Source organism: Microcaecilia unicolor, unplaced genomic scaffold, assembly GCF_901765095.1.
Source record: "Microcaecilia unicolor unplaced genomic scaffold, aMicUni1.1, whole genome shotgun sequence".
NCBI classification, from domain to species: Eukaryota; Metazoa; Chordata; class Amphibia; order Gymnophiona; family Siphonopidae; genus Microcaecilia; species Microcaecilia unicolor.
In genome coordinates this window covers 1-66,666 of record NW_021963653.1, presented here as the reverse complement: position 1 = coordinate 66,666, position 66,666 = coordinate 1, and the positions used below count along the sequence as shown (strand labels likewise).

The window sequence follows — 66,666 nt, the reverse complement described above, 5'->3', positions numbered from 1 at the left end:
TGTGAGACACAGTGTGAGAGAGAGTGTGTGTGTGTGTGTGTGTGAGACACAGATTCTCTGTGAGAGTGAGTGTGTGAGTGACTGTGTGGCACATAGAGAGTGAATGTGATACAGTGTGAGACTGAGTGTGTGAGAGTGTGAGTCAGAAAGACATTGTATATGAGAGAGAGAGTGCGAGCCCTGCCCTCCCAATCCATGCCCATCTGTCCCCTGCCCCCTCCATTCATCCTTTTCCAGCAATTCCCCTCTCTCCCTGAGCCCTGCCCTCCCAATCCATGCCCATCCATGCTCCTCTGTCACCTGCCCCCTCCATTCATCCCTATCCAGCAATTCCCCTCTTTCCCTGAGCCCTGCCCTGCAATCCATATCCATCCATGCCCATCTGTCCCCTCCATTCATCCCTATCCAGCAATTCCCCTCTCTCCCTGAGCCCTGCCCTCCCAATCCATGCCCATCCATGCTCCTCTGTCCCCTGCCGCCTCCATTCATCCTTTTCCAGCAAGTCCCCTCTCTCCCTTCCATGACCCCCCCTCGCATCCATGCTCCTCTCTCTCCCATGTCCCAGCCTGGCCCGCCCTCTTCTCCCCCCCCCCCCCCCCCGCATCCATGCCCCCCCCCCCTTCGCATCCATGCTGTCGTTTCTCCCCTGCCCTCCCTCTCCCATTGTTCAACTTTACTGCCCACCCTCTTCTCTCCCCCCAACATCCCTTTTTTTTTTTTTTTTAATTTACCTCCGTGGCGGTTCCGGCAGCGCAGCGTCAGGGAAGGAGGCGGCTTCTCGTCCCCTCCTTCTTCCCCGATTTCGCTGCCATCCGCATCTTTTTAGTTCGCGTTCCGTCAGCGCTAACGTTAGCTCGATGTCTCCCCTGTATTCAGGTTGAATCACCGATTTATCAGACGCGTTTTGCCGCTGTAATAACTCAGGCAAGGAGGGAGCTCTGCACGACGACAGCCACCTTCTAGCCGTGCATCACGTGACCATTTCCCTTGGCCACCTTTAAATCTAGACTGAAAGCCCACCTCTTTAACATTGCTTTTGACTCGTAACCACTTGTAACCACCTGCCTCCACCTACCCTCCTCCTTCCTGTACACAATAATTGATTTGATTTGCTTACTTTATTTTTTGTCTATTAGATGGTAAGCTCTTTGAGCAGGGACTGTCTTTCTTCTATGTTTGTGCAGCGCTGCGTATGCCTTGTAGCGCTATAGAAATGCTAAATAGTAGTAGTAGTAGTGTGGTGATCACTGAGGGACCCACCCCACAATAGCCAGGCCCTCTACAACCAGTCACAGAATCTCTGACAAGGAAGGATTGATGTGTAGAGCCTGAGCTCTTTCATTAAAACTCGGGGATTATGGGTCAATTTTGGCAAACAATGGAAAAGGCGCCGGTACTCAGTACCCCCCTCAAAAAAAGCCCTGGTTGTAGTAATGGTACTATTAAATCTTAGAGAGCCATCTTAGGGTGAGGCCCACAGTTAGGAATAGGATGGGTGGGCCTTTCAGAACTCCCCACCCCCGCCTGTAACCAGGATTTGAACCCACCACCTCTGGATTACAAGACCGGTGCTTTAACCACTCGGCCACAACTCTACTTACTTTGGATGTCCCTCCCTTACTTCCAGGTCTCTCAGCTGAGTGAAGCACGGCCAAAAAGGACGTTCTTATTATTCCGGGGTTGAATGATGTCCAAAAAAGAGCCTGCAGCATCGGAACCTGTTTGATTTTTTTTTTTTTTAATATTTATTTATTTGTTGCATTTGTATCCCACCTTATCCCACCTCTTTGCAGGCTCAAAGTGGCATCGTGAGCAGTGGAAGAATGTTAGTAAATAAACATTTAGTATTACAAAGTCTTGGTCATCATGATGATAATTAAACGAAGTTATAATATACAAGCAGATATAGTGGAACAGTTCTAAACATAGATGGGCGAGTTGTGCATATTCACATTGGTTGATCTTTGTGGTACGCTTTATTAAAGAGATGGGTCTTCAGTAATGAGCGAAGTTCGTTCTTTCGTAGATGGATGTCAAGCTGCGCGGCAGTGCGTTCCATAATTGCGTGCTCAGGTAGGTGAAGTTTGACGCATGCATTAGTTTGCATTTCATTCCTTTGCAGCTGGGGAAGTGCAGATCAAGGAATGTGCGGGATGATCTTTTGGCATTCCTAGGTGGCAGGTCTATCAGGTCAGATATATAAGCTGGTGCGTCTCCATGGATGATTTTGTGAACTAGTGAGCATATTTTGAACGTGATGCGTTCCTTAAGTGGGAGCCAGTGTAGTTTTTCTCATAGAGGCTTGGCACTTTCAAAATTTGGTTTGCCAAATATGAGTCTAGCTGCAGTGTTCTGGGCTGTCTGTAGTTTCTTGTTTTATTTGTTTATATATTGTTTGATTATAGTGAAGAACGTCCATAAAGGACGCTCCTGACGAGCCCTTGGGCGGTTTTTCGGGTGTAGAACGGCCATAATGGCCGTCCATTACGAGCACTTGGCCGTTTTTGCCCCCCCCCCCCCCCCCCCCGATTTTTTTTTTTCTTTTACATTTTAATAATTTTTCCAATCCCGCGCAGCCCCAACGAGAGGTACAGACCTCTCGTTAGATTTTCCAGCGTTTTTCAGCATTAAGGCAATCGGAAAAAGGTTAGTGCATCTCATTACAGTAGGGTTTCTACACGATTTGCTCATCTGCATTCCGTTTTCGTTAGCTGCTACCGTCATCGGGGGGAAAAAAGTGTTTAGTGCATGCCAGGGTTTACTACTTGCTCGTTAAGGGCTCCTTAAGTTTAGTGCATTTTACTGTGAGTTAGGGAAGGATTGGAGGCAGCCCTAATGAATTATTCCACTGCTGAACTGATAACAATTTGAAGCTGTTTAGGTCCTGGGAGAGTCGTTTGCTAGAACAGCTCCAAGTAGTAAAGTGTTTCTCAGATGATATCAAAATAACTTTTGGATTAGACAAGTGTGCAGAAGCAATCTTCTATAATGGGGAAAAAACACACTGAAAACATTTCTCATGAGACTGTAGCAAAAACAAACAAAAAAAGAGCTTGAGCAGGAAAGGGTATATAAATACCAACGTGGTTAGAAGGTGCAGCAATGCAACTCAAATTTATCCAAAAACACGATCAAAGAATATTAGAGAAGACTGAATTGATATAGCACAGAATAAGATACAAGCTAGAGATCAGCTTGCAATCCCAGTGCTTTCATACAGCTTTGGAATTTTTTTTTTTTTGTTACATTTGTACCCTGCGCTTTCCCACTCATGGCAGGCTCAATGCGGCTTACATGGGGCAATGGAGGTTTAAGTGACTTGCCCAGAGTCACAAGGAGCTGCCTGTGCCTGAAGTGGGAATCCAACTCAGTTCCTCAGGACCAAAGTCCACCACCCTAACCACTAGGCCACTCCACTGTTGCTACTATTTGAGATTCTACATGGAATGTTGCTATTCCACTAGCAACATTCCATGTAGAATCTCCAATAGTATCTATTTTATTTTTGTTACATTTGTACCCTGCGCTTTCCCACTCATGGCAGGCTCAATGCGGCTTACATGGGGCAATGGAGGGTTAAGTGACTTGCCCAGAGTCACAAGGAGCTGCCTGTGCCTGAAGTGGGAATCGAACTCAGTTCCCCAGGACCAAAGTCCACCACCCTAACCACTAGGCCACTCCTGAGGATTGACCTCAAAAACGTTAAACTGGGGTGAATCTCTTCATAAAGGCAGTTAATAAATCCCAATACGTAAATAAATTAAGGTAAAGATCTTGAAAGTTCCTCCATATCCCAAGGGCTTGGCAGACACCCAATTTTGGGTGGGCCTGGGACCCAAGGTGGGTGGGCAGAAGAACGCCTTGTCCCGCAAGTGATTTAGTCTTTCCCTCTCCTGCCTGCAAGCCATATGGTCCCTCAAACATCCTTCCTCCCCTGCATCCCTTTTTAATTAGCAGATTGTTCACGGGCAGCGAGCAGCAACTAATACATACTGCTCACGTTGGCCCCACAGCCTTCTTTCTGATGATGCAACTTCCTGTTTCCACATAGGTTGGTATATATCAGAGGGAAGGCTGTGGGGCCGGTGCGGAGCAGTACGTATCAGTTCGCTGCTCGCTGCAGGCGAAGATCTGCTATTCACAAGATATGCAAGAGGGACAGTTGTTGGGAGTTTTCGGCTGGTGGGGATTGGGGATCCCTGCCAGCCACATCATAGGTGTGCTGCTACTGAATGGGCCTAAACCCAATGTGGGTGGGCCTAGGCCCACCCAGGCCCACCCTTGGCTACGCCACTGCCATATCCATGAGATAATTTGTTAAGGATCGGTGTATACTGAGACTGTATATTCCAAGAGCCAAAGAAGAAACGAGCCTCACCGAAATAGATTTATACATATAACAGCTACTGTCATTGGTGTTCAGACAATACTTTAATAACATCAACAGCCCAAATAAGAAAAAGCGTGAAAGCAAATGACCAGAGTCTGTCTCCATCCTTTGACAAGCAATCTGACTAACGAAAAGAATAAGGAGAGTCTTCCAGTACACTGGAGAGAGAGAGAGAAGCAGCAAAACTTGAAAGGCAAGAGAGAGAAAACTCTTAGATCAGCAATCGAGGAAAAACTGGTTAATACAGCGGCGTTAGAAAAGGTTCAAAGAAGAGCAACCAAAATGATAAAGGGGATGGAATTCATCTCGTATGAGAAAAGGCTAAAGAGGTTAGGTCTCTTCAGCTTGGCAAAGAGACTGATGAGGGGAGATAGGTCTACAAACTCATGAGTGGTGTAGAACGAGTAGAAGAGAATTTACGCTTTCAAAAAGTACAAAGACTAGGGGACACTCGATGAAATTACATGGAAACACTTTTGAAACAAATAGGAGGAAATATTTTTTTTCACTCGGCGAATAGTTAAGCTGAGGAACTCGTTGCCAGAGGATGTGGTAGCAGTGGTTAGCGTATCTGGACTTAAAAAGTTTGGACAAGTTCCTGGAGGAAAAGATGGACTTGGGGGAAGCCACTGCTTGCCCTGGGATTGGTAGCATGGAATCGTGCTACTAATCTGCCATGTACTTGTGACCTGGATTGGCTGCTGTCGGAAACAGGATGCAGACTAAACGGACCATTGGTCTGATCCAGTTTGGCTATTCTTATGTTCTTAACGGGGAAATATAGAGAGTGACTTCGGAAAGCACAAAAGATGAGAAATGAATTGTTAAGGAAACGTGAATTTAAACGGAAAGAGGACAGAGAATTGCAGCAAAGGATAGTGGACCACAGGAGAAGATGGTTCACAACCAGTATTAAAAAAAACAAACAAACCTTGTAGAACAGACAAATGCAGATTTTGTTTTTACTTCAGTGGAAAAACAGTCACACATTTCATCACCAGGAGTGATGTACTGATGTCGGAAAAATTGTATTTAGAGAGGCATAATAAGGAAGCACATCTCATGCACTTGAAGCTATATAAACATTAAACATTGCTGTGCCGGAAAACAACTGGGATGAAAATTTAGACAGAATTGTGGAGGATGAAGAAGTCATCGGCTGGGACATTCCCATTCCCACAGATCCAAAGCGTGATGCAAGAAAACCAGATACTGTGGTAAAGGAGAAACGCACAATAGCATTACGAATAGAAGACTCAGAGCCAAGCAACTCCTATCTGTGCAATATCTGGAGAAAAAGAAGATCTCAAATACCAACAAAAATTAAGGGCCCTTTTACTAAGCCCAACGCGTACCAAAATGGAGTTACCGCCCGAGTACCACGTGGCTCTTGTGGTAATACGCGCGTCTGAAAAATACCTTTTTTTAAAATTTTCGGGCATGCGTAACGGATGCTCGCTAAGTGGCATTTGGCGCGCATAGGTCATTACTGCCCAGTTACCGCGTGAGTCTTTACTGCTAGGTCAGTGGCTTGGCGGTAAGGTCTCAGACCCAAAATGGACAGGCGGCAATTTTGATTTTGCCGCACGTCCATTTTCGGCAAAAATTTTAAAAAAGGCCTTTTTTACAGGGGCACTAAAAAATGGATCGGCGCGCACCCAAAGCCCGCGCCTGCGCTACCGTAAGTCATTTTTCAGCACGCTTCTGTAAAATGACCCCTTAGAGTCCAAGAAAATGTTGCAGAAAGATAACAAATATTCTCCCAAATGTACTGGGTTCCATCACCCTGATTTAAAAAGAATTTTCAAGTGCATCTTGATTATGTTGCTTGTTTATATTACATCTTATGGCGCTCGTTTTCGAAGCAGATGGACGTGTCAAAATGGCCAAAAAAAAAGTCCTTCTGCCAAAACATCCAAATTGCAATTTTCAAAAGGCAGAATTATTATTATTATTTATAGCATTTGTGTCCCACATTTTCCCACCAATTTGCAGGCTCAATGTGGCTTACATTTGCCGTAATGGCGGTTGCCATTTCCGGGTAACAGAATTACAATTGGTAATGCGTTAAGTTGTATACATACATGGTAACATACATGGAACATAACATTCGTGGAACAGATCATGATATAGACTAGCCGTTGAGCCCGTAAAAACGGGCTGGTATTGGGGTTTTCCTTCCTTCCTTCCTTCCCCCTCCCTCCCTCCCCGTGAGGTCGCCACCGCTACCGTCCCCCCCCCCCCCCCCGGAGTCGCCGCCATCCTCCACCCAGCCCGGGCCCTCTCTCTCTCCGCTACTAAACTTGCACATCATTCGCCGGAACGCAGCACGCACCATCAGCTGAGCTGCCGTCGGCCCTTCCTTCTCTGCCTGTGTCCCGCCCTCCTGTGACGTAACGTCAGCGAGGGCGGGACACAGGCAGGGAAGGAAGGCCGACGGCAGCTCAGCTGATGTGCGTGCTGCGTTCCGGCGAATGGATGTGTAAGTTTAGTAGCGGAGAGAGGGCCCGGGCCGGGTGTGTGTGTGTGTGGGGGGGGGTGGGGGGTAACGGTAGCGGCGACCTCGGGTGGGCGGGTGGGGGGGGGGGAGCGGTATCAACCTCGGCGGCGCAGTTTCCCTCTCTGTCCCGCCCTCGTCATCACGTATTGACGCGGGGGCGGGACAGAGAGGGAAGTCTCTACTGCGCATTTGCGAGTGAGTTGGTCACTCGCCGTTTATATGTTTGATATATATCGTGTGCATATACATGTTAAGGAAGAATAAATTATGGTAATTCATGAAGGCCAGTGGCGTAGGAAGGGGGGGGGGCGGTCCGCCCTGGGTGCACGCCGCTGGGGGGTGTCGGCTCCGCGCTGGTGCACTGCCCTCTCTGCCCCGGAACAGGTTACTTCCTGTTCCGGGACAGAGAGAGCAGTGAACCAGCGCGGAGCCGACACACCCCAGCAACGTGCAGTCGGGGCGGATCGGCCCTCCCGCCTGTCCCTTGCCGCAGGTATGCGCTCCGGGGTGGGGGGGAGGTATGCGCTCCGGGGGGGGGGGGGGTGCGCTCCAGCGGGAGGAGGGTGCGTCGTGCTGCACCCGGGGGGGGGGGGGGGGTGTGCAGGGGTGACCCGCCCCGGGTGTCAGCTCCCCTTGCTACGGCTCTGATGAAGGCTCCTGAGTAATAAATTGGGATGTAGCATACTTTGGGTCATCGACTACAGAGAGACCATATTCGACATAAAGATTGAAGTGGTAGTGCTTATTCATTAATGGCAAAGAGGTTAATCAGTCAAGTGATAAGGTTTCAGTTATGTCTCGGTCATGTAAAATCTTATTATTTAGTATTTAAGATGGATGTTTGTGGTATGCCTTCTTGAACAGATCTGTTTTCAGTAGCCTTCGGAAGATAGATAGGTCTTGCGTTGTTTTTATGGCCTTCGGTAGTGCGTTCCATAGCTGCGGGCAGACGTATGAGAAACTGGTCGCGTATGTGGATTTGTATTTTAGCCCTTTGCAGTTAGGGTAATGGAGATTGAGGAATGTGCGTGCTGATCTTTTTGCGTTCCTGGTAGGCAAGTCTATAAGGTCTGACGTATAGGTCGGGGCTTCCCCGTGAACGATTTTGTGGACCAGGGTGCAAACTTTGAATGCAATTCGTCCTTTTAGTGGGAGCCAGTGTAGTTTCTCTCTTAGGGGTTTGGCGCTTTCGTATTTCGCTTTCCCAAATATGAGTCTGGCTGCTGAATTTTGAGCGGTCTGAAGCTTCTTAATGATTTGTTCTTTACATCCTGGATGTTCTCCACTGTGTAGTTCGTCCAATTAGCAAGGGGTCATTTATGGGCGGGACTAGGGCAGGCCAAAAATTAGGACGTCTTTCAACAATAATGGAATGGGAAGAAATGTCCAAGGTAAACAAGGGAGGATTTAAAAAAAAAAAAAATCTCTAGACTTTAGTCATATCCAGGGTACAAGAAGGTGCCCTGATTTTGAACAGCTGACCACTGGAGGGATGACTGCATGGTCCCTCCCTCCCCTCTAAGAACTGAAAGTGATGGTGAATTCCAGGGTCTGATAACTTCAGGTATTTTTTTTTTTGTTTTGTTACATTTTTGTACCCGTGCTTTCCCACTCATGGCAGGCTCAATGCGGTTTACATGGGGCAGTGGAGGGTTAAGTGACTTGCCCAGAGTCACAAGGAGCTGCCTGTGCCTGGTGGGAATCAAACTCAGTTTCCCAGGACCAAAGTCCACCACCCTAACCACTAGGCCACTCCTCCACTGTTGCTACTATTTGAGATTCTACATGGAATGTTGCTATTCCACTAGCAACATTCCATGTAGAAGTCGGCCCTTGCAGATCACCAATGTGGCCGCGCAGGCTTCTGCTTCTGTGAGTCTGTGCAGGACGTCAGACTCACAGAAACAGAAGCCTGCGCAGCCTTCTACATGGAATGTTGCTAGTGGAATAGCAACATTCCATGTAGAATCTCCAATAGTAGCAACATTCCATGTAGAATGTCCAATAGTATCTATTTTATTTTGGTTACATTTGTACCCTGCGCTTTCCCACTCATGGCAGGCTCAATGCGGCTTACATGGGGCAATGGAGGGTTAAGTGACTTGCCCAGAGTCACAAGGAGCTGCCTGTGCCTGCAGTGGGAATCAATCTCAGTTCCTCAGTTCCCCAGGACCAAAGTCCACCACCCTAACCACTAGGCCACTCCTCCACTGTTGCAACTATTTGAGATTCTACATGGAATGTTGGTATTCCACGCAGAAGTCGGCCCTTGCAGATCACCAATGTGGCCGCGCAGGCTTCTGCTTTCTGTGAGTCTTACGTCTTGCACGTGGACGTCAGACTCACAGAAACAGAAGCCTGCGCAGCCTTCTACATGGAATGTTGCTAGTGGAATAGCAACATTCCATGTAGAATCTCCAGTAGTAGCAACATTCCATGTAGAATCTCCAACAGTATCTATTTTATTTTTGTTACATTTGTACCCTGCGCTTTCCCACTCATGGCTTACATGAGGCAATGGAGGGTTAAGTGACTTGCCCAGAGTCACAAGGAGCTGCCTGTGCCTGAAGTGGGAATCGAACTCAGTTCCTCAGGACCAAAGTCCACCACCCTAACTAACCACTAGGCCACTCCTCCACTCCATGGCCATTCCTAATCGAGCAGCACGTAAATGTAAGGAGTAAGCCTAGTGGTCAGTACAGTGGACTTTGAACAGCGGGATCCAGATGTGGCTCTTTCTTTAACTCTTATTTCTGTACAAATACGTGAACCCTCCTGGAACCTAGAAATACCTACTGTACCTGAATTTATAAGTCATTCTCAAGCATGATGGGTATTGTAGTGGTGGAACCTTTAGGTAGAGTAAGTTTTTATCTGTTCCTAGAGGGCTCATAATCTCTCTATATAAAAGGCAACCCCAACGTTCTGAAGCCTCCACGGAAGCTGAGGCGCCCGAGATATCCGGTGTGCACTGGAGTGTCTGCACCGCCCTCGCGTCAGAACGTCATGACCTCGAGGGCGGAGCTATGACACTCGATGAGGGCCGAAACGGAAACGCCACAGCGAACAAGGCGAGTAGCTCCGAGGGACGGAGGGAGGGGGGCCCCTTGCTAGCGCCCGTTTCATTCCGCTCAGAAACGGGCATTTTTTCCTAGTAATATATAAAGGAATTAATTTGGGATTTGTACCTGGGTCTCATTATTTAAGTCAACTGCACTGGCCGCTAGGCTGCCCCTCTGCTCTGCAGGGACGTCTGTGTGGTTAATTTTGAGCAAATGATACCAGACAGACACGTTTTTCTGCCTGGTTTTCTTGGCGTTCATATTTTGGAAAATGGCTGTTCGTGTTTGCAAGAAATGTCCTATTCACATATTTTCAAACGGGGAAATCCCAACATTTTTTCCTGTTCAAAAATGGCAGCGACGTGGTTGGTTTTTTTTTTTTTTTTTTTTAATGTTATGAGCAGGATGTTCTTTTGAAAATGCCCCTCTGTATTTCAAAAGGAGGCTGTGGAAACAGTGCAAGTGCTGAGGTGAGCATTATCAGAGAATCTGAGAGACTGAGAGAACCTCCAAGGTAATTGGCAGAGGAGTGACGTTCATGTCTGTTATGGTATGTGCAAAAGTAGTTCATTTGGAGACATGTCCTGAGAGAATGAGGAAGTTAAATATATGTTCTTTGGAAACAACAAAGAAAAGAGGAGATGTTGTTTATTGTAAAATGCTTAGATTTCATTAACTGTGGTATATTGAATCTAATAAGCCTTATTTATGTATTTGGATTTTGCTCACACCTTTTTCAGTAGTAGCTCAAGGTGAGTTACATTCAGGTACTCTGGATATTTCTCTGTCCCAGGAGGGCTCACAATCTAAGTTTGTACCTGAGGCAATGGAGGGTTAAGTGACTTGCCCAAGATCACAAGGAGCAGCAGTGGGATTTGAACCGGCCATAGTCAAGAAAGCAAAGATGTAAAGAAAAAAATAGCAAGTAACATGGGTCGACAAGACATTTTTTAGATATGTTAGTGATAGGATGAAGTGCGAAAGTGGCACTGTGAGACTCAAACGTGAAAGGGAGGAATACACAGAAGCTGATGAGGCTGAAGCAGAATTGCTTAATAAATATTTCTGTTTTGTATTCAAATAAAGGGCTTGAGGGAAGGACCACAGAAGACATACACAAATAGAAATGGAAATGAGGCAGGCCTTGTATGCTTTTCAGAAGATTGTCCATTAGGATCTAGCTAAGCTACAGGTGGACAAAGTGATGGAGCCAGATGGAGTACATCTGAGCATACTGAAGAAACTTAGGGACGTTCTGGTGGATCCACTGTCTTACCTTTTCAGTGCTGCTTTTAGAGTCGGGAGGTGGTCCCAGAAGACTGGAGAAGGGCAAATGGGATTCCGCTATGCAAAAGTGGAGGGAAAGAGGAGGTTAGGAACTACAGACCAGTCTGACATCTTTGGTGAGTAAAATAATGGAAATTCTTCTACAACAGAGGATAGTGCGGTTTCTGCAATGCAATGGATTTCAAGACCAAGGCAGCATGGTTTTATCAGAAAAACGGTCTTATCAGAGGTAGCTTAAAATACGTTTTTTATTTTAAGCTGGGCTTTTTTTGGTGGAACCGTTCAAGCGTTTGTTTTGGGGGTTTTTTTCTTATCTTGTCTGACAAATCTGATTTCTTTGACTGGATGTTCTTAGATTTCTACAAAGCTTGGGACACAGTTCCACATAGGCAACGTAAATAAACTGAAGCCCTTCTATAAGGGAGACGAAGGGATAGTAGATAGCATGGATGGGCAGACTGGGTAGGCCATATGGTCTTTATCTGCCTTCATTTTTATATGTTTCTATGGTATGGGCCCTAATGCGACTAACTGGGTTAGAAACTGGTTGAGAAGAAGATGACAAAGGGTAGTGGTAAATGGAGGTCATGCTGAAGAAAAAGGCGTTAGCTGTGGTGTGCTGTAGTGATTGGTTCTTGAAGCCAGTCCTTTTTAACATTTTCGTAAGCGATATTACAGAGGGGCTGTCTGGTAAGGTTTACCTCTGCGGATGATACCAAAATCTTCAATAGGGTAGGCACCCTGGATGGTTCATATAGAATTTGGCAGCTAAGACTTGATCCTAAAAAAATGCAGGCCATGCATTTATGCTAAAAAAAACCCCCCAAGAGAGTAGTACAGTATAGGGGGTGAAGTACTTCTGTGCGTGAAAGAAGAGTGGGACATGGGCGTGATCATATCTGATGATCTTAAGGTGTCCAGACAAGTAGAAAAATTGATGGCAAAAGCCAGAAGGATGCTTGGTTGCACAGGGAAAGGAATGGCCAGCAGGAAAAAGTTGGTGCTGGTGCTTTTGTATAAGTCTCTGGTGAGACCTCATGTAAAGTACTGTGTACAGTTCTGGAGACCGCGTTTTCAAAAAGATGTAAACAGGATGGAGTCGGTCCAGAGGGTGGCTGCTAACATGGTCAGTGGTCTTCGCCATAAAGTGTATAGGGACAGACTTAAAGGTCTCAATATGGATACTTTGAAAGGAAGGTGGGCGAGGAAAGATATGATAGAGACATTTAACTACCTCCATTGCATAAATGTACAGGGGGTGAGTTTTTATTTCAGATGAAGGAAACTCTGGAAAGAGGGGGCATAGGACGAAGGTGAAAGGGGATAGTGTCAGAAGTAATCTAAGGAAATATTTCTTTATAGATAGGATGGTGGATGAGTGGAATGATCTCCAAGTGAAGGTGATGGGAGACGAGGATTGTATCTGAATTCAAATAAGCTTGGGACAAGCACAGAAGATCCTGTAAGGGAGATGAAGGAACAGTAGAGCTTAGTAGTTGGTATGGGTGGGCAGATGATAGGCCATATGGCTAGGGTTACCATATTTTGTCCTCTGAAAAAGAGGACACGTGTCACGCCCCCTTCCCTGCCCACACCACGTCCCTTTCGGATCCTCATCCCGCCCCCGTCACATATTCCCCTCCCCTCCCCTTACTTACTATCTACTGCCCTGGTGGTTTAGTAGTGACCTCTTCGGGGCAGGAAAGAGCCCCCTGTTTCCTGCCCGGAGCGCTGTCTGCCCTTGCCCTGCATCCTTCTCGGTCTCGGCTGGGGATTCAAAATGGCCGCCAAGAGTTGAAGCGGCCTCGCGAGACTTCAACTCTCGGCGGCCATTTTGAATCCCCAGCTGAGACCGAGAAGGATGAAGGGCAAGGCAGTGCTCCGGGCAGGAAAGAAGGGGCTCTATCCTGCCCCGAAGGGGTCACTAGATCACCAGGGCAGATAGTAAGTAAGGGAAGGGGAGGGGAGACCCTTGGCGTGCCCGACCGCCCGTTTGTCCAGAAATCCGGACAAACAGGTGGGCGGGGCAAAACCCGCCGGACGCCTCGGACATGCCCTCAAAAAGAGGACATGTCCGGGGAAATCCGGACGAATGGTAACCCTACATATGGCCATTATCTACCATCATTTTTCTATGCTTCTATGAAAAGCTGCCATTTTGACATGTTTGTATATATTACTGCTTTTATCTCCAGAAGAAGTTTTCTTTGTCCCAGTGCAAATATTAAGAAGAGCACTATCAGTAAATTTGAGAGACTAAGATCGTATTGAACATTTCCTGGCCTAAGTGAGATTCATTCCTTTCATGGCATGTGCAAAACAAACCTATTTAGAGAGACAACCCCAAGAGGTATAAGGAACTGAAGATACCCTGCCTAGAAGGAAAGGAAAGAGACAGAGTTTATGGTAGAATCATTCAGATATCTGGTAGCCTTCCATAAAATAAAAAAGAATTATCTTTTCCGTGATGCTAGAAAGAGGGAGGTTCAGATGAAACATGAAGAGATATTTCTTTGTGGGAGTGATAAGCGCCTGAATTCACTTACCAGTAGTCATGGTTTCGACCAAAGCAAAGACAAATTCTTTGGACAGATACAGAGGGAAGTGATAAAGGTAAACGAGGGAAATGTCTGGATGTTGAATACAATCTGCAGTAATGCAGTGAAGGGAACGGCTGAGTAGACTTTGTGGGCTAAAAAAAAATCTTCTCTGTCAACATATATCAATATTGTTAATATATTTATTTTACCTAGATATGACTCCCAGTTTCTTCCATTTTGTGAAATTCTATAAGGCTGGTATATTAGATGTTGTGTGTGTATATATATATATATATAAATATATATATATATATTTTTTTTTATTTATTTATTTATTTTTTTTAACTTTGGTTTATAATTCAGTTTGGGCTGTTGATCACAAAGCTGATGTCAGCAACACTTAAACAAGAAGTCCTTTAGAAACCACAGTGATCTACATATCCTATACTGATTACAAGCCCCTAATCCAGTGGGTCCCAAACCTGGTCCTGGAGGCACCCCAGCCAGTCAGGTTTTCAGGACATCCGCAATGAATATTCATGAGAGAGACCTGCATGCATAAGTTAATAAATGAATTGTAGATATACTGAAAACCTGACTGGCTGGGGTACCTCCAGGACCAAGTTTCAGAACCACTGGCTTAACAACTATAAAATATAGAAGATTTTAAAAAATGTTTAAAAATTGTTCTAATATGTATTTTTGTAGATACTATTGGACATATATCACCATATATGCATTAAAATAAAACGTGCCCCTACATCAAAAAGCTCAGTCTAAGTGGGCACGTGAGGCAGTTGGAAATAAAGAGGCCCCTTTTACTAAGCTGCGTTAAAATGCTGCTAATGCAGGCCTGACGCAGGTTAAAATGGCGTATTGCAGGACGCACTTGGGTGTACTGTGGTAACTGTCAAATTAGTGCATGGTAATCAGAGTGCTAACAAAATTTTGTATTTTTGGGGGGGGGAGGAGCATGCCGGGGGCGAAAGTAAGCATTCCTGCACTAAACAATGGACCGCAACTAAACACTAGACAGCCAAGTGACATCCACAACAAAGAAAATGTTCCACTCAATGTGAAAACTCAAATGCGTGAAACAATTCTTCCTGAGGGGAACATTTCGCAACCTGATACAATCAGCCATGTAGACTACTGCAAAGAACAAACCTTAAAGAAACTTCAGACCGCTCAAAACACGGCTGCTAGGCTTGTCTTCGGAAAAACGTGATTTGAAAGTGCAAAACCCCTTTGCGAAAAACTACACTGGCTCCCAATCAAAGAATGCATTGCTTTCAAAATCTGCACTCTGGTTCACAAAATTATCTACGGTGAAGCTCCGGGATATATGACAGACTTGATCGACCTACCAACTAGAAACACATCCAAAACAACATGAACGTACCTAAATCTGCACTACCCAAGCCGCAAAGGACTCAAATACAAATCAACTTATGCGCCCAGTTTTTCCTACGTTAGCACACAACTGTGGAACGCATGACCAAAAGCCTTGAAAACTACGAACGACCACCTAAACCTCCGGAAAACACTAAAAACCAACCTGTTTAAAAAGACATACTCTACCCATCCAACATACATGCCTGATCTCTGCAACACAACAAAACTAAAGAACGTAATGGACATAGCACAACTCTTCCGTTGTATGATTCCCTAGAGTGGCTGTGCCACAAGAACTTTATCTTACCACAACATCACTTTGTATTTGTTTGCACCAGAGTCTGTAACGCCTCTCCGGTACTATGTAAGCCACATTGAGCCTACAAATAGGTGGGAAAATGTGGGATATAAATGTAACAAATAAACAAATAAATAAATGTAACAAGTTTAGTGCAGGAATGCTTACTCTCCGCCCCTGGCATGCTCCGTTTGCCTACAAAATGGGTGGCGGTAAGTGCTCACGCGCTAATTTTTTTTTAATGACCATGTGCTAATGGCAAGACTAACACATGACCATTAATAATAATAAAAAAAATTGACCATTTTATGGCTGCTGTAAAAATGGCCTTTACACGTGGCAAAAACCCACACAAGGGTGCACTAAAGCCACTTTTTGCCGCAGCTTCATAAAACGATCCCAAAGTGAGTTGCTCAAGGTCGGAGTATCGGTGGCAGAAACCGGAGTTGAAGCCCGGCTTTCTGACTCGACCCCGTTGCTCTGATCAGTAGCCCGCTTCCTGTCTTCTAAAAGCAACAGGGTGCGCTTTACTGAAGGAGACTAGTGTCAGAACCTAATCTATATGAGACGGTTGCATCACTATTGAACATAAGAAAATATTTTCTTTACTTCACAAATTAAATACTTCTCTTTAAAGTTCTTATTGGACATATATCAACATATACGTACATAAGTAATGCCACACTGGGAAAAGAACCAAGGGTCCATCGAGCCCAGCATCCTGTCCCCGACAGCGGCCAATCCAGGCCAAGGGCACCTGGTGAGCTTCCCAAACGTACAAACATTCCATACATGTTATTCCCGGAATTGTGGATTTTTCCCAAGTCCATTTAGTAGCGGTTTATGGACTTGTCCTTTAGGAAACCGTCTAACCCCCTTTTTAAACTCTGCCAAGCTAACCGCCTTCACCACGTTCTCCGGCAACGAATTCCACAGTTTAATTACGCTTTGGGTGAAGAAACATTTTCTCCGATTTTGTTTTAAATTTACTACACTGTAGTTTCATCGCATGCCCCCTAGTCCTAGTATTTTTGGAAAGCGTGAACAGACGCTTCACATCCACCTGTTCCACTCCACTCATTATATCACCATACATGTATTAAAGTGCGGGTTAAACTTCAAATAGGTTGCATAGCAGACAAGACATTAAAATAGTGAAGAAGAGAAGTAATATTAACTTTTATGGTCTGGTATTAAAAATCTTGATATCTTTTTTTTCTAGTTGCATCTATATTGTCTGCTGCTCAGTCACAATTTATTACAGGTTTATCTCGCAGGTTAGGTAGAACCCTGCATATAGTTTGGAGTGGGTGTACATTGTTCCGTTAGATTGCAAACAAGCGGAGGTACTGATTTCTTCTTGGGGATTTGAACTCATCAACTTCCGGCAAATAATCAAGATTTTTATTTGTACCTAGTTGCCGTGTTTCCTAGTGAACTAATTTAGTTTAATTCTCACGAATGATGATCCATTCGTGAATAAAAAGTACTCAAGTGCTTTAACATTTAAATAATGGGTGTTTCTTGATTAAACAAGTATTATCGTGTGTTTATTTTCATTACCTTTCCCCACATCGGTCTCGGTTTATTGACCTGCTCTTTACTGCAGACTGCGGTAAAGCTGCTTTACTCTTTTTTTTTTCCAGGCAATTTGCAAGAGCGGTGGTTGCTTGGGTTTGAATTTCATTACCTTGCCTTAACCTTGTGCTTTAAGGCCAGTTACATTTCATTTGGAGAAGATGATTCCCTGCCCGAGGCAATGAAAAGTGAAGGTAATGGAGAGCATGAGCAGTGATTTAGATTGTAAGCTCTTTTGAGCAGGGACTGTCTTTTTCTTCATGTTCAGTTGTGAAGCGCTGCGTACGACTGGTAGCGCTATAGAAATGATTTATAGTAGTACATAGTAACATAGTAGATGACGGCAGAAAAAAGACCTGCACGGTCCATCCAGTCTGCCCAACAAGACAACTCATATTTGCTACTTTTTGTGTATACCCTACTTTGATTTGTACCTGTGCTCTTCAGGGCACAGACCGTATAAGTCTGCCCAGCACTAGCCCCGCCTCCCAACCACTGGCTCTGGCACAGACCGTACAAGTCTGCCCAACACTATCCCCGCCTCCCAACCACCAGCCCCTCCTCCCAACCACCGGCTCTGGCACAGACCGTATAAGTCTGCCCAGCACTATCCCCGCCTCCCAACCACCAGCCTCGCCTCCTAACCACTGGCTCTGGCACAGACCGTACAAGTCTGTCCAGCACTATCCCCGCCTCCCAACCACCAGCCCCGCCTCCCGATCTCGACTAAGCTCCTGAGGATCCATTCCTTCGGCACAGGATTCCTTTATGCTTATTCCACGCATGTTTGAATTCCGTTACCGTTTTCATTTCCACCACCTCCCACGGGAGGGCATTCCAAGCATCCACTACTCTCTCCGTGAAACCTCGGCTTCCTTGATTCTCAGTCCACTGCTCTGACGTACTAGGCTACCAAAGTGCTGTTTTCTGAATGCACCTTATGGTACAGTTCAGATTTATAATATGCCTTTCGGTTGTATCCCAGGGAAGGAAGGAGGCAACATTTGAGTCAGGAAAGCTGTATTCCAGGCATATGTCTGGGAAGGAGACAAAATTTGGGACAGCATCAATGATATGCAAGCTAATCAGAAGCACAGTAATGTAACAGCTAAGAAAAAGATTAGAGACATCCTGATGGAAACTCCGTAAGCATCACAAATGTTAAGTCTGGATAAATAAGGCAAAACTTAATTAAAACACTCTTGCCAGAAATTTCTCTTCATTAAATAGTTCTGTAGATACTTCTAAGAGGGATGGGGATTGAGCTTTCATTAAACTGATTTGTGACCGTAACTACTACTACTACTACTACTATTTAGCATTTCTATAGTGCTACAAGGCGTACGCAGCGCTGCACAAACATAGAAGAAAGACAGTCCCTGCTCAAAGAGCTTACAATCTAATAGACAAAAAATAAATAAAGTAATCAAATCAATTAATGTGAACGGGAAGGAAGAGAGGAGGGTAGGTGGAGGCGAGTGGTTACGAATCAAAAGCAATGTTAAAGAGGTGGGCTTTCAGTCTAGATTTAAAGGTGGCCAAGGAAGGGGCAAGACGTAGGGGCTCAGGAAGTTTATTCCAGGCGTAGGGTGCAGCGAGACAGAAGGCGCAACGTCTGGAGTTGGCAGTAGTGGAGAAGGGAACAGATAAGAAGGATTTATCCATGGAGCGGAGTGCACGGGAAGGGGTGTAGGGAAGGACGAGTGTGGAGAGATACTGGGGAGCAGCAGAGTGAGTACATTTATAGGTTAGTAGAAGAAGTTTGAACAGGATGCGAAAACGGATAGGGAGCCAGTGAAGGGTCTTGAGGAGAGGGGTAGTATGAGTAAAGCGACCCTGGCGGAAGATGAGACGGGCAGCAGAGTTTTGAACCGACTGGAGAGGGGAGAGGTGACTAAGTGGGAGGCCAGCAAGAAGCAGATTGCAGTAGTCTAAACGAGAGGTGACAAGGGTGTGGATGAGGGTTTTGGTAGAGTGCTCGGAAAGAAAGGGGCGGATTTTACGGATGTTGTAAAGAAAGAAACGACAGGTTTTGGCGGTCTGCTGGATATGAGCAGAGAAGGAGAGAGAAGAGTCAAAGATGACCCCAAGGTTTCGAGCTGAGGAGACAGGGAGAATGAGAGAGCCATCAACAGAAATAGAAAATGGGGGGAGCGGGGAGGTGGGTTTGGGGGGGAAAATGAGAAGCTCGATTTTGGTCATATTTAATTTCAGGTGGCGTTGAGACATCCAGGCAGCAATGTCAGACAAGCACGCTGAAACTTTGGTTTGGATGCAAGGTGAGATATCAGGGGTAGAAAGGTAGATTTGGGAGTCATCAGCATAGAGATGGTAGGAAAAGCCATGGGATGAGATTAATGAACCAAGGGAAGAAGTGTAGATAGAAAAGAGGAGGGGACCAAGAACAGAACCCTGGGGTACGCCGACAGGCAGAGGGATAGAAGTAGAAGAGGATCCACCAGAGTGAACACTAAAGGTGCGGAGGGAGAGGTAGGAAGAGAATAGCCGTACTGTGTCAGGCCAATGGTCCATCTAGCCCAGCATCCTGTTTCCAACAGCTGCCAATCCAGGTCGCAAGTACCTGGCAGAAACCCAAAGTACCTAGCATTTCCTCCTGACCTGCCTTAAAATGGTGCTAATGCATGCCTTCTAGCCCTGGTGTTGTGGTCCTTGCAAATGTGTGTTGCATAAAAGCCAATTAAGAATACTAATTTATTTATGTAGTACACTTTGGATTAATATGGTTGAAGTAGACCAGCCGAGCATTCAAGCCTTGGGCCTTTTAAGTAAGCAGGCAGATCACAGGTTAGATGCAAAAAAAAAAAAGCTTTATTAGATAGAAGCTTGTTCTGTCCAGCAGGCTATAAGACATTAACTTCTCCACAGTTGTCTCCTCTGATCTTGAAAGGAATACTGTAAATAAGGCATCAAAAACTCTTTCTCAGCAATGCTTGGGAGCTTCCAGGATGGTCCCTCTGGAGGTCCCTGGCTTCTCTAACCCCAGACATTTTAATACTTTCTGGTTGGGTCCCCGCCCTGCTGTCTGGAGTTTCCTCTTTGACCTTGTTAAGGTGACCCGGTGGGGGAATGTGTTTGAGGACCAGATTTATATTCCCTCAGGGTGATAAAAATATAAAGGTGAGGTTGGCACTGTTTGCTGAGACGTTGTTGGGTTGCTAATTTAGGGAGTAATTCTCTAAGGAGCTGCCTCAATTATAGACGTATAGAACATGTGTAAACGCTGGTATTTTAATCATTCGTGTGCATATGTGGAGGAGGAGCCTAATGGTTAGTGCAGTGAGCTTTGATCCTGGTGACCTGGGTTTGATTCTCACTGTGCCTCCTTGTGATCCTGCGCAAGTCACTTAGCCCTCCATTGTCCCAGGTACAAAACTTAGATTGTGAGCCTACTAGGGACAGACAAAGTACCTGCATTTAATGTGCGCAGTGCTGTGTACGTCTAGTGGCGCTATAGAAATGATTATTAGTAGCATTCTGTAAGAATGCGCCGATCTTCAATAATGTGTACTTTGTAGGTGGCTGTTCACATGGGTAGAATTTGGCTGGAGTATGGGCCAGGGGCAGTAAGGTCTTTGGCACCACCCTCGCTGCTGCCGGCTGGCTGCCCCCCACCACCCCGCTTCCACCACCATGGTGCTGCTACCTTATTATTATTAGCATTTGTATAGCGCTACCAGACGCACGCAGCACTGAACACCTGATACAAAGAGACAGTCCCTGCTCAAAAGAGTTTACAATCTAAATAATACAGACAGACAAGACAGTTACGGGTGAGGGAAGTAATGGGTGAGAAGGGACAAGGGGAGGGCAATTGAGTAGTGGCTATGAGCTAAAAAGCAGCAGTGAAAAGGTGGGTTTTCAGCATAGATTTGAAAACAGGTAGAGATGGAGCTAGACGTATAGGTCCAGGAAGCTACCTCCCTCCCACACACTACTGCCCCCACCACCACCGCAGCTGCTGCCCTCCTCCTGCACACTAAGCTCCCCTGAGCCTCAGTGGGCCCTTGAAGGGCCCTGGTGGTCTAGTGGCTTCTTCAGGGGCGCAAAGAATCCCACTCTTTCTTGCCCACTACCCCTATTCTGGTTGGCGCCCCCGGTGTGTTTTCAAAAGTGGGTACCGAGACTTTTCGTGGTAGTCATGACAGGTCTCGACAGTCTCACGAGACTGCCACAGGGCTTCTAGGCAGCCATTTTTAAAACACGACAGCACCGGGCAGAATAGCAGCAGCGGGGCAGGAAAGAGTGGGGTTTTTTCCTGCCCCCACAGAGGCCACTAGACCACCATGTCTCTTCAAGGTGGAATCAGGGAGGGCCCACTGAGGCACGGGAGGCTGTAGTGTGTGTGGGGGGGAGGGGGGAGAGCCTCTGGGTCCTGGAGCACTGCCCGGTTGCCTGAATTGTCAGTCCACTCCCTGGTATGGGCAGGGCACACAATTACATAAATTATGAATACTATGCTTTGGATGTGTTATTTAACAATCTAGACTTGTGACTAAAATATAGGCAAAACTAAAAAGACCTCGTAACTGGAGTGAGCTTTGATGGCAGCTCCAGAGGTTGGGGAAGTAAGACCAACGCCGGGCAGATTCCTGTGGTCTGGGTCCCGTAAATGGCTAAAACAGATCAGGATCGAGCTGGAATGGGCTTCGACGGCAACTCTAGTAGTTGGGGAAATAGGACCATTGCTGGGTAGACTTCTACGGTCTGTGCCTCAAAATTGGCAGAGAGAGATAGAGACTAAGGGGCTAATTTTCGAATTCAAAAAGTGTCATAAAGCACCATTTGGATGGATTTCTTCTGAAAATGTCCAAATTTAGTATTTTCAAAACCTATTTTGCAGACGTCTTATCTAAGCATTTCGTTTGCAGTGCATCCAAATAAACAAGGGGGCGTATCGGGGCTTTTTTGAAGGCGGGATTAGGGTGGGCTTAGGGCGTGCCTAACACTTGGACGTTTTACAGCCATAATGGGGGAAAAAAAACCAAAACGTCTAGGGTGAAAACTTCAACGTTTTAGTTTTAGACCTGTTTTTCTAATGAATAAGATACAAAAAAGGTGACCTAAATGACCAGATGACCACTGGATGGAGTCGGAGATTACCCCCACTGACCCCTCCTCCCCCCCCCCCCCCCCAAATGTGAATAGTACTCATCAGCCTCTGACAGCCTCCGATTGACGTTTTGACTCGGGTACATTAAAGCAGCATGCAGGTCTGTGGAGTAGTTTTGGGTGCAGTGCACTGTAGACAGGTGGAACCTGGCTCGTACCTCCCCCTTCATGTTACACTTATGATGGAAACTGTGACCTCTCTGAAATTTACCAGAAACTCACTATACCCACTCAGGGGCGTAGCCACACTTCCGGGGAGGGGGGTCCAAAGCCCGAGGGGAGGGGGCAAATTTTAGCCCCCCCCCCCGCCGCCATTGCTGCCCCCCCCCACGTCTTTTCCGACCCCCCTCCCGCCGCGAACCCACCCCCGCCGCCGCCTACCTTCACTTTTGCTGGCGGGGGACCCCACTCCCCACCAGCCGACGTCCTCTCCGTCCTGCTCCTGCTCTTGTTGCATGCATTGCTGACGTCCTGCACGTTGTACGTGCAGGACGTCACTCAGAGAACAGAGTGCAGGACGTCAGACTCAGAGAACAGAGTTCTGCTCTCTGAGTCTGACGTCGCACGTACAACGTGCAGGACGTCAGCAATGCATGCAACAGCAGGAGCAGGATGGAGAGGACGTCGGCTGGCGGGGAGTGGGGTCCTCCGCCAGTAAAAGTGAAGTGAAGGTAGGCAGCAGCTGGGGCGGGTTCGCCGGGAGGGGGATCCAGGCTGGAATCTACGGGGGCCCGGGCCCCCTCAGGCCCCACGTAGCTACGCCACTGTACCCACTTATAGGTGCATCCTTCACCCATAAGGGCTATTGTAGTGGTGTACGGTTGGGGGTAGTGGGTTTTGGAGGGCTCAGCAGACAAGGGAGCAACGGTGAGATGTTTACGTGGGAGCATTTATATGAAGTCCACAGCAGTGCCTCCTAGGGTACCCCATTGCTCTCCTGGGATGTCTGGGGACCAGTCTACTAAAGCATATTGGCCCCTCCTATGCATCAGTGGCTTGATTTTCTACATTTTTCACTTGTGGTTTTTTTTTCCCCCCCGAAAATGGCCTGAAAACGTAACCGCACAGAGCACAAAACTGCAAATTAGTATTTTCCAGAGAGAAAAAAAATAGACGTTTTGCTTTTTTTTTGAAAATGGTTACATTTGCTATTCGGATTTGGAACGTTTAGCACAAAACGTTCAAAGTCTGAGTTAGACATTGTATCGAAAATGCCCCTTCATGTATACCAGTATTTTTAATCGTGACGAAGCGGAACCTGTGCCAAGTACCAGATTCAACTCTGGCCACTGTGTTAGGCTGAGTGGATGGACCGTAGAGGTCTTTATTTGCCAACATTTATTATGTTACTATATTTTGCTAGTATTCTGTAAAGAAAAGTAGATGCCTACTTTGTTTTTTGTTTTTTTTTATGGGATAGGTATGTTCTTGATGTCTAAAATTAGCACCCCCTTTACAGAATTACTCGGTTTTTTTGACGTTTAATTTACAAAGGGTCTAATATCTTGGCAGTGGCGTAGGAAGGGCGGGGCGGTGGGGGCGGTGCGCCCCGGGTGCACGCTGTTGGAGGGGTGCAGAGAGCAGCCGCGCGCCTGTTGGCTCCGCTGGTTCCCTGCTCCCTCTGCCCTGGAGCAGAGAGCCAGTGGAGCCGACAGGCGAGCGGCTGCACCCTCCAGCAGCCAAGAATGCACCCGGGGGGGGGGGGGGGAGAGCTTGATGCGCTGGGGAGGGGGGTGTCATTGCACCGGGGGGGGGGGGGTGTCGTGCTGCACCCTGGGGGGGGACGGAAGCCGCTGCACCCGGGGGGAGGGGTGTGTGTGTGTGTGCGCAGCGGCGATCCGCCCCGGGTGGCAGCCAACCTAGGATCGCCACTGTATCTTGGTCAGTGATGCTGTCAGTGGTCAATATCCTCTGTGCTATTACATTTTACAGTACAAGTCATATTTCGCTTGTAAGATCGCTATTGAAAAGAGCCATTTGTTTTCGGTATGGAGGATTCTAAAAATCCATTCGGCATCATTATCTTAAAACAATAAAGCCAGACGGGAAACAGAGCTTCAAATACAGAAGGGAAAGAATTTAAAACCGGTTGTACACCAGAGAATTACAAAAACAACCCAAGGTTGTAGTGGGATTTTGATTTGTTCTGGAAAACAAAAGGTTTATCTTTCCAGTGTTGTTCACAATCTCCAGCTGAGCTTTGCAGAACGAATTGGGTCTATCAGTAAAGAGCTCCCTTTTTAATTAGTTTTGCCACATTAAAAAAAAACACACACACAGATGTCCTTTTCCCTCTGGATAAAACTTGAAATGATACACTCTCTGGGGATGGCAGAGGACAAGTATTTAAGTCCTTTCTTCCTCCACACCCATCATTAATTTCACAGAAAAAAAAAGGAATTTTTTTAAAAACGAGAGTTTATTTTCTTTGCAGAAGAAAGCTCTTCAGTTTGCATGTGTTCGAAGCATAAATAACTCTTTCATGCTGTACATGGTGGGGGGAGACGCTTAATGCCGTGTTACAACATCATCGAGCAAATATTTTGGCAAAGCTGAAACCCTCAGCTGCAACTTTGTAATGTTCGGCTGTCTTAAATCCTTTTTCGTTTCCATGAAGTGCACAACTGCGTTAGGCAAAGAGTTAAAAAGCATTGAACAGCCTGGCCTTATTGGGTTTAACTGGGTTGAAAATGGCAGATGCAAATCAAGGTAAGGTATGTACAAAAAGTAGCACATATGAGTTTATCTTGTTGGGCAGGTCTTTTTCTGCTGTCATCTACTATGGGTAGTCTTAGGGCTTCAAGGTGCAAAATACAGTATTACCTCAGGGTAGTTCATAGGGGCGTAGTCAGACTTTGACAGGAGGGGGGTCCAGAGCCCGAAGTGAGGGGGCACATTTTAGCCCCCCCCCCCCCCCCCCCGCCGACTCTCCCCCCCCCCCCCCCCCCCCCCCCCGCCGCCAACTTTCACCCTCCTCCGCCGCCGCCTCAACCCTCTCGACCCTCCCCTTCCTGCCGCGACCCTCTCCCACCGCGTACCTTTGCTGACGGGGGACCCCAACCCCCGCCAGCCGAAGTCCTCTTCTCGGCCGCGCGGCTTTGCTGATCGCAGTCACCGCCAACCCTCTCCTGCCGCGTACCTTTGCTGGCGGGGGACCCCAACCCCCGCCAGCCAAAGTCCTCTTCTCGGCCGCGCAGCGTATCCGAATGATCTGATCAAGTTTGAATCTGTTTCTGTGCGTGCGTCTGATGTCCTGCACATATAACGTGCAGGACAACAGACACACGCACAGAAACTTTATCAGATCATTCAGCAAGCAACGCTGCGCAGCCGAGGAGAGGACTTCGGCTGGCGGGAGTTGGAGTATGAATCGGCAGCGGGGGAGGGTTGGCGGCGGGAAGGGGGGTCGAGAGGGTCGCGGCAGGGGGGTCCAAGACCAAATCTACAGGGGCCCATGCCCCCCCTGGTTCATACAGGTTTTTTATAGCCTACGTTTGCTGTAGGCTGTGAGACCTTGAGCTCATGAGGAGGTTTTTGAAACTTTGTTACGTGCGCTGTTCATTTCAAGGCTGGATTATGGGAACAAGGTATATGCTGGCCTTTGACAATGTTCGTTAAAATGCTTACAGACCTTGCAAAATGCTGGTATATGATTACTACAGGTCTGAAGGGGAGGAAACATTTGTATGACTGGTTCTTCTCTCAAGCCTTTAATACATAGGGTGAATGACTAAACACTCATGCTGCACCTGGACTAGCTTGCTACACACACTGTAACTTAGATCAGTTCCTTATCTCTTTCTTAACTATACAACGAACTTGCCTTGCGTTTAGCTAACCATCAAATTATCCCAACTGACTCTGTACCACACATCTTGTTCCCATCATATATCTGCTCTTGGTCCCTCAGCTATATGGTAAGCCGAATTGTAGAAAATCTTTAACATCATATCTATGTTAGTTGAATGTTATAATCAGGGGTGTGTTGGTAAATTTTTAACAACAGGCTCTTTCTCCAGACGTAGCCAGCTCTGCAGTTGGAAGGGCCAGGGGTGGCAACAATTGCCTCTCTCTCCTCCCTCCCTTCGTGCGGGCACGCTAGGCATACCTTTGCTGGCAGCCAATAAATGGACTGCCACCACTCCCAACGTCTTGCTCTGAGCAGCATGCTGGAACTTCTCTCGCATGCTGGAGAAGTCCCAGCCTGCTGCCCAGAGCTGGAAACAAGGAGCGGGGAGCAGCAGTAGTCTTGGCTGGCAGGGCTCAGCTTCCCCACCAGCAAAGTAAAAGAGAATTCAGCAGGGGGCCCAAGCCCACATTTTGGGAGCCAGTTGTTAAAGTAGCCATGGAGGACCCTACTTTAACAACCGGCTCCCAAAATTCTTAAAAACTTAACAACCGGCTCTTGCGAGCCTGCTCCAGCACACCACTGGTTATAATGCTTCCTAGGTGTATCATTAGTATTACGCTAACATTTTTTTTGGGGGGGGGGGGGTTGCCGGGTTCTTGAAGCCTGGATTAGCCCCTGTCAGAGACAGGATGCTGGGCTTGATGGACCCTTTGTCTTTTCCTAGTATGGCGGTACTTATGTATTTTTTTATATCTCTGGTATTTGCATTTCTGTGCTGTTGGTAGTTTTATTATTAGGTTTCACTTTACTGTTTTTGGGTTTATTGTATTAATGTTTATTCTCGGTTATTTTACTATTGTTGTGTTAACAAAATTGTAAGTTTCATGTTAAGCTGTACCTGCTGTACGCCGCCTTGGGTGAATCTCTTCATAAAGGCGGTTAATAAATCCCAATAAATACCTTAGCTCCGATGGAGTGCAGGGTAAGCTGTTTCTTTTGGCCTTTAAGGCAATGCATGATAAAGCAGCCCTCTATCTATGATTACTTTGTATTTCCAGGTAGGACCTTGCTGTCTACTAGTTCACATTTGCTTGTGGTTCCTACTTCTTGGAGGGCTTGGTTGGATGCCACCCGGGAGGGAGCTTTCTTCTGGCGTGCTCCTGAGCTCTGAAATCAGCTTCTGGCTGATGTCCAAGCAGAAAAATCAATCAAATTTATTTAAAGTGAAATTAAAAACGTATTCTTTTTAGGTTAGCATTTGGGATGTAATCCGGGTCATTCCTGTAGAGGTTGGTTCAGCCTATAGAACTCTCCAGTATTTCTCAACCTCCAGCAGATGCTAGGCCTTGTCTGTTGCAGCAGGTCAGATTCCCCCAAGACAGAGCTTGTAGCCGTGTCCTTGTGATAACAGTCCTTTCCCACAGTTGAACATGGAGATGAAAGGCCCTTCACTGCCTCAAGCTAATGCCTGTGGGCCCTAGCTTTATGAGACTTTGGCATTGGGCCCCGTGGATTCCTCTCTCCCCTCTCCTGGCAAGCTTTCTGCAGCAAAAAAAAAAAAATCTTTTGGGTGTGCTATATTTCCCTGCTTGTCAGGAAGGGGGGGAGGGGTGCTCTGCCAGCTGGCCATGAATATTCTGGCCATAGTAAGGAATTGGGTAAGTTGAGGGGAACTTGGAAGGAGAAGGAGGCAGGAGAGAGAGAGAGGGAGAAAGTGTAGATACATTTGCATCCCTGTTTTTCAAGTTTTGATCTTATGTGCATCTCAACCTTCTCTCTATCTACTCCCAGGCTTCTTCAGTACCCATCACCTTCAGGCACATGGCCACCTTTCATCCTTTTTAAAATTAATTTCCATCTCCCTCCTTAAATTCTTGTCTGCTTTCTTCTCAACCACCCCAAGTTTACTCCATATCCTCCTAATGTAGCCAGTCACAGGTTCCTCTCCGCTTCCTTTTCCCCTCTCTAGGTCCTCTTTACCTATCACTGCCCTTGGATGCCTCTCTCAGTTTCGTGTTCTCTCTTTGTCCTCCTCCTTCTTCCAGGAGGTTCTCCCTTCTTTGTTTCTTGGGCCATAGTACTCTGGACAGAATAGTGATAGGGCATGGACATAGGACTAGACTTACTAAAGTGTAGGGCTACCATATGTCCGGGTTTCAATCTGTCCAAAACTCTGCTGCGCGTCTTATATTCCGCCAGAGTCGCTATACTCACGTTAGCCCTCTCCTCAAGTCGCTTCACTGGCTCCCTATCCGCTTCCGCATACGGTTCAAACTTCTCCTTTTGACCTACAAGTGCATCCACTCCGCAGCTCCTCAGTACCTTTCCGCTCTCATCTCTCCCTACACTCCTCCCCGTGAGCTCCGTTCGCTGGGTAAATGTCTCCTGTCGTCCCCCTTCTCCCCCACTGCTAACTCCCGGCTCCGTTCCTTCTATCTCGCTGCTCCCTATGCCTGGAATAGACTCCCTGAGCCAGTACGTCAGGCTCAGTCTCTGGCTGTCTTCAAGTCTAGGCTTAAAGCCCACCCCTAGCTGTCTGTTCGTCTGTCCAATTTAGATTGTAAGCTCTGTTGAGCAGGGACTGTCTTTTTCATGTTCATTTGTACAGCGCTGCGTAAGTCTAGTAGCGCTATAGAAATGTTTAATAGTAGTAGTAGTAGTACATGTCCTCTTTTTTTGAGGCACCGCAGGGCATCCGGGTGGGTTTTTCTGGCCCACCCGTCTGTCCGGGTTTGCGGGCAAGCTGGCGGGAGGGCCTCAGGGTGCACTCCCCTCACGTACTTTATCGTGCCCTGGTAGTCTAGTGGCCTCTTCGCTGTCTCCTGCCTGGCACTGCCGCTGACCCACTCACTGCCGGCACCGCTTCAAAATGGATGCCAAGACTTCAAGCTGGACTTCCGCAGAAGACTTTGCAAGGTCGCGTCACCACTTGACGTCTCGACAGCCATTTGGAAGCATTACTGCATTCACATGTGCTAAATGAAGAGAAAATATTGCCACTGTTAGCAAATAGGTTCCTATCCGCAAACGAACCTTTTCCGTAGATGGGAAGGCGGTAGAACTAGAGGACATGAAATGAGATTAAATGGGGGCAGACTCAAGAAAAATGTCAGGAAGTATTTTTTTCATGGAGAGAGTGGTGGATACTTGGAATGCCCTCCCGCGGGAGTTGGTGGAGATGAAAACGGTAACGGAATTAAAAAAAAAATGTGTGGTATAAACATAAAGGAATTCTGTTCAGAAGGAATGGATCCTTGGAAGCTTAGCAGAGATTGAGTGGCAGCACCGGTGGTGGGAGGCGGGGCTAGTTCTGGGCAGACTTCTATGATCTGTGCCCTGAAAATGACAGATACAAATCAAGGTCAGGTATACACATAAAGTAGCACATATGAATTTATCTTGTTGGGCAGACTGGATGGACCGTACAGGTCTTTCTCTGTCGTCATCTACTATGTTACTATGTTTTGCATAAATTGGGATCAGCAATAAATAACGTGCATTAATTCATATTAGCCTGTGGTAACACGGTAGCGCCTGTTAGTAAATCTAGCCCACAGTGAACTTGTGCTTCCTGACCTCTCAGCTGCTGTAACCCTGTGGTGTAATCGGAAAGCATCGGGGGAGTGGGGAGCAGCTGTAGAGACACTGGGAGTGTGCTTCCTTTGTCCCCATGATGCTGGCATGCTATCGGTGCTATTCATCCAACTGCTGGGGGGACAGAGAGAGAGAGAGAAAATTGCAGCCTTTTGAAGATAGAAATGCTTGCTCCGTATCTTGCCAAGGGATGTCCTACATTCTGAGGCTGAGGGGATGATGCAATAGAGTGCGCTCAGACTTTGCATGGGGTTAGCGCGGCTTTAGAACGCAGGGCACCAGCTAACTCTGTGCAAAACCTTGAGTGCATGGTAATTTAATAAGGCTAATTACTACTCAGCCCAGATGCAGAGATGTACGCCGAAGAGTGAAAGCCTGAGGACCACACCAACTGAGAAGGCATCTGTTGCCGCAGTACCAATCCTCCCCACCTCATGTGCGCGCTTGTTTTTTTTTTTTTTGCGCATGCCTGAAAACTGAGCATGTGCAGGACAGGAAGAGGCCAGCACAATGGTAACGGGTGGAAAGAGGACCAAGAGGAGAATATGCTTAGAATGTGGATTCATGGATTAATGTGCCAGAGAATGTGGTAAAGGCGGTTAGCTTAGCGGGATTAAAAAAAAAGGTTTGGACAGCTTCCTAAAGTAAAAGTCCATAGACCATTATTAAAATGGACTTGGGGACAATCCACTGCTTATTTCTGGGATAAGCAGCATAAAATGTTTTGTACTTTTTGGGGATCTTGCCAGGTATTTATGACCTGGATTGGCCACTGTTGGAAATAGGATGCTGGGCTTGATGGGCCTTTGGTCTGTCCCAGTATGGCAATACTTATGTACTTGGGATTCTGAATGGAATGTTGTTACACTTTGAAATTCTGCATGGAATCTTGTTATTCTTTAGAATTCTAGAATCTTGCTACTCTTTGAGGTTCTACATGGAATGTTGCCACTATTTGGGTTTCTGCCAGGTATTTGTGACCTGGATTGGCCACTGTTGGAAATAGGATGCTGGGCTTGATGGACCTTTGGTCTGTCCCAGTATGGCAATACTTATGTACTTATGTAACATAGTGGGCGGGTTGGGTTATAGGGGATAAGTGAACTACTAAGAAAAGAAAGAACACCTGCAGAGAAGACCTAATGTGTAATTGTCAGGATCTTGAAGAGTCAGGGGGGGTGACCCTATCAAAATTCTTTTTTCTATGAAAGAGCTTTATGATGGTGGTGGTCTGAATTAGTTGAGGATGGTGTATTTTTGAGAGATTTTGAGACCAGGAAGTAACGAATTACAGTAGTCAAAACAAGCGAATGTATCAAAAACCTCAGAGCCTTCAGCTCCACTATTGGGTGAACAGATCAGAGTTGTTGAGTATGATTTTCCTCACCAGGTTAGATAAGCAAGAAATCTTATTAATCTTAACTCCAAGAATTTGTACTGAGTCTCTCAGGGGGGATATGGGTTACATAAGTTCATATAAGTACATAAGTAATGCCACACTGGGAAAAGACCAAGGGTCCATCGAGCCCAGCATCCTGTCCACGACAGCGGCCAATCCAGGCCAAGGGCACCTGGAGAGCTTCCCAAATGTACAAAAATTCTATACATGTTATTCCCGGAATTGTGGATTTTTCCCAAGTCCATTTAGTAGCGGTTTATGGACTTGTCCTTTAGGAAACCGTCTAACCCCTTTTTAAACTCTGCCAAGCTAACTGCCTTCACCACGTTCTCCGGCAACGAATTCCAGAGTTTAATTACGCGTTGGAGAAACAATTTTCTCCGATTTGTTTTAAATTTACTACACTGTAGTTTCATCGCATGCCCCCTAGTCCTAGTATTTTTGGAAAGCGTGAACAGACGCTTCACATCCACCCGTTCCATTCCACTCATTATTTATATACCTCTATCATGTCTCCCCTCAGCCGTCTCTTCTCCAAGCTGAAAAGCCCTACCTTCCTTAGTCTCTCTTCATAGGGAAGTCGTCCCATCCCCGCTCTCATTTTAGTCGCCCTTCGCTGCCAACTCCTAATAGAGCAATAGTCTTCGAAGGATTAAGCTTCTCTCCCCCCAAAGGTTAATAAGGCGTACTTATTGGTTTTTAGTCAAGTTTTGCAGGCCTCATTAGTCTTTGACAAGCCTGCTGAACTGAACCTCCAGAGGAAATTTAATTACAGTACAGCTGCCTGCAATATGCAATATCGTCGCTGCACTCTTCTCGATCCAAGCTCCTGGTCATCACAGTGTACAAAATGTATGCCTGATGAACATCACACACCGGTTCAGAGTTAAAGAATTCGCATCTTATACATTTTACCCCAGATTAATGTTTCAGTCTAGATGATATACCTTCAGTCAGAGGCATTGGAGCCGACTCTATGGGTGCTTGAGCACCCCCAATATTGAGAAAATTCCTTGTGTGTGTCCAGGGAGGGGTTATTTTCATTGGGCTTAGCACCCCCAATAATTTTGAAAAGTTGGCTCCTATGGTCAGAGGTCAAGTTTTGATGGATTTCTGCTGATCTCAGGTGAGTAGGCAGGACACTTGACTACAGAATATAGGGCTTCTTTCCTTGAAATTAACTCTGACCCCCCCCCCCCCCTAAAAAAAAAAAACCAGAAGAATTGATATGTATGATATAAATTGCCTACTTAGAGTGGATACCTAAATTACACTAGTCCAGTGATTCCCAAACCTGATCTTAAGAGGCCAGGGCTGCCGAGAGTCACTGCCAGCCCCCCTCCCACTCGGGATGCAGCCGCCGGACTCCCCCTATCAGGACGTAGCCCCCCCCCCCCCAAACCCACAGTTAGGATACAGCCACTGGCCCTAACCTGGAATGTAGCCACTGCTGCTCTCACGAGATCCCGCCACCGGGCCCTCCTTTGAGGCCTGGAGGAGCTGACGCACTAATGTGAGGGGCCCCACCCCCTATGTCAGTGCATCTGCTCCTTCCCAGCCTCCAAGGGGGGGGGGGCCCAGCACCACAGCCTGCCTCTCACCTGTCCCCAGTGTACAGGGACAGGTTCCCGATAGGAGCAGGAGAGAGACAGACCCCGGGACCTGGTGCCCCGGGACCTCCCCCTTGGAGGCTGGGCCCGGAGAATTTTGCCCTCCCTGCCCCCCCCCCCCGGCAGCCCTGCAAGAGGCACCCCAGCTAGTCAGGTTTTCATGATATCTGTAATGAATATTCATGAGAGATTTGCATGCACCGTCTCCTCTCTGCGTGTCAGTCTGTCTCATGAATATTCACTATGGATACCCTAAAAACCTGACTGGCTGGGGTGCCTCCAGGACCAGGTTTGGGAACCATTGCACTAGTACTAGGGAGGGAGTGTTCACATGGGTGAGATTCACGAACCACGTTATTAAAGATACTCTAATGAAATCTCCTTAATCTTGTAGGGATAAATGCCCAGGCTCGCAAGCTTCAGAGAAACCGTGCAAAGGGAGCAACAACCTTGATGTCGGGATGCAAAAGCGTCTCCACAACGCCATCATTTCGTCGCACCTTGAGTGAGGCCAGCCTGAACCATGCTGAGGCGCAGGATGAGAAACTGAAGAGGCATTACTCAACGCTGCCAGAAGCAATGTGGAGTGAAGAGTCAATGGATGAAAAGCATGGACCATCGGGAGAGAGGAGCAATTCATTGCGATGTTCCCTCTACCAGTGCCCTCATCTTCTTCTCCTGCAGGGATACAACCAGCAGTATGTAAGCATTGAACTAATGCTTATCCGCTTTCCGTTCTCTCAAAGCTACTTATGTACCCAGCACGCCTATCTCCCACCCCTCCTGATGAAACTCACAGTGTGAAAAATTACAAATTGCACAGGTTAGGAAATAGTGAAATGCTCTTTTGGACAACTGATTATAGTTGGAACACTTCTGTTTCCGGTTTCTATGTTGACTGCGCTACCTTTCCAGTCAGAGAGACACAGGGGTCCTTTTAGTAAGCTGTGGTAAGTGCTAAAATGCGCGGTTACCATGGGACGCACGCAGGCGTCCTGCATTAAGTTCTGGATCTGCGCATGTAAACCACACGATCAGCAAAAGAAGGAAAGTCGAATGTGGTGTTCGGCACTGCCAGAGACGTTCCTCCTTTTGCTGAGATTTTTTAGCTGCGAAGGAAGGCGCCCGTTTGTTCTATGCAGTCTTGTCAGCTGTACAGAAGTCCATTTAACCTTTAAACACCAGATTGGCCAGACTCCTGAGGCAGGTGCTTAGGCGCTGAAACACAGCCGTTGTGTCCTTTTGGCGTTCAGCCTTGCTTCTATTTTGCTGGTGCATTTTCGTCTGAAACCAAAACTGTGCTGCACAGTACCCACTCCCTCCCCCTCCTTGACCCACCTGTCTGCGGCAGCCTCCATCCTGGGCCTACCGTGTCATTGGTGGCTATTAGGGGCAAGAGCGATCCTACTCGCTTCTACCCATGCTGGCTCCTAAATCAAAATGGCTTCTGGGACCTCTGGTTGATTGAGGAATCACTTCTGTCCCTACTATCCACCAATGACATGGTAGGGATGAGGACTGTCGACTATGGGTGGGTCCGGGAGGGGGACTCTGGTCGGAGGAGAGTGTAGGGAATGGGTACTGTTTTGGGCTGAAACTGAAAATCCTGGTTTTGGTGGGGCTCTGCGGGCAATTTTATAAACGTCTAGTTCAGCAATATAAAACACCATTCATAAAATTGCCCTGTAAGTGTGTCCAGTGGAAAGTGCACAGGAAACCTGAGCATGTTCTGATTTCATTGCTTAAGTAGGTTTGCAGATCTTTTGCAGGCACTGTGGGCTGTTGGAGGGCAGGGCACTGCCTACTTGACACAATGGGATTCATATCAGCTGCCTGGCATTCCAGCCAGAGATAATAAGGATCTGAATTTCTTGGCAGTGTCGAAGTCACCATGGAAGTCGACAGTGCAACAGGCATCATAAGTTATCTCGGTTACAAACACCAGCCTAGCATGCGAGTTAATAAGGGTTTGAAATAAAACCCATTGTACTGGGATGCTGTTTTTTATGTGCTGCTATTTGATCCAGGTTTTTGAGTGCCAAAGGTGGTCCCGTTCTACTAGATCTTCAGCAGCTGAGCCACCCGGGAGCTGTTTGGCTCCTCTCGCTTTTCAGGTGGAGCTGCCACACCTTCTCGGTCTTCTGCAGTCAAGAGTATCATTTGGAACTCTTTGGCACTTCCTGTTACTGCAGGGTGATACCAGAAGTTTCACCCTAGGGGCAATTCATTTAGGCACCCCGAGAACCTGTTCTGTAATTTCACCTGGGCACTCAGATTCCGATGGTGAATACTAGTGTAACCCAGGAGGGCTGCCTGGGGGTGGGTGGGAGGGGGGCAAAATTCCATGGGCCCACTCTTCAAGGGGGCCCGGCGCCAGGGTCTGTCTCCTTCCTGCTCCTGTTGGGACCCGGGTGCATGCATTAATGCAGTAGCCCAGTCCCAGCACACAGGAGCAGGAGAGAGACACACCCCGGCGCGGGGCTCCCCTTAGAGACCGGGGAGGAGCAGACGCACTGACGCAGGAAGGTGGAGGGGGGGGGGGGGGGGGCGGTGGTGGCAGCAGCTGCATCCTGAGTATAGGGCGGCAGCTGCGGTGGCCCTGCCCGGGCCCAGCTCTGTCTCTCAGCGGCGCTGTAACCCAGTATCTGTGTGCCTCGTGTAACTTCAGTTGCGTAAATGTGGAAGGGATGCACACAGTGTAAATTGTGCATGTAATTGGGAGCCCTCGCCCCACTTTCAATGTGAAGTTCTGGAGTGCTGTATCATTTATTAAAACAATTGCCCAACGTGGGCATGTTTCGCCCACAGGCTTTGTCAGGGGTCAAAACTGGTGCATAAATAAACACGTGAAGGGGCATAATTGAACGGGGACGACCATCTCTAAGGGCGCCCATCTCTAAGGACGTCCCGGTGAAGGGGCAGGGAAACCGCTATTATTGAAACAAAATGGGCATCCATCTTTCGTTTCGATAATACGGTCAGGGACGCCCAAATCTCAACATTTAGGTCGACCTTAGAGATGGTCATTCCCGGTTTTCAGCAATAATGGAAACTGAGGACGCCCATCTCAAAAATGACCAAATCCAAGGCATTTGGTCGTGGGAGGAGCCAGCATTCGTAGTGCACTGGTCCCCCTCACATGCCAGGACACCAACCAGGCACCCTAGGGGGCACTGCAGTGGACTTCTCAAATTGCTCCCAGCTGCATAGCTCCCTTACCTTCGGTGCTGAGCCCCCCAAACCCCACTCCCCACAACTGTACAGTACTACCATAGCCCTAAGGGGTGAAGGGTGCACCTAGATGTGGGTACAGTGGGTTTCGGGTGGGTTTTGAAGGGCTCACATTTACCAGCACAAGTGTAACAGGTGGTGGGCCTGGGTCCGCCTGCCTGAAGTGCACTGCACCCACTAAAACTGCTCCAGGGACCTGCATACTGCTGTCATGGAGCTGGGTATGACATTTGAGGCTGGCATAGAGTCTGGCAAAAAATTAAAATTTTTTTTAAGGTGGGAGAGGCTTTGTGACCGCTGGGGGAGTAAGGGGAGGTCATCCCCGATTCCCTCCCGTGGTCATCTGGTCAGTTCGGACACCTTTTTGAGGCTTGGTCGTGAAAAAAAATTGACCAAGTAAAGTCGACCAAATGCTCGTCAGGGCGCGCCCTTCTTTTTTCCATTATCGGCCGAGGACGCCCATCTCTTAAGCACGCCCCAGTCCCGCCTTCGCTACGTTTCCCACACACCCCCCAGGAACTTTGGTCATCCCCGCGACGGAAAGCACCTGAGGACGCCCAAAATCGGCTTTCTATTATGCCGATTTAGGCGACCCTGAGAGAAGGACGCCCATCTCCCGATTTGTGTCGCAAGATGGGTGCCCTTCTCTTTCGAAAATGCCCCTGATGGTCTGCTTGTTGTTTCATTGTAGTAATTCTGTAAATTTACACGCTGAAGGGATGCTTAAATACTAATGCCCAGGACCGAATTGCCCTTTAAGTACATAAGTATTGCCACACTGGGACAGACCAAAGGTCCATCAAGCCCAGCATCCTGTTTCCAACAGTGGCCAATCCAGGTCACAAATACCTGGCAAGATCCCAAAAAAGTACAAAACATTTACGCTGCTTCTCCCAGAAATAAGCAGTGGAGTTTCCCCAAGTCCATTTTAATAATGGTCTATGGACTTTTCCTTTACTGCCTTTACCACATTCTCTGGCAACAAATTCTAGAGTTTAATTACACGTTGAGTGAAGAAAAATTTTCTCCGATTCGTTTTAAATTTACTACTTTGTAGCTTTATCAAATACCCCCTTAGTCCTAGTATTTTTGGAAAGAGTAAACAGAAGCTTCAGGTCTACTCTTTCCACTCCATTCATTATTTTATAGACCTGTTATAGTTATAGACTTAATGCCACCTGAACAGGTAAAGCTAACCAAATTATGTTCTAGCCTTAACTGAATGGCTACAAGCTTAAAACCCCCTTAAAATACCAAGGCTTTGCAATTGAGTGTCAACAGCATAATCTTACTACCCTTTGCTAATTAGGGCCCCTATATCACTTTACGTCTATCCCTTAGGCAATGGGAAGCCTGCAGTAACACACTTTTCAGATAACTTACTAGCCAAGAAAACCAGGCAAAGATTCCACTGCAAAGATTGCATTCTGATTACTACGCTAGTTGTCCACTGAAGCTTCTTTACCTAACATATAGAAGAAAGATACGAATCTATAGCAGGGGTTCTCAATTCAGTCCTCTGGACACACCTTGCCACTCAAGTTTTCAGGATACCCACATAAGAGAGATTTGTATGCCCTACCTCTATTGTATGTAAATTTATCTCATGAATATTTATTGTGGGTATCTTGAAGACCTGACTGGGCAGATGTGTCCCGAGGACTGTGTTGAGAACCCCTGGTCTACAGAATGCATATCTTTTATGGGTTGGGTGTATTGTAAATGAAAAATACTGCACATCTGTTTTATGGAAGTGAAAGACAGGGTAGGCGTCTATTCCTTCATAGCTCCAGCCAGGGGTGTGCTGGTAAATTTTTAACAACAGGCTCTTTCTCCGGAAGTAGCCAGCTCTGCAGTTGGAAGGGCCAGGGGTGGGCGGGGTGGGGAGCAACACTTGCCTCTCTCTCCTCCCTCCCTTCGTGCGGTCACGCTAGGCATACCTTTGCTGGCAGCCAATAAATGGACTGCCACCACTCCCAACGTCTTGCTCTGAGCAGCATGCTGGAACTTCTCTCACATGCTGGAGAAGTCCCAGCCTGCTGCCCAGAGCTGGAAACAAGGAGCGGGGAACAGCAGCAGTCTATTTACTTGGCTTGCAGGGCTCAGCATCCCCACCAGCAAAGTAAAAGAGAATTCAGCAGGGGGCCCAAGCCCACATTTTGGGAGCCAGTTGTTAAAGTAGCCATGGAGGGCCCTACTTTAACAACTGGCTCCCAAAATTCTTAAAAACTTAACAACCGGCTCTTGCGAGCCTGTGAGAGCCTGCTCCAGCACACCACTGGCTCCAGCACACTATTGCTTTCAGATTAATTCTGGTTTTAGTTTTGTTTTGTGTTTTTTCCCCCCATATTATAGGACAACCTGGTTTACCTGCTAAATTGGGAGCAGTGCACAGTGGGCCAGAGGACCCCATCTAGCAAACCCAATATCAGCCTTTCAGCCCCAGACATCTTACCTCTTCACTGCACTATTAGAAAGATCAAGCCATCAAGTCGATCTGGGCACCGCTCCGATGAAAAACTGGTTCTGGAGCCCGGTCCGGGGGCTTATATTTTAGTCAACTTTTCCGAGGTTGGGAAAACAACGCTGCTTCATCATGGAGACCTCCTCTCCTTAGGACTCTTCTACCTTCTCCTTTTTAGAGACCCTGTGAGCACTCAGCCTCTGCCTGCCTCGGCACTGGTCAGGCTGAAGGCCTTGAGCCGAGGCGTTGATCCACGGGTGATTTCTACCTGTAAGGTGTGCGGCAACATACTGAAAAACAGAACATCATCCAGGAGACACGGAGACTCTTCTTCATCCTCGTGCAGTAAAAGTAAAAAAGCCCCCCGGAAGAAGCTGCACCTGGAGTTCGGACGAGCGGTGGAGGATGTGCTTTTGGAAAGAATCCTAACGCTGATCGAACCAGGAGGAGACGACCACAAACTGACGCCTGTGTTCCTGCTCTGTCTTTGCGTTCAGCACTCTGCGACCAACTTTGAGCCTGGCGAATTCGGCCAACTGCTGCTGAAGATGACAAAACAAATACAGAGGATAGTGTGGGTTAGTTTACAGGAAGGAGGGTTTGTGTGGGTCAGAGGGGGAGGGGTTTCCTTATGTTTTCCTGATAACACGTTTGATTTGTAGATTATATTGCATGCTTTAGAATTTCGGAAAGTATGTACTTGTGCTAATGCTACTCAGCTCTTAGCTCCGACACCTATAGAGCAGATATCCGGAGAAGCCCCTCCTTACCTCTCTACCCTCATCTCCCCTTACGTTCCTACCTGTAACCTCCGCTCTCAAGAAACTTAATAGAAATAGCCTGGGCTGCTTGTAAGTACAGTTATAAAGGTGCTCTGGATAAGTCTATCTCAATAAGGCCTTTAATGGACCAAGCATAGGGCCAGTCTTTGCCAAGTTCCTTCTTTTCTTCCATCCCTGTTTATGGTGGCCCTGCCCTTCCTTTATTCTAGATATTTCCTCTGAATCATTTAACTGCCTTCCACTTAGCCTAATACTAATATTTAAACGTATCAGCATGAATTGCTTGTTTACCATAATTAAATACTACTGATCGCTGACCCTAGCTAGTATCATTCAAAACGGCTGTAGTCTATTAATCGGAGAAAAGCCCTCAGAAACCAAAGGCAGGTCACAAAGAGCTGCAGTGGGAATCGAACCCAGGATCAAAGCCCGCTGTGCTAACCATTAGGCTGCTACTCCTTCTAATCTTGAGTGCACAGAATTTGGAAATCAGCAGCGCCTTTTTGTGAAGATTCTGCCGAGTTTCAAATTGGAACTCTTGACTGTTCTGTGTACTCAAGATTACGGGAGGACTGTTCTCTCTTGCTCAAAGCTCACCCCCCCCCACCCCACCCCTTCCCTGCAGGCTGCTTGGAAGGTAGGCAAGGCCAACCCAACCCTTAGCAAGAATAGGCTGTAGCCTTGGGCAGCTGCATTGAGGAGGGCAGTGAACAGCAGCTGTAGTCAAGGCAAAGCAATAGTCCTGACAGCCACCACATACTCAAAAAGAACCGTCAGCCCGCGCTTTTAGGCACAGAGAAAGTGGGGATTTCCTAACAGTCTGTTCACCCCTTTTAGAGTAAAAGTTTAGGTAAGGCATTCAGTGTTTTGCTGCCCGTTACCAGCGTTATTTCCAGAAAGTCATTGCTGAGACGTGTCCAGGCTCCGGCATTGAATTTCCGGTTTCTGTAGCCGGCTAAGTGCGATATTCAGAACTTAATTGGCTATGGAGCACCGCACAAAAGATAAGACTGACTTTCAGATGGTTAATTGCTGACTCTGCCCCTGGAACGCCCCAACAAACGCTGATTTTGCTTTACACGCTAACCAGTCATTTTCAATGGCATGAATTGGTTAAGTTAGGCCCAGACAAGCGGTTTAACCAGCCAGGAGCCTTTTCTGACTGGTTAAATCACTTTGAATAACAACCCCTTAATATTTTAATGCAAGATGCCCAATTATGTATTTTTTTTTTCAGGTTTGTTTTGGGAGGACTTGACAGAGTTTGTCAAAGTCTCAGGTGGTGTCTAGGGATCTTGAAGTTAATTTAAGCAGGGTGCAAGGCTGAAGGGTCACTTAGGGGACCTGATACCTGAAGAGAGGAACTGGAACTAGAGAGCTGCATGGGAAAGAGGGTTGGTGGGGATCCCCTCCAGGTCCATAGGACTTCCGCAGAGATGATCACAGGTCCTGCACAGTTTCTGTGGAAGTGTAATGCCAGGCCTGTCTAGCTATCCTTTCCTTCCGTTTCTACGTTTCCTAAGCTAGCTTAGTCATGGTAATAGCAATAAAAAAAAAAAATTCATGGATATGGTTGATAGCTTTGAAAACTCCATAAACATTGAGAGGGGAAGTTATCAACATGGGCTACTATTACATTGGGTTATTTTACCACAAGTCGGGTTATTTTTGTACAGGGGACAGGCAGGGGTAGAGGAGAGCGGGGAAGGGTGAAATTTCTGTCCCCCGTGTAACTCTAGCTGGAACACACCATTCCTGGTGCTTTTGCAGTTTGAAAAATGGTAGAACTGCATTCCTGGCAGTCTCATCTACTCCCCCCCCCCCCCCCCCCCCCCCATATTAAGCCCTGGTTATATTATATAGTGCTACAAAACATATGTACTACTATACAGATACACAAATTAATTTACTGGTGGTATAACAACTTAAGAATCATACATTCTATCTTATGGACCATCAGAAGCGATTGACTATTCAAACATTTTTTTTTTTTAGAAGATATCCGTCTGTATTGTCATCAAGTCCATACTTTTGTTGAATTAATTTTATAATTTTTATGAATTTAATTCTTCAACTTCATGTGGTGAATTAGGATAAGTAAGTACATAGAGAAGAAAAGTTTAGTGGAAATCATCTTGATGTTATATCTCTGTAGATGTTGCTTTGATTGGTATTCGACAGTAAAGGTGCCCAGAGATAGGCTTTTGAAGTCGTTTTCGGTAAGTAAAGTTTTTGGTTATCAATTCTTGATAGTTGATGAAAGTAATTAGTTGTGACGAGTGATCATTCAGAAGAATGCAATGGGTATCTTACTCATTGGTCCCAGGACTATCCCAGGTCCAAATTGTTCGGAGACTTCTCGTGATTGACACTCGTTACTTGGTTGTCATGTGCTATCGTTCTTCTGATGCCTCTTTAGCGCAACCGCAAAAACAAAAGGGGTTTACAATTTCCACAAAAACAGAGCCAACAACAAAAAAAGTGGAAAAGAATCAAGGCCAAGAGATCAGTCCAGGCACCAGAATAAGATGATGATGGTGCCTTTGCAACATAATGTAAGCCACATTGAGCCTGCAAATAGGTGGGAAAATGTGGGGTACAAATGCAGCAAATTAATAAATTACTAAAAGTCCTCAATGTACTTAATAAATACTTAATATCCAAAGCACTTCACTTATCTTTGTTTTGTGGGGACATAAGTTAAGAATGCATTACTCTTAAGGTATTAATACCACCAGTGAATGAATTTATGTCCAAGTAGTTTATGAACACTGGATTTGTAAGATTGGATTAAGTTTGCAGCCAACTGAGTACTATACAGATCTACATAGGGAAGAATCCCTTTTCTGTAGAGCAAAACACATAAAAGACATATATTTGCTATTATAGATATAGTTAAAACATCATCTTTGTGGCTGTTTTGGGATCAAGGAATTAAAAACCTATTTAGAACAGCCCATTGGATAATGCTTGTACTTAGCAGCATGTGATAGCTCAAATTGTTTTGTATAGAGGGGAGAAGTAGCTTGGTGGTTAGTGCAATGGGCTTTAATCCTGGTGAACTGGGTTCAGTTCCCACTGCAGCTCCTTGTGACCCTGGGCAAGCCGCTTAACCCTCCATTTGCCCCTGGTACAAAATAAGTACCTGAATATATGTAAACCGCTTTGAATGTAGTTGCAAAAACCTCAGAAAGGCAGTATATCAAGTCCCATTTCCCTTTCCCCCTTTCCCTTATGACATCACAATATCAGAAGTGAGCCAAGTATCGGGCATTCAAGCCATTGTGACATCACTGATGAGGTTGGCTCTTATTGGTGGAATGAGTGGAGGAGTAGCCTAGTGGTTAGTGCAGTGGACTTTGATCCTGGGGAACTGAGTTCAATTCCCACTGCAGCTCCTTGTGACTCTGGGCTAGTCACTTAACCCTCCATTGCCCCATGTAAGCCACATTGAGCCTGCCATGAGTGGGAAAGCGCAGGGTACAAATGTAACAAAAATAAAATAGATACTATTGGAGATTCTACATGGAATGTTGCTACTATTGGAGATTCTACATGGAATGTTGCTATTCCACTAGCAACATTCCATGTAGAAGGCTGCGTAGGCTTCTGTTTCTGTGAGTCTGACGTCAGACTCACAGAAGCAGAAGCCTGCGCAGCCACATTGGTGATCTGCAAGGGCCGACTTCTACATGGAATGTTGCTAGTGGAATAGCTGAAACCACTTAAAATCTCCTCAATGCACAAAATCTTTGGTAACTCAACTACACACTTCACAAATCCAAAGATAAGAACTGTGTGAATGCCCACAGCCTACCTATAGGGAATTGATTTGCTTTAATTGTTGCAAAACCCAAACATCCATATACCATATTTCAATACATGTATTGCGCAATTTAGGGGAAGCCTAAGCGGACTCCAACAGCGAGAGACACGGACTAGAACTTAAGATAAGTTTTTTACAAGTTTTTCACTTAAAGCACGTATATTTTTAGCACTTTTTGAGTGAGTTTGCAACAGCACTATAAATAGCATGATAAACAGTTAATTAAGGGAAAACCCAATGAAGAGATGCTAAGCCACTAGGCAGGAATTCATGAAATTGCCTTTAAGTGGTATCGTCCGAGGGTTCCCAAACTAGTAAATCTATACATGTATTGAAATATGGTATATGGATGTTTGGGTTTTGCAACAATTAAAGCAAATCAATTCCCTATAGGTAGGCTGTGGGCATTCACACAGTTCTTATCTTTGGATTTGTGAAGTGGCTAGTGGAATAGCAACATTCCATGTGGAATCTCAAATAGTAGCAACAGTGGAGGAGTGGCCTAGTGGTTAGGGTGGTGGACTTTGGTCCTGGGGAACTGAGGAACTGAGTTTGATTCCCACTTCAGGCACAGGCAGCTCCTTGTGACTCTGGGCAAGTCACTTAACCCTCCATTGCCCCATGTAAGCTGCATTGAGCCCTACCATGAGTGGGAAAGCGCAGGGTAGAAATGTAACAAAAAAAAAAAAAGATGATGCAGAATCAGAAATATACACATTTTATCGGCATTGCGGAACAATCACGTAACAGAAACATGATAAACGTTAGCTGAATACAAACAATAACTTAATAGGCAGTCTGTGTCCCTAGTTAGTTCCTTTCTGTCTTGTCTGTCTTTCCCCCGTCGATTGCGTCCTTCTGTCTCTCTCTACTCTGTCCATGTCCGTCACTCTCAATGGCATGTGTTTTTCTTTACAGGACAGAACTAAAGAGTTGGCAGAAAAGCAATCACAGCAGTAAGTTTCTTTCATCTTCATAGCCTTCTTAAAACAGTGAGCTAAGCCAAGAAGGCAAATGAGTTTGTCGTGCTATTAAACGAGATACAGATGGACAGAGTAACAAAAAGGCTTTTTTTTTTTTTTTTAATGACAACTTTGGTGAAAAAATAATGTATATGTTTCTTAGCGTCCCTCCGGACTGGCCCAGAATGTGACTGATGGGTTGTGCACGCCCAGTGGCGTACCAAGGGCGGGCGGTGGGGGTGGTCCGCTCCGGGTGCATGCCGCTTGGGGGGGGGTGCCGCGGCGTGCACCTGCTCCGAGTTCGCTAAACTTCGTCGCTCGTTCGCTGCAGCTCCCTCTGTGCCCCGGAACAGGTTACATCCTGTTCCAGGGCAGAGGGAGCTGCAGCGAAGTGAAGTTTAGCAAACTCGGAGCAGGTGCGTGCCGCGGCACCCCTCCCCCCCCCAGCGGCGTGCACCCGGGGGGTTGTCATTTCTCCGGAGGAGGGGGGAAGGTGTCATTTAGCGGGGGGGGGGGGGGGGGGGGGGCATCGGTGCTCTGCCCCGGGTGCCGTCCAGGCCAGGAACGCCACTGTGCACGCCTTCCAGCAGGCTGGTTCGGAGGGACTAAAGGAAAGCAAATTAGCAGGTAAGAATTCATTTCTCCTTCCTGTTTGCTTGATCTTTCACATACTGTATTGCAGGGCAAATTTATATATGTATTGTTACTATCAAAATTCTTCAATTAAAACCAGTTTATTACCCCCAAACGTTCTCTCCCAAAAAAAGAAAGTTTGAAGGTTTCTGGGGAAAACGTAGAATGTATGAATAGCTGCTATTTCAGAAATTCATCATGAAGCATTTGAGAATTCAGCCCATCCCCCAGCTTCAAATTTGGACCAGTAGTCACCAAATATCTAACTTGCCCATTCCCAAGCTATTTTAGAAATACAAGTTGTGTCTCAGCATGCTTACGAGAGTTCTAAGAGGAATTAAACAAAAAGCTTAAGTCTCATGCTACTATCAGGAGTTATATCTGTATTTAGTACAAGAAGTTTTTTTTAATGTCATTGATTTGTTCAAATTGTTATGTTTGTAATGAGTTAATCTTTTAGGAAGCACTAAACCCACTTAACATAAGTTAAATGCTTTCAGTGCAGGTTAAATTACTTTTGCGCATCAGCTAAAAAAACCCAACACACACCGAAGGAAATGAAACAAAGGCTGAAGCATCTAGGGCTCTTCAGCTTGAAGAAAAGATGGCTGAGGGGAGATATGATAGAGGTCTATAAATAATGAGTGGAGTGGAAGGGGTAGATGTGAATCACATGTTTACTCTTTCCAAAAATACTAGGACTAGGGGGCACACAATGAAGCTACAAAGTAGTAAATTTAAAACAAATCAGAGAAAATATTCCTTCACTCAGTGTATCATTTGTTTACGCTTTCCAAAAATGCTAGGACTAGGGGGCACACAATGAAGTTACAACGTAGTAAATTTAAAACAAATCAGAGAAAATATTCCTTCACTCAGTGTATCATTTGTTTACTCTTTCCAAAAATACTAGGACTAGGGGGCACACAATGAAGCTACAAAGTAGTAAATTTAAAACAAATCAGAGAAAATATTCCTTCACTCAGTGTATCATTTGTTTACGCTTTCCAAAAATGCTAGGACTAGGGGGCACACAATGAAGTTACAACGTAGTAAATTTAAAACAAATCAGAGAAAATATTCCTTCACTCAGTGTATCATTTGTTTACTCTTTCCAAAAATGCTAGGACTAGGGGGCACACAATGAAGCTACAACGTAGTAAATTTAAAACAAATCAGAGAAAATATTCCTTCACTCAGTGTATCGTTTGTTTACTCTTTCCAAAAATGCTAGGACTAGGGGGCACACAATGAAGCTACAACGTAGTAAATTTAAAACAAATCAGAGAAAATATTCCTTCACTCAGTGTATCATTTGTTTACTCTTTCCAAAAATGCTAGGACTAGGGGGCACACAATGAAGCTACAACGTAGTAAATTTAAAACAAATCGGAGAAAATATTCCTTCACTCAGTGTATCACTTGTTTACTGTTTCCAAAAATGCTAGGACTAGGGGGGGCACACAATGAAGCTACAACGTAATAAATTTAAAACAAATCAGAGAAAATATTCCTTCACTCAGTGTATCATTTGTTTACTCTTTCCAAAAATGCTAGGACTAGGGGGCACACAATGAAGCTACAAAGTAGTAAATTTAAAACAAATCAGAGAAAATATTCCTTCACTCAGTGTATCACTTGTTTACTCTTTCCAAAAATGCTAGGACTAGGGGGCACACAATGAAGCTACAACGTAGTACATTTAAAACAAATCAGAGAAAATATTCCTTCACTCAGTGTATCACTTGTTTACTCTTTCCAAAAATGCTAAGACTAGGGGGCACACAATGAAGCTACAAAGTAGTAAATTTAAAACAAATCGGAGAAAATATTCCTTCACTCGGTGTGTAATTAAACTCTGGAATTCATTGCCAGAGAATGTGGTAAAAGCAGTTAGCTTAGCGGGGTTTAAAAAAAAGGTTTCGCTAACTTCCTAAGCCATTTTCCTCTGAACTTTTCCACTCGGCTGTGTTCTATCTTGACAGGCAGGATCCTGCATCTCTGTCTCGCCTTACCATCACAGATCTCACCCCCGATCTGCAGCACATTCTCTTCTGGATGTCCAATGCCATCGAGCTCTTGTACTTCACCCAGCAGAAATCCCCCATCTACATTCAGAGCATGGAGGAGGAGATAGACATCAAAGGTATGACCTTTGTTCATATGATATAATGGTCACCGCTAACCCTCAGCCTTCCTCTTTTACTAATAAACATTCCCAGCAATGATGCGCCATTCTCATAGAATGAAAAGGATACTGAAACGTCAAGCTATTTCTTCCTTTATCACCCTGAAATGATGTTCCCCAGTATGATGCGTCTTAATCTTAATCTTCCAAGGGATCTCTTCCTTTAGGGATTCCCCCCCCCCCCCTCTACTTTCAGTATGTACTCTGTACTGCTCTCTGTATCCATTGGTACTTTCTACGTGATTATACCAGGGCCTGGGCCCCCGCAGATTTCGCCCTGGACCCCCCCTACCACCGTCAACCCTCCCCTGCCATCACCTACCCCCGGCCGAGGTCCGCTTCCTCCTGCCTGCCGGTGCCTTTTACTTCAGCTGGCGGGGGACCCCAACCCCCGCCAGCCCAGCCGAGGTCTTGTTTAAGTTTTCTTCCTCGTGCTGCGCTGCTGTTAAAAGCTGCATCCCTTCCCTTCCAGTTTCGGACGGAGTCTGACGTCGCAGCACGTTGTGCGTGCAGAACGTCAACGTGCTGCGACGTCAGACTCCGTGCGAAACTGGAAGGGAAGGGATGCAGCTTTTAACAGCACAGCACGAGGAAGAAAACTTAAGACCTCGGTTGGGCTGGCGGGGGTTGGGTCCCCCGCCGGCTGAAGTAAAAGGCACCGGCAGGCAGGAGGAAGAGGACCTAGGCGGGGGTAGATGACGACGGCGGGGGGGAGGGGTCATCGGCGGCGGCCGGGGGAGGGGCTATAATGTGCCCCCTCACTCTAGCCTCTGCCCCCCCCTACCGCTGAACCTCAGATACGCCCCAGGATTATACTAATGTTCAAAAGGAATAGAAAGTAGAAATTATTGGAATATATTACAGGGCATGAGTTGGACCTGGCACCTGATGTATGTTTGTTGAAGAATAAGAGCAGCGAAGGACCAGAACCTCATGCAGAAGATCAAGAAGACCAAACACAGTGAGGAAATGGAGACCTTTGATCTTTGCTCCTACCAGCAGACACATTAAATTGCTGATGACCTGACACAGCCGTGTTTCAGCAAAAAGATTACCTGCTTCAGTCACACTGGAGCGATAGAATAGTAACAGTGACCCACCCATTCCTTCTGTAATTTTTGATGTTCCACTTCCATTAAATGGATCTCCTGAAAGAGGGTCACACCAGCCCATCAACATTTTTTCCTGTTTTTAATAGGGGAATTTACCCCACAGATATTCCAAGGCAAAAAATTAAGGGCCAGCACAGACCCACACTCAAGCACTGCCGCAACACAGGCCTGTGCTTAAGGCCCCACCTAGCGCTGCTTTCCTGCTGCGCGGGTGACGCGTCACCGCCTACACGGGTATCAACTTTTCGAAATGATTGGGAGCGCTAAACCCAGCACAATTTATACCTTCCTGGACACAATTAAGGAACTTGCTCAATATTGGGGTTACTCAGCATTCACTGCACCCTCAGAGCTGGCATCTGTGATCATTCTCAAAATTCTGCTGCCCTGTTCAGGCATTGCCCAGCAGGGCTGGCCCTGTCAATGCACTTTTAGTCAGTGGCGTTCCTAGGGGCGCTGACACCCGGGGTGGATCGCCGATGTGCCCCGCCCCCCCAGGTGCAGCGCCCCCCCCCCCCCCCCCCCCCCCCCCCCCCCCCCCCCCGGAACAGCGTGACCCCCCCCCCCTTGTGAAATACCCCCCCCCCGGGTGCAGTGCGATCCCCCCCGGCGAAAGAAACCCCCCCCCGGGTGCACGCCGCTGGGGGGGGGGGGGTGCCCCGCGCCTGTTGGCTCTTCTTTTCCATGCTCCCTCTGCCCCGGAACAGGAAGTAACCTGTTCCGGGGCAGAGGGAGCATGAAAACAAAGAGCCGACAGGCGCACCCGGGGCAGACCGCCCCCCTCCCTTGGTACGCCACTGCTTTTAGTAAATGTATTCCATAGTGCCTTATTGCAAGCAATTAACACCAGCGGCCCTCTTATAACATGCTCCCAAAGGAAAATAATGGCAAGTGAATTAATCCTCTGTGTGAGGCGGGTTAAGGTTAGAGGGATTTGGGTAGCAAGATAGAATTGGCTAAAATTCATCCTTTGCACGTCCTTGATTTTGTCCTTTACAGTGAAAGTAGCAAAAAAAAAAAAGAAGAGAAAAACAAAACCCTGAGGAAGCTAGCTGAATGTTGGATTATTTCCTGGCTCTGACCTCCCCAAGTTCCCATACTGATAAGATTCAGAAAGCAAGAGTGAGACATATAGAGGAAGAGAGATGCATTCCTTCCAGTTGCGTTCTTTGCATTTTTTTCTTATGAGCTAACTGTGATGCACACAGTGGTGGAATACATGTAAAATGCAGAACATCCACACCAGAAAAAATATTAACAAAAATTGCATGAAATTCACAGTTACCGTGATTTTTAAAGGGAGCGGTTCCTGGTTCATGCACCCCCAAACCTCACTTTCTCACTTCTTTTCCAGTCTCATTCCTAAATAACCCGATACTGATTCTCGTATGTATCGGTCGAGATTTGTTTTGTGTTTCATGCATTAAATAAATGACCCCAAAGAACATTATGCTCAGATCCTATGAGACCTCAAAGCTAAGCAGGGAGAGGCCGAGCCTGTTTTAGGAGAGAAATGGTAAAGAACAAACAGGCCCTGCAGAAGTGACGTGGAGAGCTGAATAAATGTGGTCATCCTTCCTTCTGAGCTAGTCCACTCACTTATTTAAAACATTTATATGTCCCACTTTCTCCATCAAATCAAAAATAAATTTAAACACAAAGCAGATAATATCCCCTAAGGAGTTCCCTTGAACTTAAGGTGTTACTGTGCAGTTAAAAATATTAAGATTAAACATTAAAACATGTCCGAGTCTCTTCCATGGATTTTCTTTCGAATTGTAAAATCCTACAAGGCTTTTTTTGGAAGCAAAAAACTGTTGATCTAACCTGCCAGAATTTAACGTTGTAGAAATAAATTTAATCATAGTAACATAGTAGATGACGGCAGAAAAAGACCTGCATGGTCCATCCAGTCTGCCCAACAAGATAAACTCATATGTGCTACTTTTTGTGTATACCTTACCTTGATTTGTACCTGTCCTTTTCAGGGCACAGACCGTGTAAGTCTGCCCAGCACTATCCCCACCTCCCAACCACCAGCCCCGCCTCCCACCACCGGTTCTGGCACAGACCGTATAAGTCTGCCCAGCACTATCCCCGCCTCCCAACCACCAGCCCCGCCTCCCACCACCGGCTCTGGCACAGACCGTATAAGTCTGCCCAGCACTATCCCCTCCTCCCAACCACCAGTCCCGCCTCCCACCACCAGCTCTGGCACAGACCGTATAAGTCTGCCCAGCACTATCCCCGCCTCCCAACCACCAGCCCCGCCTCCCACCACCGGCTCTGGCACAGACCGTATAAGTCTACCCAGCACTATCCCCGCCTCTCAACCACCAGCCCCGCCTGTCCTGTCCCATTGTCGGATGTCAGGTTCATATTCTGCTCTGCTCCAGAAAGCTCGGAACAGATTGCATCATCATTTTAGCCGGAACCACAATCTAAAATTTACTAAGAAGAAAACAAGGGCATTAAAAGTTTGTTTTTAACAATTGGAGGGAAAAAATCATCATCCTTTTTTTTTTTTAGGTCTGCAGAGAGAGACAGAAAGTGCATTTAAAGTTTTTAAGAAAAGTATTGCTTCAACTTACAGTGCACCCTCACATCTGAGGTCGAAGGTCATCAAGCACCAAAAGCAGGCAAAAATATAATCCCACGCTCCAAACACCAGTCCACCTTCTGTAACTTGTGATTGAGAAACCAGCAGCTTATTGCTTCAGAAACTCTCCCTCGTGTTTTATGAATGTCCTCTTTTAAAGAAGACTTGCATTTTTCATGAGAAGGGAACAGACTCACGTGTCACATCGTAGGCCGTGGGAACTGTTTCTGTGGAAATGTGTTTTACTTATATAACACACTAAACAGTTCATGGGAGAATTTGATGAAAACCCCAGCTTTTATTTTCTACAGCAGGGCTTCTCAACCTAGTCCTTGGGGGCACACCCATCCAGTCAGGTTTTCAGGATATCCACAATGAATATGCTTGAGAGATATTCCAGCTTATTTTCGAAAGAGAAAAACGCCTATAGTGCGACCTAAATCGGGAGATAGATGTTTGTCTCGCAAAGGCGCCCAAATCGGTATAATCGAAAGCCGATTTTGGGCGTTTCCAACTGCACTCCATCGCGGAAACGAATAAAGTTGACCAGGGCGTGTCGGAGGCGTGGTGGAGGCGGAACTGGGGCGTGGTTATCAGCCGAGGAGAGATGGGCGTCTTTAGCTGATAATCGGAAAAAAAAAAAGGCGTTTTTACCGTGATTTTGGGTCACTTTTTTTGGACCCTTTTTTTTCACGAACAAGTCCCAAAAAAGTGCCCCAACTGCCCAGATGACCACTGGAGGGAATCGGGGATGACCTCCCCGGACTCCCCCAGTGGTCACTAACCCCCTCCCACCAAAAAAAAAACCACTTTAAAAGCTTTTTTCCCAGCCTGTATGCCAGCCTCAAATGCCGTACCCACCTCCATGACAGCAGAATGTGTTCGATCCTGTCACAGTCTTTCCCTGGGTCAGATGTGGCTCTCGGGTGCAGTACAGGGTCACATCAGCATTGCATTGTGGTGGGTGTAGGGTATTGGTCTCCGTGATTTCATTAGCTTGTGTTAGTCTCACAATGTTGGTAGTTGGTAGGCTCTTCTCCCATGGTGCTTTTCCCCCTGCCTACTGGGTCAGAGTGTGCCCTGTTGTGTTTCCTGTTGTAGTCCATGCGGTAGTGGCCATTTTTGTAAGCCAGTTTTAGTTCCCTTTCCTGTGTTAGCCACGTTACAGAACTTAGTTATTCCCTTGAATGTGGCTGAAAGAGGGCATTGTACAGCATTCTGCCAGCTCTGACCTACTGCTCATCTCAGTACCAGGGAGACTCGTTGCCAGTGGGGCACAACCTCTGATCTGCAGTTAACTGTGAGTAAAGGCGGTTATTCCAATAAAGGACGTTTACGGAGAGATTAGTCTTCAGGTGTCAACTGGTGTGCCAATGTTATATAGCAGCAACCAGTCCTAGAGGCCTGCATGTATGCAGGTCCCTGGAGCACTTTTAGTGGGTACCGCAGTGCACTTCAGCCAGGTGGCCCCAGGCCCATTCCCCCCCCCCCCCCCCCCCACCTGTAACACTTGTGCTGGTAAATGGGAGGCCTCCAAAACCCACTGTACCCACATTTAGGTACCCCCTTCACCCCTAAGAGCTATGGTAGTGTTGTACATTTGTGGGTTTTGGGGGAGGGGGGTTGGGTGTTCAGCACCCTTGGTAAGGGAACTATGCATGTGGGAGCTTTTTCTGAAGTCCACCGCACTGACGTAGGGTGCCCAGTTGGTGTCCTGGCATATCAGGGGGGCGAGTGTACTACGAATCGTGGCCCCTCCCACGACCAAATGGCTTGGATTAGGACGTTTTTGAGCTGGGCGTTTTTAGTTTCCATTATCGCTAAAAAAAACAAACACCCAGCTCAAAAACGTCCATTTTTTTTCGAAAATAAGGTTCGGCCCACCCCTTCACGGACCCGTTCTCGGAGATAAACGCCCATTGAGATAGGCGTTTCCGTTCGATTATGCCCCTCATTGCATACCAAAGAAAGCAGTGCATGCAGATCCATGCATATTCATTGTCAGGGCTGGTCCAAGACAAGATGCCGCCTGAGGTGGAGCTAAGATGCCACTCCCCACCTCATGCCGAGTTGCTGCCCCCCCCCCCTCCTACCTCCAGCTCCATTTGCAACAGTTACCTCGTCATGTGAAAAACCCGGCAGCGATTCCCATACCCTGCCTTGCCGCTGGCACCTGCCTCTTCCCTTTATTGCGGCTGCCTGAGCCTCTGATGAAACAGGAAGTTACATCAGAGGCGGCCGCAGTAAAAGGAAGGTCAGGGCAGCGTATGGGAATCGCTTCCGGGTTTGGAACGTGACAGGGTACGCACTGTGAAGGGGGGAGATGCCGCTCCTGAAGAGTGCTCCTTGAGGCCCCCCCCCCCCCCCCCCCGCCTCTGGTGGCCTAATGGGCTGCCCTTGTTCATTGTGGACATTCTGAAAACCTAACACAATGGATGTTCCCCCAGAACTGGTTTTGAGAACCCTAAGGTATCTCTTCCTCAGATACACTTTAAAATATTGATGGGAGCTCTGCTGCTTTATTGAAAACTTGATGGTATTTGTGTCTGGCTGAGTGCTCCTGCCTGTTTTTCATAGCTTGTTTGGTTTTTAAATCTCTTTATGGCCAGAGTTCGGAGGGTCTTGTGGAACTACTTGCGATTCCTTCTTCTGGACGAAATTCCCGTTTCTCTCGTACTTTACGAATAAGTTATCCTACTCTTAGAAATTTATGTTTAAAATCTGCTTACGAGCGCTCATTCCCTTTGAAATTGTAGAGAGGTGTGGTAGCTGTGTTAGTCCACTCTTAAGGTTATCAGTAGAAATCAAACAAAATAAAACATGGAAAAGAAAATAAGATGATACCTTTTTTATTGGACATAACTTAATACATTTCTTGATTAGCTTTCGAAGGTTGCCCTTTCCTCCTCTCTTTCGTTGATGTGAGAGAGTTTTCAGAAAGTGAGAGGGAAGGCCATAAGAGTACAGGCCTTCCTTCCTTTCCTGAGAGGATGTTAGATAGATCTCTTGCATTTGCTTGCATTTAGATGAGTTAGATTATTGGCCTATTAGAATTGGGGAGAGGGGTGGGAGAAGGGGGGGGGGGGAAGTTCTATATGGAAAGCTTGAAGACGAAATATTATGTTTGTTACAGCTGAACCTTAGTCGGTGGTTACTATTACTGTATGTTGAGGTCATTATGAAGGTCTGTTTGATGATGTCTTCAATAAAAATTGTTAAAAACTAAAAGTACAGTACAAAATAAAAAAGAAGTGTTTATATTTCGCTGCAAACCAAAAAAATAGCTCAGCGTGGATTACAATCAAGAGGACTAGCTAATGAAATTACAGACACACACACACACACACACACACAAATAAGCAACAATAATTACTGAAAAATTTTTTTAAAGTAGTTTTCTAAATATCAAGTAACAAACCTTGAACCTAACCCTGAGAGAGAACATTCCAGCAGCTTGCGAGTTTATAAAAAAAATAAAGATGTTTCATAATTTTAAACATTTCGCTGATGAGTAATGGAGAATCAAAAAGCCCTTCAAGCGCAAATGTTTTTTTTAAGTGAAGGTAATTGTACAAATGAAGTTAAATATTCCAGTGCTTGACCCCATAAAATCCTTGAAACTAAAATACACATTATAAAATAAAAATGCCCCAAATATTAAAAAAATAAAAATCATTACTGACACATATGATTGCTGCCTGCCTGGGTCCCTCTCATGATGTAGGTAGATGTTTTTTTTTTTGATGGGTTGTGGTGGGGGGGGGGGGGAACTCACCGTACAATATAAAGGAGTAACGGTGAGATATTGTAATGCTACGGATTTACAGCCTGTCTCATTAACACAGACTGCTCAATAATTACCGTGGATTCTTTTGGATTCGTAATAAGTAAATGAAACCTTTATTAGAGGAGCTAAATTCTACAATGATTAAGGTATATACAATGATTAGCTATATAAACAATCATTACATCACTGGTCTCTACATCTAAGCAATGCAAAGAGTTATTAGACCAGGAAATGAAGCAATAATACATTATACATACAACATCACTGGTCTCCGTCATCCAGGCTCTTATCATCAGTTTGGCGGGCCCGGTTCACAGCGAGAGCTAGGAGTTTCAGGTCAGGAACAAACCCTCTGCATGACACGTCTGCCCACAGATGAACCCCCACACTGCTGTGACAAGCCCTCCCTTTTTATTAGGCTCTGAGTGCATATTCAGAGCTATGGAAAGTTACAGACTGCTTCTCTATTTAGGACTGTGGGAACGTGGTCACATGTTTTCCAAAGTCCAGGTAGCCAAGCTGGGCCCGGAAAAACAAGTCCCAGAAAACAACAAGGCAAACGATCTGCAAAATCCAACATGGAGAACAAACCAGCAGATCAGTGTAATATCCAAAATACTTTATTGGCAATTGTCTAACATACGATATCTTCAATAAAGTATTTTGGATATTACACTGATCTGCTGGTTTGTTCTCCACCCGGAAAAACAAGTGCCATCCTCCCCTTCACATACCAAATTAGTCAGAGCTGTGTCTTATCTTCTGCATTCCGACTTATTTTCACACAATCAAAGTTAAACAACCATTTTTAAACAGAATTACTTCTAATCAACAATACAGACCCCGAGTGCACTGGTCGGTCCAGACAGGGTTGAAAAACAATCTTTAAAATTCACTTCCATTACAGATATGTACCTGGGATCTTTCATGTGACGCTCCAGGGCACCCCACTGCTTTGCTGGGATGCCTGTGTGGCCAGTCTACTAAGAATGCTGGACCCCCCCCCCCCCCCCCACCCCCTTACATCTCAATGGCTTGTTTTTGTGTGTTTATCCCTTGGACTTTTCTTTTTTTTTTTTTCCCCGAAAATGGTCACAAAAGAAAAAAATGCAATGAGCACAAAACATCAAAAAATATCTAGGAAATGGCCATTTTTGAAACAAAAAAACATTTTTTTTTGGTTCGAAAATTGCTATGTTCCCCACTTGATTTTGAACATTTTCAGCAAAACGTCTAAAATTGGATTTAGACTATCAAAAACGCCCCTCCAAATGTGACAAAACTGGTCATATTAGACCACCAAACTACAGTCAAGTCTATAAAATAAACTTTTAGGTACTAACAACAGACTCATATTTGAAAAAACTAAATATGAAAGCGCAAAGCCCCTAAGAGAGAAACTTCACTGGCTCCCCACTCAAGGAACGCGTTGCGTTCAAGATCTGCACGATCGTACACAAAATCATTCATGCAGACGCCCCAATCTACATGCTAAACCTCGTGGACCTACCTCCCAGAAACGCAAAAAGATCAGCCCGCAAATTCCTCAATCTACACTTCCCCAGCTGTAAAGGATTAAAATACAAGCTGACACACGCTACTACCTTCTCTTACATGAGCACGCAATTATGGAATGCATTACCCACTACCCTGAAAACTATCGACGAAATAACTAACTTTCGCAAATCCCTGAAGACACATCTCTTCAACAAAGCCTACAAAGAGAGCCCATAACCTTACAAAACTACCTCACCAACCAACCCAGCTATTAAAATCCATTTTCTATCATATCTTGCTTAAAACCTTCTTCTCTCTTCCCTTCTCTGTATATGACTAATTGTATCTGATATCCTGGAAAGACTATGTCATAACAAAACTATGTAAACCACATTGAGCCTGCAAATAGGTGGGAAAATGTGGGATACAAATGCAATAAATAAATAAAATAAAAATACAAGTCAGTGGCGTTCCTAGGGGGGCTGACACCCGGGGCGGATCGCCGATGCGCCCCGCCCCCTGGGTGCAGCACGACCCCCCCCCCCCCCCCCGGGTGCACACCGCTGGGGGGGGTGCCGCGCGTGCCTGTCCTTCATTCTATGCTCCCTCTGCCCCGGAGCAGATTACTTCCTGTTCCAGGGCAGAGGGAGCATGGAACGAACGAAGGACAGGCATGCGCAGCACCTCCCCCCAGCGGCGTGCACCCGGGACGGGGCGGACCACCCCCCCCCCCCCCCACCAGGAACGCCACTGATACAAGTCACTACACAACACCGAATTTTTATTCTCTATTTAAAACATAACAAAATTTCAAGTAATTTGATTTGCCCTAGAAGACCCTATCAGGGTCAGTATAAAAATCAAAACTGCATGCCTTTCTTACCTAATATATTATTGCATTCATGTTTTGGTTTCGACACAGTCATACACCTCAGAAGAAATGCGTCTTGCTTATCCTTGTCATTCATTTCATACTGTTTATCAAAAATCATCGATGTCTGTGGAGGAAAGTCTTCAACACAGCAGAAGCTTAGATTCCCTGATAGTCTTTGGCCGATGACTGCACGGGATAGTTGGCGATTTTCCATCAGAACTATGCAGTTTTATCTTTTTTATGTTCTGCCACTTTTCTGGACATCGTAATGTGTGTGTTTACAAGGTTTATTTTGAAGACTTAAACATTGTTTTGGGTCAGTCACATGACTTGCGAGAGCCTCCTCTATTGGCTACAAGACTTAACTGGTTTTGGAATTAACGTCTGCCTGGACTGATTTTGGAAGCAAATCTTATTTTAACTTGGCTGCAGGTGAAGCACAAACAACGTTTTTCATCTCAACAATTAATTACATTGGTAGATAATATCCTTTGTCCATAGCAAACTATAGTTCATTTTTTTTTTTTGCCAAAAATGGTTCTTAACAGGTTTTAGAAATGAGCCCTTGAATTTTAGATGAAAATCTTCTTAATGATCTAGAAGAGTCAGAGTTTTGATAACCCTTAAGTGGCTTCTGAGAGCCTCTAATTAAAATTATTTTGTAAAAACAAAGTGTCTCATCAATAAAGCAGAACTATTGAGAGTTGCTTGATACAAAACCGGTTGGATATCATTGTTTACGACATAAGTTTTGCTCTGGTCTTCTTCAGGTTCTAAGGAATCACTGTTTTCCTCAACGATCACAGCCAGCGAGGAAGCAATGACTATTTTGGAAGAAGTTATCATGTACACATTTCAACAGTGTGTGTATTACATCTCCAAGGTACGTATCTACCACCTCACAACTCGACAGTAAGATAAGGTCCGAAAATATTCAGTTGTGCAACACTGGTAAAAACACAGTGTAAAACATACAGGTCTCATATCTATAATTATCTCTTAACTCTAATGTTTGTACAAGTCATTCTATCTATGACCTGACTTGCATGGTTATGTCCCTGCACCCTGTGCTGTATGAGGGATATGTCTCTTTGAAAACAAGGAGAAACATAAACATCCCCGCACCAGACCAGTTCAAAACCTGTAGGCTTGTACCCGTTGACCAGTGGATGAAGACAGAGGAAAAAAAAATGGCCTGCATGTTTCGCCCAATAAGGGCACTGTGTAGTCTTTGATGCTCAGTATTTCTCTGTCTCCAGCAGATGGTGACAGGCGGACTGTGCAGCTCCTGAGCTGGGCATCAATTGAGCAGAGGGGCACCTCACTTTAGGGTTTAAGCTCCAAAACAAAACGCAAAGGACATAGCAAATTGAATTTGATCTGGAGCAGGGATGATACTCAGAGGAGTCCCAGTTCTTCTCCCCCTCCCCCCTTCCCCTCACTTGCTGACTGCTGTTTCCTTCTTTCTCTGAAAGGGGTTTAAATAATTGGATGGGAAGTTGCTTCCTCACTTCAAGATTGCATTTCTGTTTGGGTGACCAGCGTATTCCCTAGAACACCCCCTGTGGCATGTGTACTTCCAAAAATGTTTTTCCCATGCACACCCCTAACGCTTCTAATCATAAATTCTACAATAATACCTAGCAGAAGCTGTTGAAAAAGAGAAAGTTTGGAGAATGGGAGAGACAGAGAGAGAGAAAGAGTGTTTTCAAGTGCTGTAAGGTCTTCCATTACCTCCTGCTGCTGCAACATTTTTTTTTTTGGGGGGGGGGGGGGGGGGTTATTTGTATTCATTCCAAACGGTGTTACAGAAGCTATATTGTTTGGATTTGGAGTTATGAAATTGTTTTCCACGTATTCCAAAGCGTGCCAAGAACTGCAAACTGAAATAGGAACAGCGTCTCAGAAAAATGTGCTTGCCTCGCTCCTCCCCTCCCTGCAACATAGCTGTGGAAAATTCCTTACATTAGAGTATATAACACCCCCCCCCCCCACCCCCAGATGCATTTAGAATGAGGTACACAAACTTATCCAGCCGTCCTATGTTCCTTGAAATTCCTTTGTACAGTAACTACTCTGATGGTGAATAATGAGCTCATTCATGGAGGTGACCCTGTACTTCTAGGGTGGATTTCTGGTTAGTCAGCACAAGTTACAACTATCCCTGATGGCCATTGGCAAGGAAGTTATAACAGCGCTGACAGTGTACTGGAAGAAAAGAAAGGTTGCCAGTGTGAGCTGGGTGGGGACCTGCTTCCAGAGAAGTAAAAAAAAAATAAATGAATAGCACTCTGTGACTTCAACTTTTCTGTGGATCCTTGCTGTCAACTCGGGCAGATAATCTCGAGATAGGTAGCTCACTAGCCAGAGAACTTCTGGTTTCTTTATAGTGGCACAAGTAGAAATGTAGCGTTCAGACTCTCTCTGCAGGAATAACTACTACTACTACTATTTAGCATTTCTATAGCGCTACAAGGCATACGCAGCGCTGCACAAACTTAGAAGAAAGACAGTCCCTGCTCAAAGAGCTATGTAATAAAAGTGAGCCAAGTATAGGACAATCAAGCCATTGTGACATCACTGATGAGGTTGGCTCTTATTGGTGGACTGAGGCATTATGACATCACAATATTAGCTCTGGTTACAAGAGACTACTACTACTACTACTATTTAGCATTTCTATAGCGCTACAAGGCGTACGCAGCGCTGCACAAACATAGAAGAAAGACAGTCCCTGCTCAAAGAGCTTACAATCTAATAGACAAAAAATAAATAAAGTAAGCAAATCAAATCAATTAATGTGAACGGGAAGGAAGAGAGGAGGGTAGGTGGAGGCGAGTGGTTACGAGTCAAAAGCAATGTTAAAGAGGTGGGCTTTCAGTCTGGATTTAAAGGTGGCCAAGGATGGGGCAAGACGTAGGGGCTCAGGAAGTTTATTCCAGGCGTAGGGTGCAGCGAGACAGAAGGCGCAACGTCTGGAGTTGGCAGTAGTGGAGAAGGGAACAGATAAGAAGGATTTATCCATGCAGCGGAGTGCACGGGAAGGGGTGTAGGGAAGGACGAGTGTGGAGAGATACTGGGGAGCAGCAGAGTGAGTACATTTATAGGTTAGTAGAAGAAGTTTGAACAGGATGCGAAAACGGATAGGGAGCCAGTGAAGGGTCTTGAGGAGAGGGGTAGTATGAGTAAAGCGACCCTGGCGGAAGACGAGACGGGCAGCAGAGTTTTGAACCGACTGGAGAGGGGAGAGGTGACTATGTGGGAGGCCAGCAAGAAGCAGATTGCAGTAGTCTAAATGAGAGGTGACAAGGGTGTGGATGAGGGTTTTGGTAGGGTGCTCGGAAAGAAAGGGGCGGATTTTACGGATGTTGTAAAGAAAGAAACGACAGGTCTTGGCAATCTGCTGGATATGAGCAGAGAGGAGAGAGAATACATGGTTTCCTACCAAAGATAAATGTTTTGTTTGTATGTAACCTGACCTATTGAGCGCATATTTATATGAAAGAGAATTTATCCTATCTAAGTGGAAGTCTCTTGGGGTATGTATAGCATTTACACATTTGTAGGAAGCAAAACTAAGCTAGATACTTTCATATTTTCACAGTGTTTGTAAGCCCTTTACTTAACTGTTCTCTTCCGTAATCTGCCTCTCTTTCAGAAATCTTTGTAAAGTACAATACAGAGCCCATTAAACACATATATACAAAATATATTTCCTGATATATCAAGGGAATCGCAGACTAGGAGGTGTGAACTCTTGGCGTTTAAGCCAAGAATCATTGCCCTAGGCAGGACCTTCCTAGAGCGATTCCCTTATAATTGTTTTATTTCCTTATTACTTATTTGTTGAACCCAAGAATTACAAGAGTTTGTGGAGTTGAAAGAACAGATGAGAACCCTCTGCAGCAACTTCCTTTAGTTACCACTGTACTGGCTGCAATACCGATTAACCTTCCTCCCTCAGAAAATATGAATTTGTACGATTAACCATTCCGTGTTTTTCTTATTTTCTTTGAGATTGTTTTCCTGATCTTGGATCCCCCAATTGTGGACAATTATATATATTGTTGAGAGAAATGTTTTTCTTTTTCCTATATTAATTTCTGTTTTTCCTTACATTTACGTGATAATGTGAATGTAAATTAAGTAAAATGATAAATAAATTAAAAAACAAAACACATATATACAAAATACATGATCATATAAAATCCTTGGCTGGGACCTAGCAGACAGCGCAGGTTCTGTTAGGTATGCAGGAAAGGGTTATAGGGACGTTATTGCCCAGGAAGGAGGAAGGTTAATGTCTTTTTATTACAGGTAACCAAATCAGAGTTAATGGTGCCTTTTTTAAGAATAAACCCTAGAAACTGAGAGCGTGATGCGGGTGTCTGGATTGCTTGCCTTTGTTGTTTGTTGCAGTCTCTGTATGTGTCCCTGCCAGCTCTCTTTGAGGGGAACTCGTTTCCAAATGAAAACCGGCAAGCAGCCTCCCATCTACCCGAAGAAGTGTGCAGGGTTATATTGATTTACCAAGCAACACTGGACCTTCTGCACCAGTATGAAGTCCACCCAGAAATCGCATCGCAAATGTTTTCCTATCTGTTTTTCTTCTCCAACACGTTGCTTTTCAACCAACTGATTGAAAAAGGTGAGTGATTTATACAAACTTATAAGCAGTAAAGGGAATGGAATTTTTTTAATTTTTTTTTTTTTTTTTTTGACTTGGCAATGCCCTCTTACTTCTTTGGCTTTTCAGTTCATTTAGAACCAGTCAGCTTGGATTGTAGTGTCATGTGCACTCATTTGCACTTCCACGGAGATTTATCTCCTATTTTAGTGGCCCTTTTACTAAGGTGTGTATGCGTGTCCTACGTGCGTCAGTTTGGAGTTACTGCCCAGCTACCGCGTGGCTCGGGTGGTAATTTTAGCTTTTTACGCGCTTCTGCTAAGCACGGTGGAAAATCATTTTTATTTTGCTGCGCGCGGCTGAAACCGGGCAGTAATCGTCTTTCTACACGCGTAGACGATTACCGCATGAGACCTTACCGCTAAGTCAGTGGGTGGCAGTAAGGTCTCAGGCCCAGAATGGACGCACACCAATTTTTATTCTGACGCACATCCGTTTTCGGCCAAAATTTTAAAAAGGCCTTTTTTTTACAGCTGTGCTGAAAAATAGAACTGCGTGCACCCTAAACATGCGCCTACACTATCACAACCCATTTTTCAGCGCACCTCAGTAAAAGGACCCCTTAGAAACCCACACCCAGCCCAGCCATTGTACTGACAGTCCTTGGTCAGGGTTATTGACCACTTCTAAAACTCAGTAGGAGTGCACTCTTAAGTCTGGTCAGTAGGTGTTACCATTGTGCAATGGCCGAGACTTCAATTTTCCCTTCCCCCGGGTCTATGAACACTGCCTCCCTATCGTCCTCAAGTCCACCCTATGGCCATAGGAGCCAACTTTTCAAAATGATTAGGGGTGCTGAAAATTTTTTTACAGGTGTTGCATTTCCCCCCTCCCTCTCCTCTGTTGCCCCTCTTCCCTCTGAATTCCAGTCCCCCCTCCCTCTGAGTTCCAAGGCCCCCCCCCTCCTCCCTTCTTCCCTCCCTTCGAGTTCCAGGCCCCCTCCCTCCGAATTTTAAAAGTCATCATCTTACCTCGTCGGGGTTACGGCAGCAGCAGCGGTGAAAAGCGTGCAGGCTCGGCGCTTAGTTCAGTCTTCCCTTCTCTCTCTTTCAGCTCTGGTCCCGCCCAGCAATACACAATACTTGGATCAAAACAGTCATCAACATAAGCAACCTTCATGTGGTGGTGAATTTCAATTGGAGGGACTTCTTCACCACAGCACATTGCTTAAATCACACCAAGTGCTCACTGTATGCTTCCATCTCCCAAGGAATAGCAAAACAGCCTCTTAACATATACACTTCTCGCCAACTAAGATAAAGGAAGAGATTTCAAAGAATAAGTGAACATTTGTAGGGTGTCAGTGCTGCCATCTGTTGATGAATTATGGGAGGTGAAGGCATTACTTTTCATTTAACCCTCAGATAAGTGCATTTCCTCTTTCTGCCATGTACTTCTGAGTGTATACTGCCAACAGTTTCATAAAAGGTCTTTTCTGTTGTAAAATGGGCTATACACATGTAAAAACCTTTACATTTACCTAATCCTCTTGAGTTTTGTGTTGTGGTTCCCGTGCTCCTGTCCAGGGTCATAGCAAGGTATATGCAGCCACACGGGGTACAAGGGTGGCAAGCATGCCAAAATTGCACCCCATTCATTGCCTCCCTGCTTGGCCAGCATCTTCCTTTCCTGTCCCTGTTCTCACCAAGTGCATCCATCCTCTCCCAAAAGCACGCCTTCCAAGGTGCCCCCTCCCATCTCCCTGTAGGCCTCCCCCCCCCCCCCCCAGCCTACCTGAAAGATGCCCTGATGGTCTAGCATAGGGCGGGCAGCAGTGATTCCAGAAACTACCACTAGAGGTTGCTGTTGCCACTTTGAACTGAGAGCTGGCACAGAAAGTAGTGACTGGGGTGGCCCACAGGGAAGTAGGGATCATCAGGAAAGAGTAGATGCTCTGGGTTTGGGGTGCAATTATAGCTTTCTGTGGCCCTGCTCATGTCAGTTCACAAACGTCCAGGATCTTCCAGTACATGTATTAGATGCCCTCTCCCTGGCCAGATCTGACTGAAATATGTCAGGAGTGTTGGAATCTCAGTAAGACACTCTCTGACCATGGATGGAAGGTAAACATCTCAGCCTCACTTAACATGAGTTCTTTTTTCCTCCCTGCCATAAAGGGCCTACTTTGGGTTGTTTTCGTTGGTCAAAGGGGGTAAAAATCCGTGCCTGCCTGAGGTTCCTTCTGGAATGGATACAAAACACAGGTTATGGGCATCTTGGACAACAGTTCTTCAGTAAGCTTTTGAGCGTGGCTAACCTCCTAGCCACACCCAGCTCCCAGCTGTTACAGGTATGAATCCAGTTTCCAGATGTGGTTATTGTATCAATGCCTTCAACAAGGGCTCCAGGCCTCTCTCTGTTCCTTCTTTGCTCATGCAGTGGCGTAGGAGGGGGGGGGGGCGGTCCGCGCCGGGTGCATGCTGCTGGGAGGGGAGTGTTGGCTCCACTGGTTCACTGCTCTCTCTGCCCTGGAACAGGTTACTTCCTGTTCCGGGGCAGAGAGAGCAAGGAACCAGCGGAGCCCACGCAGCTCCCAGCGACGACGTGCACTCAGGGCGGAGTGCCAGTGGTAAGAATGCGCTCCGAGGGAGGGGGTGCGCCGTGCTGCACCCGGGGGGGGGGGGTGCGTAACGGTGACCCGCCCCGGGTTTCAGCCGCCCTTGCTACGCAACTGTGCTCATGCTACCAAATGGCAAATTTTTCCAATTGTCTGTGTCCTGAACACATTTATCCCAATTTCCTGTGTTTGTGCAATGTTCGTTGGGTAATCACAGTCCAATAAATTATGCCAGCAAACATTGAGGGGCATAATTGAACGAAAACGCCTATCTCCATGGGCGTTTATCTCCAAGAACGGGTCCGTGAAGGGGCGGACCGAACCGTATTTTCGAAAAAAATAGACGCCCATGTTTTATTCAACAATGTGTGAGCTGGGCGTTTTTGTTTTCAGCGATAATGGAAAATGAAAGCGCCCAGCTCAAAAACGAATAAATCCAAGGCATTTGTTCGTGGGAGGGGCCAGGATTCGTAGTGCACTGGTCCCCCTCACATGCCAGGACACCAACCGGGCACCCTAGGGGGCACTTTTACAAAAACAAAAAAAAAGGTAAAAGAGCTCCCAGGTGCATAGCACCCTTCCCTTGTGTGTTGAGCCCCCCAAATCCCCCTCAAAACCCACTGCCCACAAGTCTACACCATTACTATAGCCCTAAGGGGTGAAGGGGGGCACCTACATGTGGGTACAGTGGGTTTGGGGGGGTTGGACGACTAATAAGCATTAAGCAGCACAATTGTAACAGGTAGGGGGGATGGGCCTGGGTCCACCTGCCTGAAGTCCACTGCACCCCCTAACAACTCCTCCAGTGACCTGCATACTGCTGTCAGGGAGCTGGGTATGACATTTGAGGGTGAAAATAAAAAGTTGAGAAACTTCATTTTTTGTGCTGGGAGGGGGTTAGTGACCACTGGGGGAGTCAGGGGAGGTCATCCCCTATTCCCTCCAGTGGTCATCTGGCCATTTAGGGCACTTTTTGGGGCCTTATTCGTGAAGAAACAGGGTCCAAGAAAAGTGTCCTAAATTCTAGCTAAAAACGCATACTTTTTTCCCATTATCGGTGAAATGCGCCCATCTCTGTTCGGCAGATAACCACGCCCCAGTTCCGCCTTCGCCACACCTCTGACACGCCCCCATCAACTTTGTCCGCATCCGCGACGGATTGCAGTTGAAAACGTCCAAAAATCGGCTTTCGATTATACCGCTTTATTCGTTTTTGTGAGATAAACGTCCATCTCCCGATTTAGGTCGGAACTTGGGCGTTTTTCTCATTCGATTATAAGCAGGATAGTAACATAGTAGATGACGGCAGAAAAAGACCTGCATGGCCCATCCAGTCTGCCCAACAACATAAACTCATATGTGCTACTTTTTGTGTATACCTTACCTTGATTTGTACTTGTCCTCTTTAGGGCACAGACCGTATAAGTCTGCCCAGCACTATCCCCGCCTCCCACCCACCAGCCCCGCCTCCCACCACCGGCTCTGGCACAGACCGTATAAGTCTGCCCAGCACCATCCCTGCCTCCCAACCACCGGCTCTGGCACAGACCGTATAAGTCTGCCCAGCGCTATCCCTGCCTCCCAACCTCCAGTCCTGCCGCCCACCACTGGCTCTGGCACAGACCGTATAAGTCTGCCCAGCACTATCCCCGCCTCCCACCACCGGCTCTGGCACAGACCGTATAAGTCTGCCCAGCACTATCCCTGTCTCCCAACCTCCAGTCCCGCCTCCCACCACTGGCTCTGGCACAGACCGTATAAGTCTGCCCCGCACTATCCCCGCCTCCCAACCTCCAGCCCCGCCTCCCACTACCGGCTCTGCTATCCAATCTCGGTTAAGCAAAGTATGGTTTAATATCTCTGATCGTTGATCTTTATTATTTAACCCAGTGGTTCCCAAATGTGGCACCCCAGCCACTCAGGTTTTCAGGATATCCACAACAAAATATTCTTGAGAGAGATTTGTGTGTTCTGCCTCCACTGCATGCAACTCTATGTCATGAATAATTCATTTTGGATATCCTGAAAACCTGGCTGGCTGGGGTGCATCCAGGACCAGGTTTGGGAACCACTGATTTAACCCCATCTGGCTCCCAGATTGTGCGACCAGTTCCTTCATGAATCTTATTCCTCATCCCAACAGTTGTTATATAATTCTTTTCTTATGCTGATTGGAAGAGCACTCGGAAATTATTGCATGTCCACGAAATAATGCTTCTTGGTTGTTCTGCCAAGTTTGTGTTCAGTGCAGCGTTAGAAATAAATGTAATACATTTGGGGATTCTGATCTTTGCGTTGGATATCCTGGTTTAGATGACCTGGCACAACCTGAGAGTGGAATTCCCTGCCTTGACCTGTGCACAGCTGCACTGTGTGCTGAATAATTATCAGTTGGCCTCCAGCTTGGGGTGTCTCACAGCCTGGCAGCCCAGCAAGGAAGACAATGCTGCAGCCTTCAGGAAAGGTGAGACCCCAATTAACCCAAAATGTGTTTCTACTTAATTTAGTATCTATTGGACATGTGGACGGTAATTCTTTAACGGGGTACCTAGCATAAGAGGGTACAAAGGAACCTATTTCAAGCCTGTTTTCTTTATAGATGTACCTGCACTTGAGGCTCAGGCCCCGATCCTCAAAAGTCACCGTTAAATACTGAGGCCTTGTTATTCAGACCGCGGAATATAGCCGGGCTATCTCCTGCAGTCAGCGCTAAACCCTGATGTTCAGTGCCGGTCCATTTCTGGGGACCGGCGTTGAATATCAGGTTTAACTGTGGCCGGTCTGATTTTAACTGGCCTCGCTGATAGTCGGATTGTCCAAAGTTATTCCACCTA

General features: G+C 46.3%; 1 protein-coding gene across 1 annotated transcript; it reads left to right on the top strand.

Annotated features, from left to right (window-relative positions):
- Positions 1 to 17,118: 17,118 nt before the first annotated feature.
- On the top strand, positions 17,119 to 66,296 carry LOC115459541 (ras-associating and dilute domain-containing protein-like; the record flags this gene model as incomplete). The annotated part of the gene is made up of 9 exons (XM_030189358.1): positions 17,119 to 17,244; positions 33,028 to 33,335; positions 38,220 to 38,906; positions 43,855 to 43,892; positions 46,517 to 46,677; positions 57,359 to 57,471; positions 61,008 to 61,236; positions 63,393 to 63,565; positions 66,146 to 66,296. Coding segments are annotated over 9 exons (1,986 nt in total), but the record flags the coding sequence as incomplete, so codon positions are not given.
- Positions 66,297 to 66,666: the final 370 nt, after the last annotated feature.